The sequence below is a fragment of the Leptosomus discolor genome, chromosome 3, assembly GCF_034619465.1.
Source record: "Leptosomus discolor isolate bLepDis1 chromosome 3, bLepDis1.hap2, whole genome shotgun sequence".
Lineage (NCBI taxonomy): Eukaryota > Metazoa > Chordata > Aves > Leptosomiformes > Leptosomidae > Leptosomus > Leptosomus discolor.
Genome location: NC_141393.1, coordinates 50,359,153 through 50,423,096, shown reverse-complemented (window position 1 = coordinate 50,423,096; position 63,944 = coordinate 50,359,153). Strand labels below are relative to the sequence as shown.

At 50.4% G+C, this 63,944-nt stretch overlaps 3 protein-coding genes and 1 long non-coding RNA gene across 7 annotated transcripts; all 4 read right to left on the bottom strand.

The window, feature by feature from the left end:
• Positions 1-4,342: 4,342 nt before the first annotated feature.
• LOC147415845 (maestro heat-like repeat-containing protein family member 7) lies at positions 4,343-19,643 on the bottom strand. 4 transcript variants are annotated; one of them, XM_086463096.1, is made up of 25 exons: positions 19,613-19,643; positions 19,044-19,137; positions 17,301-17,668; positions 16,705-16,849; positions 16,060-16,496; positions 15,673-15,848; positions 13,919-14,284; positions 11,455-11,534; positions 11,154-11,276; positions 10,930-11,009; positions 10,691-10,811; positions 10,288-10,377; positions 9,770-9,874; positions 9,376-9,553; positions 8,802-8,890; positions 8,194-8,340; positions 7,867-8,021; positions 7,366-7,513; positions 7,171-7,284; positions 6,787-6,963; positions 6,222-6,377; positions 5,485-5,586; positions 5,153-5,255; positions 4,774-4,833; positions 4,343-4,534 (listed from the first exon to the last, which is right to left on the bottom strand). In XM_086463096.1, exons 7-25 carry the CDS (start codon positions 14,067-14,069, stop codon positions 4,386-4,388), a joined length of 2,328 nt encoding a protein of 775 aa, XP_086319222.1. In that variant the 5' UTR covers positions 14,070-14,284; positions 15,673-15,848; positions 16,060-16,496; positions 16,705-16,849; positions 17,301-17,668; positions 19,044-19,137; positions 19,613-19,643; the 3' UTR covers positions 4,343-4,385. The 4 variants fall into 4 exon arrangements, with proteins under 4 accessions (XP_086319222.1, XP_086319221.1, XP_086319224.1 ...); XM_086463095.1 differs by having other exon boundaries at positions 13,919-14,173; positions 16,705-17,668; XM_086463098.1 differs by lacking the exons at positions 10,691-10,811; positions 10,930-11,009; positions 11,154-11,276 and having other exon boundaries at positions 16,705-17,668.
• A 4,275-nt stretch (positions 19,644-23,918) lies between these two features.
• On the bottom strand, positions 23,919-32,714 carry LOC147415844 (uncharacterized). Its single transcript, XM_086463003.1, has 18 exons — positions 32,556-32,714; positions 31,590-31,884; positions 31,001-31,080; positions 30,701-30,826; positions 30,477-30,556; positions 30,238-30,358; positions 29,835-29,924; positions 29,316-29,420; positions 27,740-27,886; positions 27,275-27,567; positions 26,912-27,059; positions 26,717-26,830; positions 26,333-26,509; positions 25,728-25,953; positions 25,061-25,341; positions 24,729-24,831; positions 24,350-24,409; positions 23,919-24,110 (listed from the first exon to the last, which is right to left on the bottom strand). Exons 1-18 carry the CDS (start codon positions 32,712-32,714, stop codon positions 23,962-23,964), a joined length of 2,754 nt encoding a protein of 917 aa, XP_086319129.1. The 3' UTR covers positions 23,919-23,961.
• Positions 32,715-33,468: 754 nt separating this feature from the next.
• Positions 33,469-35,646, bottom strand: LOC147415843 (uncharacterized). The gene is made up of 3 exons (XR_015183433.1): positions 35,607-35,646; positions 35,220-35,395; positions 33,469-33,720 (listed from the first exon to the last, which is right to left on the bottom strand). It is a non-coding gene; the product is annotated as an uncharacterized LOC147415843 (long non-coding RNA).
• Positions 35,647-38,242: 2,596 nt separating this feature from the next.
• LOC104348744 (ETS-related transcription factor Elf-5-like) lies at positions 38,243-49,129 on the bottom strand. The gene is given in 4 exon segments (XM_086463002.1): positions 38,243-38,451; positions 41,122-41,197; positions 44,659-44,838; positions 49,121-49,129. Coding segments are annotated over 4 exon segments (474 nt in total).
• Positions 49,130-63,944: the final 14,815 nt, after the last annotated feature.

Here is a 63,944-nt window from a genome sequence, read left to right as displayed (position 1 = left end):
CTCCTTGCAGAAAAGGAATGATTTATTCCAGGAAGCTCCCCCAAATGGTCAAGAACTTTTAAAACTGCAGTTGGGCCACCCAACCTGCTCAGGGTCCCTCCTGGCTTTTGACTCTCCTCAGATTTCACAGGGCGCACGCTCCCTTCCGCCTTCCAACAGCAAAAATGCGGCGCGCTCTCAGACCCAGAGCGCGACCCTATGGACGCCCACGCGCGCCGCGCCGTTTCGACGAGGAGCCACTGAGCTGCCCTGCGAGCATGGCCGCGGGCGCCAGACCAGTCTCACCTGCACCCACTTCAGCAAATGCAGTTTCTGAAGCGTCCAACTGAAAGCCGCATCTTGACGCTTCACCGCAGCGGAGGCGATCTCTATCCAGGATGCCATGAAAATGCAGGAACGCAAACGGCAAAGCCACAGCAGCCACAGCTTCATAAATAGTTAGAACAGGAACAAGGGAGAAAAATAAAACCGATGCAGCACACGCACGGGAAAGCGGCGGACGGAGAAGAGGGCCGGCATCCCCAGCCCTTACGGAAAACGTTCCGTTCTCCCTCCACTCCTAAACCCACCCGTTAGGTCTAGAAGTTGCAGCACCACCGCTGCAACGGTGACAGCAGGGAACAACAGCCCTGCCCCTGGACAGGCTACTGACCGACGCTATTTAGGCAGGGGGACGCACAGACAGAGGGACATGTTTTTGCCACACACGACACCAAATTTCCTCAAACTTTAAGTTTACCAAAAACAGCCACGGGGGACATAGTGCCAAAACCAACGTTTGGCAATACAACTTTGACGGCTTTCACAAACACACACACGCACGCACGCACACGTCTTTGGAAACTTGCTATCTGCTTCCCCTGCTCGTTGGTCTTCCTTCAGAAGCTCTACTTGCAGCCAAGGTACTCACGACCAGCTCAAGCACTCCCCTTCCTGGTATTACCAGCACAGTTACACAGGCGAGTAACTTCATCGTCCTCTGGGTCATCTCAGAAGACCAATTACAGCTGTGACAGAGGAGTGAAGGAAAGGGAAAGCAGAGGCCAGGCAGCAAAAGAGCTCTGCGGGCTTCCACCAGGCAGCACCGCATTTTTATTTTTTTTTCCCCCAAAACCACATGCCTCCACAAACCACACGACACCCCCGCACCCACAAACCACAGCAGCACTGCTCGCCCAACACCACCCCACACTCCTCACCCAAACCCACCCCCCCACCCCCCCCCCAAAATCACACCAAAAAAAACCCACGACCCTGTACCTCCCCCCGCCCCCAGCTCCCCCCTGTCTCAGCAGATTGTCTTGTCAGAGGATGAAGTGCGGGTGATCCGTATGCCCACAACATTTGCCTCTGAGGAACACCTGTCCAGAAATAGTCCGGATCTGTAAGACAGGTGTCATTTTGGGGGTTTCAATCAGCAGAACTCAATTTTACTGACATACACACACAGTTGTGAGGAAACGAACTAACTTTTAAATACAGAGTCTCTTGCAGGGGAGAGAACGGTGTTAAAGACTGGGGGGGGGGGGGGGGGGGGGGGGAAGGAAGTCACCGTTCACAGCCCCCAATCATGAGGGAGCAGTGGGGAAAGTAACAAAAGCAAAGACAAAACAGCAGCAACATTAAGTGAAATTCGGCTTTAATTCTGATCACATACTTAAGAGATTCCCCAAATCTACACCTCAATCCTATGAAGGACCAGTCTTTTTTTCGGAAGGACCAGCTTTTTTTTACATAACAGTCCTAGATTGAAGGCTCCACGGTACAGAATGTGCATTGAGCCACAGGTCATCAATGCTCTCATAAGAAAAACAAATCAAATAACAAACAAGCTTAAACATCACTTTCCAGCCTGTTCCTTTGGTCACATCTCTACCGGCATCTAGGTGCTCAAAAACTAACTATCCTGACACCACAGGTTACTGACACTGTACTGGGGCATCTAAACGTAAAAGGCCATTTCTGTCTCGCCCATAAAATTAGGACGAACAGAAGAGAAAGAGTCAAGGCAAGAGGCAGCTCTCATGCGCTGTGCTGCTTGGGTCTTCGGGAGGAAACTGACGCTTTTAAAGAAAAAAAAAACCCAAACCCGAAGACGGCACCCGCACGAAGGCAGAGTCACGCACGTTCCCTGCCCGGCACAGGGCTGGGGGGCGGCGTGGGGCTACGGGACCGGCTGAAGGGGAGGTGCACGGGGCAGTGCCCCAGCTGCACGGGGCGAGCGGGGCCAGGGGAAGCTCAGGCGGAGCTCAGGCGGAGCTCCGTCGAGTTGGGGGGGGCACCCGGCGCCGGCGCCTGCGGGGGGCGTCCGCCTCCTTCCCCTCTTCCCTTGCACCAGCTCCGGGAGCTCCCTGCGGCTGCCCTGACCCGGCTCGCCCTGAGCAGACCGGCAGCCCGCCGCAGCACGGGCTTTGAGGCTTCCCGTCCCGCCGCCCCCGGGCGGCCAGCGGCCGCGAGAGACCCCCGCACCCGCCGGAGGGGCTGGCTCGCCTCACCGCCGGCCTCGGCCCTCACCCGCCGCCATACTGCTCCCGCGAACGCGCCCGCCAGGCGCCCGCCGGCCCCGCGCCCCTGGGGCGGCAGCGGCGCGACCCGACCGGGAGGCAGCGGCCAGCGCCGGGCACCGCCCCGCGGGCCCCGCGGCATCGCATGGCCGTTATCGGCGGGCGGCAGCGCGGAGAATGCGGGCGCCGTGGCGCAAGTGCAGCGCCCAGGCTGCAGAACCCAAGGCTTGTTGCTGGGGGGGAGAGGCGAGCGAGCGAGCAACGAAGGCGCGCCACGGCGCATGCGCGACGCCGGGCTGCAGTACCGAGCGTTGGTCGTCAGGTGACAGCAGCGACGGCGGCAAAAGCGTGGCCGTTGGCGGCGGGGCCGCGCGGTCCCGTTGCCATGGGGACAGGGCGCCCTCACGGCCTGCGGCAGGGCCCGCAGCCCGGGGCGGGGCCTTGGGCTCGGCCCGGAGGACTATCGCCCTCGCCTTTCCCCCCCCCAGAACACAGCTGCCTCAAACGGAATCACGCCAAGGAGCAACCCCGGCGGTCCGCCGGCACAGTTACATGAGCTTAGCCCCTCGCTCTCGGAGGAGACAGCTGCCTGCTCCCAGTCCGAGGCCACGACGACATTGCCGCCTCTTGCTCGCCTCCGGAGTTTTGCCCGGCCCCAGCCATCGCGATGATTAATTAGGCTTGTTCTCTAGACCCTTTGCTGGCTTCGTTGCTGTTCTCTGGCCATGCTCTGCCTCTGTCACACGCCCTCGTACTCATGGGGGACTTTAACCGCCCTCAGATCCGCTAGCAAGGTGGCCAGACAGGCGAGGTTTCGGGAGGGCGTCAGCGACAGCTGCTTGCTGCAGGGACCAGCAGGGGTGACCCACGGATGGATCTGCGCCTCAGTAACAGGGGCAGCCTCTGGGAGGAGAGGCCTAGCTTGCCCCGGGCTGGGCGCGGCCGGCTCCGGACGCACTGCAGGGGAGGGCCAGGGGCACCATCGAGCGCCCCCTCGCCCACCCACGAGGGCTGTGGACCACAGCGGGGGTCCAGGCCAGCCCGAGGACCTCCTGCCCCACAGAGACACCAGCACAGCAGCTCCCTTCCCAAACAAGTGCCAGGCCTCTTCCAGGCGCTTCTCTTTGCAGGCCTGGAGAATCGCCTCCCCGACGCCATAGCAGACGTGGGGGAGGGAACAACGTGCTGTCTGTCCCTTTCCTCTTCTCTGCTTCCAGGCTGTGCGGAAAATCAAAAGGCGTCTTTCACCACGGAGTCGCGGCAACTAGGAAACGCCGTCACCCTCGAAACTACCAACAGAGCGGCAGGGCGCAAAAGAACCAGAAACACCCCTACGGTCACAACTCTCGCGTTTCCAAGCTGTGGCCAGACTACTTCCTGTTGCTAGCCTCACCAGGAAACAGGACTGCTGGTCTTCGGAAACGTGCTTTGGTCACTGCCTAAGTCCCGAACTTCTGCAAAGAGCTCTCCGTGGTTCCCACAAGCCCCGTTTTTCTCTTTCTGCCTCAGGGAAAGAGTCAAACTTCAGGGCAAACTGAGAAATGAAACAGTCTGTAGAAACGCAGCATCTTGAAGGGAAGGATGTGGTGGGCGCTCCTTCGGGGGCTGCCCTTTCCCCTTCGCCCCCCCCTTAAGAACAGGCTTCCCCAGGGGGTGAACAAACACAGCTACTTTGGGGGGAAAGCCTGGCTGAGGGGGAAGCTTGTCAAACGACTGCAGCCAGGGGTGTGCCGAGGCGCGAGCTGCCTGTCCCTCCGGCAGCGGCAGAGACGGGGAATGATGGTGCCCGCTCCGCACGTGAAGGACGCTCCCCGCGTGAAAGATACCAGGGGACCAGGTTGGTTGATGCAGCTTTCATTTTCCACTTTCCCAAGGACAGCTTCACCCCTCCCTGGCTTTGCAGGGCCAGCAGCACAGCACCCGAGTCCATCCTGATGCTGGCTGCTTCCTTGGAGAACTCACGATCAGCACGGTCTGGAGCGCCAGTGAACAGACCGAGGGCTCGACGTCTTCCTCCAAGGGTTTGAGCGCTGCGACACAAAGAAATGGAGCTGAGATGAAGTCTCGTGTCTGCAGAGAGCCCCAGGCATCCCCTCCAGACCATGCCAGCCCCACTCGCCTCTTCCCCTGGCCAGGAGAGAGCCACTGCCCAGGAATGCCCCAAATGCCCCTCCGCTTCCCTGGAGCAAGGCAGGGCAGGGCAGCCCCCTGCCCTGGCTCTGTCCCCTGCCCCACCAGCCCCGGCCAACACGGCACTGCCCCTACTCACCGCTGCAGATCTCAGCCCGCTTCTCCTTGCTTTGGTCCCTCAGGTGCCGCGCGGCGAGCCCTAGGCACAGAGCGTCGTCAGACCTCCCGCTCCCCAGCGTGCTCCCAGCAGCACAGCAGCCCGCCCTGCTGCCTTGGCTGCACGCCCTCCTCCCCCTCATCAGGGCAGAGCCCAAGGAAGACCAGTGCCCGAGGCGGGTGGGACAGAGCAAGGCGGCCATGGAGCCCAGCTGCCCGGGCAGGGGTGGGAGAGGGAGGCCAAGCCCTGCACGGGGCAGCTGGGGCTCTGGCAGGCACAGGGCTGCCTCCTTGCTGCCAGTACAGCAGCAGGGACTGGGGCCAGGTTGCCAAAAGAGGCACTCGGAGGGGATCTGGCTCACCGATGAACCTCACTGCTGCCTCTCGCAAGGCAGCCTGAGCGTCCTGCAGGTACGGCAGGCTCCGATTCAAGTATTCTTCAGCCCTGCTCCTCTTCTGCACCAGCTAGAGGGAGCACAAGGGTATGGCCGTGTCACAGAGCCTCCCCAGTTGGCTGGACCAGCCCCTCCTCCCAGCACCTCCCTTTCTCCTTCCCCCCCCCAGGCCATTCCTGTCTCCCAGCCAGGAGCCCTGTGGGGCTGAGTTTGAGAGGTCCCAGCGGTACCGAGAGCCCTCCGTGCCACTGCGAGGCCCCCAAGGGCCAGAGTCTCCAGGCCCCGGGGCTCACACTCACCAAGCACTCTCCAATTCTCCATGTCTGCTCTGTTTGGGTAAGGTGCTTGAGCTGTTTCCACTTGAGGAGCTCTGCAGCGACGATGAGGGCTTCCCCAGAGACCTGCAGAGGAGCAGAAGTCAAGACACGGCACCACAGCCTGGGGAAGGAGACCTGGCATCGCCCCCCTCTTGCCTTTGCTCCTGGGGTGATCCTGCCCTTTCGGGAAGCTGGGACACGCCTTGGCCCAAACCAGCCTCTGGGGCTCCCTTGGGCACAGGCCTGGGGGACAGGGACGGAGGCTCAAAGCCTCAGCCTCCAACACCTCCAGGGACAGCCTGAAAAACCCGCAGGGATGCGCCTGTTCAGGTCTCAGTGGCCACGGGCTGCTGCTGAGCCCTGCTGGACCAGCTAGGGCACAGGTGTTGGAAATGTCCGTGCCAGTTTCTCTGCCCCTGCTCACACTGGGTCTGCAGGGACCCTTCCTAAGGGCTGCGCGGGAGGAGGGCTGAACGGAGGGAGCGTAGCTGGGAGGGGACCCCGCCTGCCCTTCCACCTCCGCAGCAAGAGGCACTGGGGGATGAGGAAGGCCGTGGTGGGACCCGTGCAGGGACGGACGGCAGCTCTGCCCTGTCCTCAGTGTCTTGGGCAGTGGGAGCCAGAGGCGACACGCATTCCCAGCATCTGCCTGCCAGCAGCTCTTGCCCCTGACGCTCGCCCGGGGGGTCAGCACGCCCTGCCAGCTTTGGAATCTCTGCCTTGGCCACGGTGTCATCCCCGTCATGCACGTGAAAGAACAATGGCAGCAGGCCCCTTTGCGCTTTCTTCTTCATCCTCCTCCGGTCGTCCCCCACCACAGTCTCCAGCACGTCTCTGAACAGGCTGATGGAGAGCTCTCTTGTCTGGCTGGACTCCTGGTAGGGAGAAGGACTTGAGGGGGACTTGAGAAAGAGCCACTCCCTGCTTACTGTGAGCATTAGCATGGCAGATGTGAGGGGAGGTGCTCCAGGGTCGAGCTGTACACACAGGAGCTGTGGGAATCTCCGCTCCTGCCTGGCGGCACAGCTGGGGAGCCCTTGGGGCTCTTGGCCTACAGGTGCTTTGCACAGGGGCCAGGCTGGGCCCCAGCACAGGGGGCTCAGGTTGCCCGGAGGCATCCGCCTGCCTGGGGAAGCCAGGCTGGGCTGCAAAGCCCAGAAGCCATCCCACGAGAGCCCAGGGGAGCGAGAAGGGCAGAAGGCCCTGCCCGCAGGGCTGGGCTGAAGGGCAGCTGTCCTTGCCCCGCACCCCTCCACGGTGCTCAGGCTCCCACATCAGCCTTACCTCATTGAAGAGGGGCGGGAGCCTCTCTGCCAGCTGCAGAGCGATGGGGCTGGCCTCCTTCCTCTCCAGGTGACCCATCACATTCCGGAAGACCACCAGGACCTCCCTCTTGATATCTGCATCGCCATCCTGGAGCACCTCCATGACGGGCGGCAGGAGAACCTGCATTTTTCTTGCCTGGATGAAAGGCAGTTTCCTATTGGTGCAACGGTCAAAGACCACCCTGGCAAAAATGCTCTGGTCAGCGAGCCCCGGGTCCGGGTCCGGCTTCCCGGCAGGCGGTGGCACGGGAGTCTCTCCTGGCCGAGGCCACGCGACCGCCTTACCCCCTGCCCCAGCCCCCGCCTGACAACGTGGCTCCCCCCTTGACAACGCCCTGCTCACCATGTCAGGTCTGCCTGACAGCGCGATGAGGCTTCTGAGAAAGAGGGAGATCGTCGCCAGGCTTGGATGCCTCTGATGGCTCTCGAGGCGGGACGGGTCAGCAACGTCCTCCGACTGATACAAACACAGCAGTGAGATACTGGCAGAGCCTGCAGGGCTCGCTGAAGGCAATCAGGGCCTTTTCTGGGAACTCACAGCCAAGCGGGGGATGAAGGCGTCCTCTGCGGCTGACGGGACCAGGCTGCGTAATTCCGTGTCCTGGAGCTTGCTGAGGAGCTCCTTTAAGATATTCTCCAAAGTCTGGGGCACGGAGAACAGCATCTCCCAGGTGGCCACGTCAGTGCTGCAAGCCAGAGTGCTCTGTCAGCAGGGCTGCCTCAGCCACAGCAGCACGGCCGGGGTCAGCTCCGCAGGATGCAGACCTTGGCCCTCGGTCGGGATGCCCTGGGCAGCAGGAGAAGGCTGAGGTGGTGTTCCCCACAGGGCTGGGAGGAGAGCGATGGCGAGGCTCTGGGCTGGCTCGGCCAGCTTTGGCTGCTGCGGGCCTGGCCGAGCCACCAGGGCTGGAAAGCGTGGGAAGGAGAGCCCTGCTCCTCGGGGGTGTCCTGCAGCATTCCTTGGGTCTGGCAGCCAGAAAGTCTCTGGGCGCCTCTCCCTGCAGGGAACAAGCTCTCCCATGGCTTTTTGGGCCCGTACCTGTCTTCTGGTGGAGAGAGCTTCAACAGGCTCACGACCACTTGCATGGGGTACCGGTCAGCCAGCAGGAGAAGTAAGGGCTGTAGGCTCTGCCGGGCTGACTCCCTGTTGATGTGTTTGAGGTTTTTGTGGATGCACTTCATGAGCTGTGGAACCTAGAGGGGACACAGGAGAGGATGGTGCTGCCACTGGAGTGCAGCCATTTCCTCAGCTGCCCTCCCCATCCCTCTCTGCTGCCTTTCGAGACACCTGGGTTTGGAAGGGAGAGAGAGAGGAACAAGGCCTGGCAGGGCTCATGGGCAGGGCACCCAGCCACAGGCCACTTACATCCACCAGCCAGAAGTCAGGGTCCCTCATGACCGCACCCAGCATTTCTCTCGCTTCCTTCACAAAGATGCCGGAGTCTGCCAGCGCCTCGATGGCCACAAGGACGACGTCTGTCCTCTCAGAAGGGTGGAGGTATTTTCCAAACTCCTACGAAAGGAAGGGAGGGAGGCAAGGCACGCTGCCCCGAGTGCCCTGGTGGTGCTGCTTAGATGGGCAGTGCGAGCAGCCCTGGCGAGAGATGCCCGGCAGTGCTGGTGGCAGGGCTCACAGGAAAGCTGGCTGCAGGGCTGCCATCACTGCACAGGGGAGGATGAGGACGAGAAGAGAGCCCAACCCCCCACCCCCACCCCCGAGTGAGGGAGGAAGATTGGGCTCCTGGGCACAATGTGCTGGCCCTACAGCGAGCCAGGGCTTGCTGGTGGCCACGAGAGCTGGAGCTGCTGCCGGGACACCAAAGTGCAGCCCTTGCATCATCCCTGCTCGGGGACAGCAGGAACACCAGGGACAGTGAGGCCATGCCAGCCCCGCTGACTCTGGATGCCTTTGCTCACGCCCATCCCCTGCTGATGCCATGGACAAGAGGCCCAGCAAGGTGGGGAGCTTATTACCAGGTCTCTGGTGCCCTCTGCACGCAGCAAGGAGATGGTCTTATCTTCCCAATGGAGCTTCGGTGCTTTAGCCTTTAGCATTGACCTGCCTAAATAGTGGGGGAAACACAGAAGAGGCAATAAGACACAGCAGCTTTGCCAGCAAGCTTACCAAACCGCCCCGAGATCTGATGGCAAGATGGCAGGAGAGAAGCGGTCAAGGAGCTTTCGGGAGAGCGTGGGGCATGGTTCTTGCTACGCTTGTGGCAGGGCTGGAGGCATCAGCCGTGGTGGTGCACAGAGTGAACAGCCGTTTACTAAGAGGGAAGGTGTGGCTTTGGGACGTGGCACTCAATGGTAGCTTTGGCCGTGGGGACCACAAAACAGTGGGGTTCAGGATCCTGAAAGGAGGGAGGAAGGAAAGCAGCAGAGAACAGATCCTGGACTTCAGGAGAGCACTCAGCTTCTGCAGCAAAAGGACAGCTGGGATGCTACAGGAAGCAGTGGTAAGGGGTAAAGGCGGTCAGGAAGAGAAGCAGACCTGTCAGGAGATGTCTGTGTGTGGAGGGATGAAGCCCACCACAACGTCTCTTACTTTCTTGCTTCTGCATGAATATGTTGAGGCAGAAGAGAGCATCGGAAGCGGGACAGCTTGTCTCTTCCTTGGAGAACTGGAACAGGGTGAGACGTCCGAGCAGCTGTCCCAGGATTTTAATGCGGATTTCTGGGTAGCAGACATTGTCGCACATCTCTGTTCCAAAGTAGAGCCAGGCCTAGGCAAGGGAGGCAGAACAGCAGAAGGCTGGAGGGCAGGCAGCTGGTGCCAAAGTCCCGAACCCAAGAGCGTGCCCAGGGCTGGACCCTGGCGAGTCAGGGCTTTGCAGGGCCACGCCAGCCGCGGCTCCCAAAGCAGCTAGCCGGGCAGCAGCCCCACACGGGGAGAGCTGCGGGCTGCTCTGCTGTGCTCTGGAGGGCGCCTGGCTCCTTACCTTCAGCGTGGAATTGTTGGCCAGAAAATCGCTCAGCACCTTAATCCTCCTCACAGTCCTCTCCCGCACAGCTTCTCTCTCGGAGGTGGTGAAAGGCAACAGCATCTGGGAGGAGAGAAGACGCTGGTGTGCCCTGGGAGCGGACGCCCGCTTCAGCAGAGGCTGCACTGCTCAACTCCTGGGCTGGACTCGTACCATCCATCAAGGCTTCCTCTGATCTTGAGCAAAGCCTGTAGCGGGGTTTGTGCCCTAGCGTGGCTCGCAGGCTTGGGACAAAACCCCCAGGCCAAGCCTGTGGCCAGGCAGGTAGCCAGATGCCAGCCTCTGCAGCCACTGTGCTCTGAAAGAGCTTGCTGGGCAGCCCCTGGTTACCCAAGGGAGGTGGGCACCCTCCCTGCAGTGTGCTCTCTCTGCATGGCACTGGTGTGGGGACCGTCCACTCAAGAGCGGACAATCCCTTCCCTCCCTCCAGGGTGAGGAGCAGCCCCTGTGAAACCCACTCTTTGCACGTGCCAGACCTCAAAGATATTCTGCAGCTCCTCGTTGACTTTGGAGGCAGAACAGTTGAGCACCAACGTGTTTAGCATCGTGTCCATGGCTTCCAGGGTCTGCAAGGAAGACAAAGAGCTGAGGCAGCGATTCTGCTGTCCCTCTCACCTCCAGGAGACTGATCTGAACTCCCGGAGCCAAGGGAGGTCTCGTGGTGCCCCGGAGAGACCGGGGGGCAGACAGTCTGCTGCGTGCAGAGCAGCCAGCGGCACTGGACATGGGCAGGCCCACGTGAAGGAGACGAAGGGATGAGGGTGAGAAATCAAAGCCGAGACCCCGCCCTGCCTTGGATCCCTGGCCATATCGCAGCACGGGGGGGCCAGGGAGCCGCCCAGAGGGCCTGGGGGCTCCTGTAGCTCACCCAGCACTAACCCTGAAGTAGAGGCAAGTGTCCAGGCCCCGCATTTCCTCTCTTGGAGGAAGACACAAGACACTTTTGAAGCAGGCTTCCAGGAGGCTTTTCTTTTTGCCTTCCAGCACCGTCTCCACTGAACTGCAAAGAGAGAGAGGGAGGCCAGCTGCACACTGGCACTGGGAGCGGTGCCGCAACTCCAGGAGCTGGTCGACATGGACCTCTGGGGTAGGGGTCCCCACAAGGGATGGGCAGGTACCTCAACTGAGCGATGGCATACATAGAGAACTGCCGCACCTCTGTGTGCAGCTGGTCCCTGGGCTCCTGTTCCAGCAGCACCTGCAGAGCACAACCGGGATGGGACCTGGCAGCTGCCAGCACCCAGTGCCTCCTGACCCTCCCCCTTCTCAAGCGCTGTGCTCACAGGGTGCCAGTGCTGGGACATCCTGCCCCCTTGCCCAGAGCTGCCAAATGTCCCCTCACCTTGATTTTCTCTGCCAGCTCGTATCTGTGGCAGAAGATATCCAGGCCCTGTGACAAGCCGTGGCGCCTGGCAGTTTTGCACAGGATGCAGATGCCATTAAGAAATGCCATCTTCTGGCCCTCCTGCTGGCAGCCAGGGGACAGAGAGACAAACAGGGAGCGTGAGGGGGGAACACACGGCCGGTGGGACCAGAGCACTGGGGGTGCAGTGCCGTGTCAGCCAGCACACCCCCAGCAGCCCAGCAGCAGAGGCCCTGCCGGCAGGTGCCGGCACAGCCACCTTCAAAACAGCTGCCATTACCTTTCCTGGGCTGCTGACAAAGTTCCGGATGAAGTCCATTCTTTCCTTTTCCTTTTTGTACACAGGTAACCAGCTGATATCTGATAAAAACAGAGAGCAGGGAGGGCTGTAGAGAGGGTCCGGTGGCAGCAGAGAGCAGAGGAAGGAGCTCTGCCCTCCATCCAGCCCCGTGCTCGCTCCTCTGGCACAGTCTCCCCACGCGTGTCAGGGCTGGAGGGTGCCCAGCAGATGGGCTGCGATGCTGGAGCACAGCGCAGCGGGGAAAGGCCACAGTGCACCGGGCTGAGGAACTCGCTCGCAGACAGGAAAGGTCCCCGTCCCACAGCACGGCTGCCTCCTGCCAGCCCAGCGACCTCTCACTGCCTGTGCCCTGAAGCAGGAGCTGGGCCCCCTCTGCTGTCTCCCTCCCTGGGAGAGGCTGTGCTGGGGCCAGCTCCCAGTCCTGAGCAGCCCTGGCATTCAGGCGGCATCATGTCCCCAACCCACGGGTCCCCCGCTGCCAGCGTGCCGGGCAAACGTGATCCTGACATTGAGCAGGGCGTGCTCGCTGGCCCCAGCCCTGCCCAGACCAACAGGGCCCCTTGCTCACCAATCTCCAGTGGCTGGACCATGCACACCTTGTGGGGCTCCGGCAGAGAGCTGCTCTCCTGGGGAGCCCCATCCTCCTCCCAGGCCACGGTGGGGCAGCTGGGGGGTCTCTCCACCATCCTGTGGGATGGAGGAAAGGGGGAAGCTTTGGCAAAATGCCTCAGCACCGCAGGCTGCCGGGGTTGGCAGGGAAAGACGTGGGCTGCGCCTGGGGGCTCGTCGCCAGCTCCACACTCCTGCCCTGTCCCGTCACTGTCCTGCCGGACACCACGGGCTGGGGGACGCTCCTGCGCTGCCTATAGGTAGTGCAGTGGGGTGTCACAAAGAGAGGTCACAAAGGGCCCCACTGTGACATGCTGCCTAGGCAGCGAGGGGCGGGGCCTCCCCTGGTGGGGCACAGGGCCAGCTCAGCCCTGGGCACCTGGGTGCTCTCGGGGTGACGCCAGGTTCCCCTTTGCCCTCACATCCCCTGGGGGCCTCCCTGTTGTGTGTCCCAGAGCCCCATGTTCAGGCCGTGGCGTGGCCCCAGGACATCCCTTTCCCTTCAGCCCCTGGAGGGGAAGCAACAGTGCCGCACATTGTCTTGTTCTGTGCTACCGGGAACCTCACAGTGTGCTTTACACGGCCAAGAGGTTTGCTTTTTCAGTAGCTGGTGCCTCTGGCTCTGGTGTCTCAGCACCAGAGAAGAAGGATCACATAAATATGGCAGAACAGAAGAGAGACAAGAAAGAACGTGCACCAAACTTTGCTGCGATACCAGTCCCTGGGTTTCCAGCATGGGGGTTTGGAGAGGCTTGGATTTTTCCGTTGCTGTAAATAGCTCTACTGAGAAAATAATTATTAAAGGCTTTCAGACATCTAGATTGGGTGGGGAGAGGGGGATTCAGCAGGGGGGAGACAGACGACAAAGCAACCCCATCAAGGTCACACTCCTCCCAGGGAAGAACTTGGGACTCTGACAGTTACATGAACTAAGCCCCTCAGTTCCAGAGAAGGCAGCTGCTTGCTGCCAGTTCGAGGCTGTGACGACGTTGCCACCTCTTGCTCGCCTTTCGAGTCTGTTTTGCCCGGCCCCAGCCAGTGGTGGATCCACCACCAGCACAAAGGCAGAAAGCCCCACCGCATCTGCGTCTGCATTTAGCCTGTACCCAGGGCTAAACTACAACAGTTGCCCTATTACCTGAGAAACCCTCACCGGGGTGGGACTCAGGGGAAAAAGGAGAGCAGACCGATGGGTGGAAGCGAAACAGATTTAGTGAAACACCCCCAATACCAACAGAGAACACAGAGTTATACTCACCCAAAGGAACACGCAGCCCTCACAATCAACAGGAGAACAGTTCTTGGGAGCAGGGAGAAGCCAGATGAGGAGCAGGAGGAACCCCAGCAGGAACCCCACAGGAGCTCCCCTTCCCCAGCAAACCTTCCCCCTTTATCATGACCATGACATTACAGGATGGGCTACACCTATAGCTAACTCAGGGCAGCTGCCCTGGCTGACCTGAGCCTGCCTAGCATGGCTGGGCTGGGATTCTATCCCAGCCAAACCAGGACACACTGTTAAATTGAAACCTTACAAGAGTAACAGCTGGACTACAAAAGTTTGCATCCCATGTGTGAGGGCTGGCATGTCAAGGGGAAACCTATCCAGCAGCACGTCTACTTTGGTCTGTGTTCTCTGCGTGCCCACTGCAAAACCTTGACTGAGCACTCCTCATGGCTCTGGTTTGATGCAATACCAACTCTCACGTCTCTTCACGTCCATGCAGCCAGGCACCCAGAGTTTAACAGAAGCATTGGAAGCGCACTGTGCCCTGGGGAGCCCTGCCAGAACACAGCTGGGAGCTCTCTTGTCCACCTCACCGCTACCACTTACCCCTCTCTGCCGGCAGCGAAGAGGCTGGCCCCTTGGTAGGATCTCGGACAGCTTCTGGCACCTCTGTGTTTTTCATCCACTTAACGAGGTTGTTGCTCACCAGCGTGTCCAACAAGCAGTTCACCTTGCACCTAACACCAGCAGGAAGCATGTGTGACAGCAGCTGTGTGGTAAACGCTGGCCCGATGACAGCTGCAAGCTTCAAAACAGTCTGCTTTGGCGGCTCTACCTGGTCCAGCTAAGCCAGCGCAATCTCTGTCAAAAAGAAGCAACACATCTCCCTGTTGCCTGTTCCCCACGCTGAGGCTGGGAAGTTTCTACACATGGAACGGGATAGACTTTGGCCTCCTCTCCTCGGGACTGCACCTGCTGGGCAATCGCAACCCAGGGTTTGCCAAAATGGCTCTGTTCCTGCTGGAATAGCAGGCCACAGAAAATGGGGAAAAGCGAGATGCTCAAACACTCCCCCACCTCGGGTGAGGAGGGCAGGATCCAGCAGGTACATGCATCCCATGACGCACCCTGCCAGACCTGGAGTAGGTTTTTGCCCAACAGTGCACACAGAGAACAAAGAAATTTCCCTACCTCAGAGGTAGACTCAGAGCTCCCCACAATGGTTCTCTTAACTTGGCCAGACGATACTATTCCTTTCTTTTGGTTTGCTGCCTTTTTTTTTTGGACACAACCACCTAATAGCAGGAATGCTATGGCAGGTTCATACAAACGGCTATGGCTAGAGAGCAGGGTCTCTCGTTGACAGATCCCCCATCCTGCTCCCTTGGCTACGGGGTGATTTCTGTGCCAATGCACAGGGAAAAAAAAAACAAAACAAAAAAAACACAAAACCAAAACCAAAAACGGATTTGGTTTGGATTAAGTGCCTTGAGACCAGCGATAGCTGGGCAACATAAAAAGAGAATAGCAAGGTGCATTCAAAGTTGAGTCAGAGGCAAGTCAAAGATTTTTCCCAGCAAAGGCTTTGTTTCTGTGAAAAATGGGAGCCATTTTAGTGTGGCACCAACAACCTTTTCTCTCCTACCTGCTGCTGGAAAGCAGCCAGCAGGCTCACAGCTGGTCCACACCCAGGAGGGGCAAATGGCTGCCCACAATCCCAGGCCTGTTTCTGGTTGCACCAGAGCCCTTCCCAGCAGAGCCCCCAAGCTGAGAGGGTGACTCTGCCACACTCAGATGCCCAGCCTCCCTCAAGCTGATGCCCCGGGAAGGGGCCCCAGCAGAGCCGCAAGCTGGCAGTGGCACTCGGCCCCTCACCTTTCCGGGTGGCACTGGTAAGCGGTCCTGCTGTACAGGTCTGGTTCCTCTGTACAACAACGCTTGCCTTGCCACTGACTGCGTCCTTGAGGAAAGGCTGACAGACTGGTAAGAAGGGAACAGCCTGCCTCCGCAGGCCCGAGAGATGGATGATCACCAAAGCAGCACAAAGTCAGCAAAAGCTGCGGTAACTGGGGGAAAAGCAAATGCAGCGGGGGGAGGTTGCGACCACCGACTCAACTGAAACCCGCTACTCGCTCTTGCCCACCCCTCTCTGAGCGTGTGCTGCCAATTACAAGAGTGATGTGACCTTAAACAGAGACAGGCAAAGCAAGAACCGATCAAACTCAGGGTGTCGCCTTGGGTGGGCTTTCTGTAAGCGTGTATCAAGACAAAGAGGCTGTGGCTCCTGTACCCAGCTAAGCTGGCTGTGTGGAGCACCACCGAGCCTCCAGCTTTGTGCAAACCTGCAAATAAAGAAATACCTCAACGCTGTGTGCGTCTTGGCTTTGCACAGCAGGTGAAAGATCCCACTTTTCGGGACAGCAGCGGCAGTATGCTGTTCTCCAGGCTCGCGTCTGGTCTGGTGACACGGACCCTCCATCGCTCCCAGTGCTGGAGCTGGAGGCTGCTGCGAGAGGTGAAGCCTGGGCTGCAGATGCTGGGCGGTGCAAGAAAGCACAAAGACAATTTGCAAAAAGTGACTCGCAGCCCGCAGGTTTCAAAATTCACCCGAGATGGGGCAAGTCCCACCTTACGCGGCCCAGGGCGGGTGCGCTGTGGCACAGGCACCCACCCTGGCAAAGACAGACCCAACAAAGGCCGGGGTTTTCCAGCAGTTAAAACCTGGTTACTTTGCTTCAGGCACTCACCTTGCCTTTTCGGTGCTTGCCCCCAGCCAGTCAGAACTGGCCACAGCTCAGACTTGAGGTACAACGGGGGCCTGTCTGAGTGCCAAGGAGAGCCAGCGTTGCTCGGAGCAGTGGGGTGCTGTTGGGGACTCCCCTGGGCTCAGGGTGTGGCTGTCGGAGGCTCCCCTGGGCACAGGGTGCTGTCCAAGGACTTCGTGTGCATGTTGGCTTTGCAGACCAGGCGAAAGTTCCCAGTTTTCGGGACAGCAGCACGACTCCGATCAGCACTAATCCCAGGCATTAGAAGAGAGGAAGCGATTCTGGTGACTAACGCAGGATGTCGCCGTGGAGTCTGTAGCACAGGTATTCTCTGAAACCTGCACTTAACATTACATATGCACTTCATTTTAGTGCTCACAAAGCCCTTCAGGACATGACAAACTCCCCTCTGGTATTGCCTGTAAGGAAATTATAAGTAATGCATAGGCCTTTGCACTGTCGACCTTTCTTCTTTAGCGCAAACCACCAAACCTCCCAGCCTTCTCAACAGCCTGCAGGCAAAGCCCTTTCCTGCCCGCCTGCCTCAGCGGGTGACGCTGCCACAGTGCCACCCTCTGCCGCAGGCCACCGCTGCAGCCAGCAGCTGGCAACAGGGGCTCAACTCACCCGCTCTCTGTCCATAGGTCTCGGATCTCTTGGTGCAGACACAAAACCAGCCTGCAGACCGTCCAGAAGCCCTTCCCAAGCGTAGCCGCCTTGTCGGCACTAGTTGGTTCACAGAAGTGTAGTCAGAAACCATTTTTGGCTGTTTCTAAATGACCAAATTAAACATTAAAACTGCATTAGCAACATAAACATCCAGTTCAGAAAACTGCTGCAAAAGCTGCTGTATTGAAAATTTTCAACTCCTTTCAAGAGTACGTCAGCTTCTTCGCTCCAACACATGGCTGCACAGCCATCCTACGTACTTGTCACTGGTCCTGGAGTAGGCCTTAGTGTACTATTCCCATACAGCCGTATCACCAATTTTAGCATGAACAGAAATGAGAGCAAGCAATGGCTATGTATTAAAACCCCTCCACCTCTGGGACAGGGCTATAGCTACCTAGACAACGCAAGGGCTGGTTTTTTCCACTCCTATTGACTGTCAGCTTTCTGTTACCTCACAACCTAGGTACATAACTCGGAGGTAAGAGGTGCTGACAAGTTTAGGTTAAAGCAGGCAAATAATGGGAGTTACAGGCCAGTTGTGAAACACGCACAGCATGACGAGCTGAACAGTAACTGCTCCATGTGGAGTGGCCCAGCAAACCAATGCTGGCTGATTAAAAGCAGTGAGTAGATGGCGGAGGGAGATGCTGATGAAGCAAGTGCCCGTCCAGGACAATGACTGCTGCGAGTTCTGCTGTAGCACGTTCTGCAGGGTTTTGTGGTTTTGCAGGGCGGCTACCGCATCCTCATCGGAGCGTTCACGCTGATACACAGAGGTTGACGCTGCAGCTTGGTCAGCTTGCAGGCAGCCAAAGTACAAAGGAGGCACAGCACCATGAAGAGAGGACCCGCAGCACCCACCGCGACCAGGAGTGTTTGTGCGGGGGTGGCCGAGAGGGACGAGAACTGGAGGTGGGCTCTGTAATAAGAACATTTACAAGACAGAGAACACGAGGAATTAATCAAATATCTTTAACAGTCTACATTCACAAACAAGCTGTTCAGGTAAGGTACTTTAGCCTGTGCTGCAGTTGTCTTTTGTCATGAGTTTTCATCACTTAATCCTGATTAATACGTAGATGTGCAGGATCTAACTGTTTAGGATGGAAAGTCTCAGATTTAGTTTCACGGGCAGCAGTGGGCGTAAAGTACCTCTGTGTTGCACAAGATCTGGTCTTGCACTTATAGCGCGGTGCACTTCAAAAGAAAGGAGTGGAAAGACATTCTCCTTAGGAACAACTGAAGGACTTTCTGAAGCTTTTAGCTCAGCAGTTCACTGGGAACACAGATGAATGGGAAAAGGGCACAGCAGAAGAGCTTATTAGGTTCCCTCCCGACTCCCACCATCTCCCAGGACCTGTGCTGCATAAAAGCCAATCTTGCTTGGGTTTTTTTTTTGAGAAAACACAAGTTGCCATCTCTATTTCAGTTTCCCCTTCAAGCGCATGGCATTTACTGACACAGCAGTATCTCGAAATCTTACAAATGAGAAGTTTGTCCCAGTTCAGGACAACATATAAGCATATACAGGATTGCTATCCTGAACGCACTAACTGAAGCATTTTGTGCAAATTCTTGTGTCACAATCAGGACAAGTCGAGGAGAAAAAACCCAGTTGTTACAGACACTGATTTTCCCTGGAACAGAAAATACCACTCACGCCACAAGCTTCTTCCTTAAACAAACAAACAAACGACACCGACAGAAAACACTGGTTTTCTTCTCAAGAAAGCTGACCCTCTCATGAACTCCGCTCTGCTAAAATTGATTGAGACATAATCAGTTGTTCTTATAAACCTCTTCAGCACCTCCTTTCACGCAGTTAGCGGGAAAATTCAATTTTCCTGAATCTCTCTATTTAGCCTCTTAAGCAGCAGGTTAGTACGGAAGAGTGGCTATCATAACATTCTTGTTTCCTTGAGTAAAACCACTGGATTAATTTAATCTTAATTAAATTACTGTAGATACTCAGTGAGACAGAAATGTTGCTGAGAAAAGGGTACTTGTTCTACAAAGAACCACAAATTTCAGGAGCTCACCCATGAAGTAGAAGAAGGCCTCCAAGACTTGACAAACTCCAGGGAAGTAGACAAAGACGAGCTACAGTTTCATTTACACAAATTCTACAAAGTAACAGTCCAACTAACTTTTATCAGAAAACCTCCAACAGGTTGATTCCAGGGTTACATTCTGTGTCGCACGGAAGAAGCTTGCGAACAAAAAAAGGAACCTCAAACTCAGACATGCAGGGCACAAAGCAGTTATCTAGAGAGGACTGAAACAAGAGTTTGTACCTTGATTGAAGTCATACTGGGAATCGGTGGCAAAACTTTACAATTCTGATGTCCCACCAAAGAACCCGTGAGCCTATTTCCGCCTGTAACATTCCTAGATTAAAAAAGAGGATTTTTAAGTCCTCCTGACTATTGCACTGCGCAAGGAGAGGGCAGCACCCCCCACTGCTTGGTCTCTACCCGGCGCACAGAAATGCCGTTTTTCCAGAGATGACTCCTTCACCGTGAGGGCAGTCAGGCACAGCCCAGAGAGGTTACGTGTCGCCATCCTCGGGGATTTCCGAGACCGGGCAGGATGAAACCCTCAGCACCTGCCCCCCCTTCCAGCAGGCTGCACTACGAACCGCCCGAGGCCCCTTCCCGCACAAAGCCCCCCGCGGCGCGGGAACGCCGAGACCCGCCATTTCACCGCAGCGCCGCCCCTGCCGAGCCACGCCCTGAGCTGGAGGCGAAGGCCTCGATCCCGCGCTGCCGGCAGTGACCTCGCCCGGGACACCCCCCGCCGAGCTCAGCCTCGCGGCCAGGCCCGCCCCGCCGAGGGGTGACGCCGGAGGCCGCCCCACACTCACACAACCGCCTCGGCGCCGCCACGTTCCCCAGCGCCTCTTCCTCTTCCGGTGGGCGGGGCGGAGCGGAGCACGCGCGGCGGGCGGCGGTTGGTCTGAAACGCCGCCAATCGCGCGCGTTCGGATCAACCGCTGCTCGCGTCAGCCTCCCCGCGGCGGCGCCGGCGGCTTTACCGAGGGGAGCGCGAGGTGGCGGCGAGAGAGCGAGCGGCCAGGGGGAGCGGCCCACCCTCGCCTCCCTGCTGCAGCTCTCGCCACCGCCCGGCGAGTCGGGCCGCTGTCTGTCCTGGTCTGCCGCTCTCAAGCCGGAGAGTCGGCCTGTGACAAGTTTGTCGTGATTGCGACCTTTCATCTACACAGTTGCAGATAAGCAGGCACTTCTTTGTTGCAGCGCTGGGAAGCACGGGGGATAGCTCCACCTGACGTGCTTCAAAGTTACATAAAAAAATCAGCATTTTATATTCTTTTTCTGCAAAGTCATGGTCTTTAACATATTTTAACATAAGCATGCATGTTATGCCCGCTATTAATTTTGACATTTACAATGATTGGTCCACCCTATTAACTAACTTCATTAGTATTCCTATGCTACTATAATCATTGGTTATCTTACTGATCAAGATCTCTGATACACAAATTAGGATGGGGAGGATGTGAGGGTCTTCACCTTAACATTCCTTAGTTTCTCTGGTTTCATCACGTAAGATAAGAAGACAAGCCAAGAATGCGCACTTTCACTCCCGGCACCTGTCTCCCTGCCTCCCTGTTCTGTGTTCTGGACAGTTTCACAATCCGCAGCAGCTTTAGCTTTGACCTTCTTCGTAAGGCCCGCACCTGTTGTTTCTTAGCATAAGTGAGGTTTTGTATATTTCTTACTATAATGTAAACTGATTGCATTAATACAAAGCGTTATTCATTAAAGCAATTAAGTCATTCATTAAAAGCAATTAGTTATCAATGAAAAGTAATTATCTATTCAAAATCCAAACTTGATTATAACATTCCCCCCCTTTGAAAGTACTGATAATCATATTCCAATACTTTCACTCAAATGATCTGTCAATTTTAAAATGATGTCTCGTGAGCTTCAAAACGAGAATTATCATGCATTGGTGGATCATATTGTCTCAACAATACTGATACAATTTTTCGAGTCCAATTAATTATTTTTTTCAAATTCATTCCTTATACAATGACACGCAATTGAGATCATCAGAAACACTATAATCAATAGCAGCAGTGTTTCGATTAAGGATTTGATCCAAGACTCTAAATTCAGGCCCAATCCTTCAAATATCTTATCAATCCAATTCACCTCCATATCTTTTCTAATTTCTTGTGTTTCTTCTTCAATTCGACCTAGTTGCTCTAAATCGTGTTCTACATCTGAAGTGACATTTGGGATGTGTATACAACAACGATCTATTCTATCTTTTAGGAATCCACACACTCGGTGTTCTTTCAAGAGCAATGTATCTAGGGTCATCCGATTCTGCAGAGCCATTTTGGAGGTAGCTTGTAGTTGTATATTCATTTGTCTAAATCCTTTTCAGGTCACGTTTGCCAGCCGTTCAACTTGCCCAGTTAATCGATATAGCCATTCTCTGTTTCTGTAGGATGCTGTGGGATTTAAGAGGAATTCTAATGCCCAATTTTTACCCCTGTTCCTGGATCATGCCAAATATCTGTTTCATCCAGCTCTGATCTTTTTACACGTGCCAGATGCAAATTTTCTTGACTACCTTTAAAGCGAGACTTTTTTCATATTGAACACAGTGTAGGCAGTCCCAAAGTAATTTGTTTAACCTTTCCATCTAAGGGTAGATGGGATGTCCATGTACCATCGCTCATGGTCCAGACTAAATGTCCAGGACTTGGAATTGTGTACCTTCGGCAACGGATTCTGAAAAGTCTGTTCTTCGTCCTGGGCTTTTCCACTGTTTTCTAATGTAATCTATCTTTTCCTGCCATTCGATTACAGGTCTTTGCTTGCAATGAGCAGTTTCGTTTCTTTCTACAGTGGAAAGATTCATCGTTAAAATGCCCCACGGGATAGGTTCTCCTACTGCTTGTGGTATTGGCAGGCAAGCTGTGATCTGTGACGCATTTTGTAAATTTGCAAATTTCTTAATCAACCCTATCATCAAATTTTCCTCCTGGGTTTCCCCTGGTATCAAAATTACCTGTGCAGAATCAACATTTTGTTTTTCTCTTTTCAGAGCTCGGTTTGTTTGGATCTGGGCCTGAGTTTATAACACTTCAATTTTGACCAGTGTATCCACCACCATATACTGCAAAATAAACAGAAAAACAAACTTAATCATGTTTCAAGGTTAATTTTAGAGCCTCTGGGTTTCCGATTACTTTCCACTTGACAGGCGGCGCTTTCTTCACTCGAGTGTAGTGGATCCACGCTTCTGATTCAGCAATCTTTATTGCTGTGAAGGTAGTCAACAGCACTTGGTACAGTCCTTTCCACCTTTCTTGTAAGGGCTCTTCATTCCAGATTTTCACATACACATAGTCTCCTGGCTGTATACCATGGACCAGATTCTCCAGAGTCAAAGGTCGGTTCCACACCAGTGTGCTTCTGAGCCTGGCTAGAGTTTTTCCAAGAGAAAGCAAATAATTATAGATAGCTTGTTTTCCTGATACATGCATATTTGGATTAAGTTCAGGATCTTGTACGGCTTGCCATACACTATTTCGTATGGGCTTACTGACATTCCACTTTGGGGTTTTACTCATGTTTGCAACAGTGCAAGTGGAAGTGCCTGAGGCCATTTCAGCTTGGCCTCCTGACAAATTTTACTAATTTGTCTCTTTAAAGTTTGGTTCATTCATTCTACCTTTTCACTAGATTGTGGCCTCCAGGGAGCATGCAAGTCCCAAGAAATTCCCAGGATTTTGCTTACTTCCTGTACCACTGTGGCCACAAAATGTGGTCCTCTGCCTGATGATATTCCAAAAGGAACTCCAAATCCGGGAATAATTTCGTGCAGGAGCCATTTAACAGTTTCTTTAGCAAGATTGGTGCGACAGGGAAAGGCTTCTGGCCATCCAGAAAAGGTATCAACCCCAGCTAGCACGTATTTATATCCATTAAACATGGGTGGCTCTGTAAAGTCAATTTGCCAATAATCTCCTGGCTCTACTCCTGTTCTTACTTTACCCATTTGAACTTTCTTTTGAACTACTGGATTATTCTTTTTAAACAGATTTCACATGTTGTTGTGACCGACTTAGCCATTTCTAGCATTCTTACTGATACTACACTTCTTTTTAGGAGCTGTACAATGGCCTCTGCACTCCAGTGACACTCCTGATGTTTCATTTGCAAAATTTCTCTCATAAGCAAAGGAGGTATTATTACCTGCCCAGTCACTGTTGTCCACCATCCCTCTGAATTTTCCTCTGCATTTAATAATCGTACCAATTTTTCATCTTGACCAGAATATTTTGGTGGACCCTTAGGGAGAGCGACTGTTCTAGTGGGGATAATTGCCATCAGAGGTACTGCTTGCTGTTGTGCCACTCTTCTGTCTGTGTTATCTGCTAGTCTATTTCCTTTCAGCTACTTTTCTGTTTCCTGTCTCTTTACAGAGACTGGAGAATCGCCTCCCCGACGCCATAGCAGACGTGGGGGAGGGAACAACGTGCTGTCTGTCCCTTTCCTCTTCTCTGCTTCCAGGCTGTGCGGAAAATCAAAAGGCGTCTTTCACCACGGAGTCGCGGCAACTAGGAAACGCCGTCACCCTCGAAACTACCAACAGAGCGGCAGGGCGCAAAAGAACCAGAAACACCCCTACGGTCACAACTCTCGCGTTTCCAAGCTGTGGCCAGACTACTTCCTGTTGCTAGCCTCACCAGGAAACAGGACCGCTGGTCTTTGGAAATGTGCTTTGCTCACTAAGTCCCGACTTCTGCAAAGAGCTCTCCGTGGTTCTCACAAGCCCCATTTTTCTCTTTCTGCCTCAGGGAAAGAGTCAAACTTCAGGGTAAACTGAGAAATGAAACAGTCTGTAGAAACGCAGCATCTTGAAGGGAAGGATGTGATGGACGCTCCTTCGGGGGCTGCCCTTTCCCCTTCGCCCCCCCCCCTTAAGAACAAGCTTCCCCAGGGGGTGAACAAACACAGCTACTTTGGGGGGAAAGCCTGGCTGAGGGGGAAGCTTGTCAAACGACTGCAGCCAGGGGTGTGCCGAGGCACGAGCTGCCTGTCCCTCCGGCAGCGGCAGAGACGGGGAATGATGGTGCCCGCTCTGCACGTGAAGGACGCTCCCCGCGTGAAAGATACCAGGGGACCGGGTTGGTTGATGCAGCTTTCATTTTCCACTTTCCCAAGGACAGCTTCACCCCTCCCTGGCTTTGCAGGGCCAGCAGCACAGCACCCGAGTCCATCCTGATGCTGGCTGCTTCCTTGGAGAACTCACGATCAGCACGGTCTGGAGTGCCAGTGAACAGACCGAGGGCTCGACGTCTTCCTCCAAAGGTTTGAGCACTGCGACACAAAGAAATGGAGCTGAGATGAAGTCTCGTGTCTGCCGAGAGCCCCAGGCATCCCCTCCAGACCATGCCAGCCCCACTCGCCTCTTCCCCTGGCCAGGAGAGAGCCACTGCCCAGGAATGCCCCAAATGCCCCTCCGCTTCCCTGGAGCAAGGCAGGGCAGGGCAGCCCCCTGCCCTGGCTCTGTCCCCTGCCCCACCAGCCCCGGCCAACACGGCACTGCCCCTACTCACCGCTGCAGATCTCAGCCCGCTTCTCCTTGCTTTGGTCCCTCAGGTGCCGCGCGGCGAGCCCTAGGCACAGAGCGTCGTCAGACCTCCCGCTCCCCAGCGTGCTCCCAGCAGCACAGCAGCCCGCCCTGCTGCCTTGGCTGCACGCCCTCCTCCCCCTCATCAGGGCAGAGCCCAAGGAAGACCAGTGCCCGAGGCGGGTGGGACAGAGCAAGGCGGCCATGGAGCCCAGCTGCCCGGGCAGGGGTGGGAGAGGGAGGCCAAGCCCTGCACGGGGCAGCTGGGGCTCTGGCAGGCACAGGGCTGCCTCCTTGCTGCCAGTACAGCAGCAGGGACTGGGGCCAGGTTGCCAAAAGAGGCACTCGGAGGGGATCTGGCTCACCGATGAACCTCACTGCTGCCTCTCGCAAGGCAGCCTGAGCGTCCTGCAGGTACGGCAGGCTCCGATTCAAGTATTCTTCAGCCCTGCTCCTCTTCTGCACCAGCTAGAGGGAGCACAAGGGTATGGCCGTGTCACAGAGCCTCCCCAGTTGGCTGGACCAGCCCCTCCTCCCAGCACCTCCCTTTCTCCTTCCCCCCCCCAGGCCATTCCTGTCTCCCAGCCAGGAGCCCTGTGGGGCTGAGTTTGAGAGGTCCCAGCGGTACCGAGAGCCCTCCGTGCCACTGCGAGGCCCCCAAGGGCCAGAGTCTCCAGGCCCCGGGGCTCACACTCACCAAGCACTCTCCAATTCTCCATGTCTGCTCTGTTTGGGTAAGGTGCTTGAGCTGTTTCCACTTGAGGAGCTCTGCAGCGACGATGAGGGCTTCCCCAGAGACCTGCAGAGGAGCAGAAGTCAAGACACGGCACCACAGCCTGGGGAAGGAGACCTGGCATCGCCCCCCTCTTGCCTTTGCTCCTGGGGTGATCCTGCCCTTTCGGGAAGCTGGGACACGCCTTGGCCCAAACCAGCCTCTGGGGCTCCCTTGGGCACAGGCCTGGGGGACAGGGACGGAGGCTCAAAGCCTCAGCCTCCAACACCTCCAGGGACAGCCTGAAAAACCCGCAGGGATGCGCCTGTTCAGGTCTCAGTGGCCACGGGCTGCTGCTGAGCCCTGCTGGACCAGCTAGGGCACAGGTGTTGGAAATGTCCGTGCCAGTTTCTCTGCCCCTGCTCACACTGGGTCTGCAGGGACCCTTCCTAAGGGCTGCGCGGGAGGAGGGCTGAACGGAGGGAGCGTAGCTGGGAGGGGACCCCGCCTGCCCTTCCACCTCCGCAGCAAGAGGCACTGGGGGATGAGGAAGGCCGTGGTGGGACCCGTGCAGGGACGGACGGCAGCTCTGCCCTGTCCTCAGTGTCTTGGGCAGTGGGAGCCAGAGGCGACACGCATTCCCAGCATCTGCCTGCCAGCAGCTCTTGCCCCTGACGCTCGCCCGGGGGGTCAGCACGCCCTGCCAGCTTTGGAATCTCTGCCTTGGCCACGGTGTCAGCCTCGTCATGCAGGTGAAAGAACAATGGCAGCAGGCCCCTCTGCGCTTTCTTCTTCATCCTCCTCCGGTCGTCCCCCACCACAGTCTCCAGCACGTCTCTGAACAGGCTGATGGAGAGCTCTCTTGTCTGGCTGGACTCCTGGTAGGGAGAAGGACTTGAGGGGGACTTGAGAAAGAGCCACTCCCTGCTCACTGTGAGCATTAGCATGGCAGATGTGAGGGGAGGTGCTCCAGGGTCGAGCTGTGCACACAGGAGCTGTGGGAATCTCCGCTCCTGCCTGGCGGCACAGCTGGGGAGCCCTTGGGGCTCTTGGCCTACAGGTGCTTTGCACAGGGGCCAGGCTGGGCCCCAGCACAGGGGGCTCAGGTTGCCCGGAGGCATCCGCCTGCCTGGGGAAGCCAGGCTGGGCTGCAAAGCCCAGTAGCCATCCCACGAGAGCCCAGGGGAGCGAGGAGGGCAGAAGGCCCTGCCCGCAGGGCTGGGCTGAAGGGCAGCTGTCCTCCCACATCAGCCTTACCTCATTGAAGAGGGGCGGGAGCCTCTCTGCCAGCTGCAGAGCGATGGGGCTGGCCTCCTTCCTCTCCAGGTGACCCATCACATTCCGGAAGACCACCAGGACCTCCCTCTTGATATCTGCATCACCATCCTGGAGCACCTCCATGACGGGCGGCAGGAGAACCTGCATTTTTCTTGCCTGGATGAAAGGCAGTTTTCTTTTGGTGCAACGGTCAAAGACCACCCTGGCAAAAATGCTCTGGTCAGCGAGCCCCGGGTCCGGGTCCGGCTTCCCGGCAGGCGGTGGCACGGGAGTCTCTCCTGGCCGAGGCCACGCGATCGCCTTACCCCCTGCCCCAGCCCCCGCCTGACAACGTGGCTCCCCCCTTGACAACGCCCTGCTCACCATGTCAGGTCTGCCTGACAGCGCGATGAGGCTTCTGAGAAAGAGGGAGATCGTCGCCAGGCTTGGATGCCTCTGATGGCTCTCGAGGCGGGACGGGTCAGCAACGTCCTCCAACTGATACAAACACAGCAGTGAGATACTGGCAGAGCCTGCAGGGCTCGCTGAAGGCAATCAGGGCCTTTTCTGGGAACTCACAGCCAAGCGGGGGATGAAGGCGTCCTCTGCGGCTGACGGGACCAGGCTGCGTAATTCCGTGCCCTGGAGCTTGCTGAGGAGCTCCTTTAAGATATTCTCCAAAGTCCGAGGCACGGAGAACAGCATCTCCCAGGTGGCCACGTCAGTGCTGCAAGCCAGAGTGCTCTGTCAGCAGGGCTGCCTCAGCCACAGCAGCACGGCCGGGGTCAGCTCCGCAGGATGCAGACCTTGGCCCTCGGTCGGGATGCCCTGGGCAGCAGGAGAAGGCTGAGGTGGTGTTCCCCGCGGGGCTGGGAGGAGAGCGATGGCGAGGCTCTGGGCTGGCTCGGCCAGCTTTGGCTGCTGCGGGCCTGGCCGAGCCACCAGGGCTGGAAAGCGTGGGAAGGAGAGCCCTGCTCCTCGGGGGTGTCCTGCAGCATTCCTTGGGTCTGGCAGCCAGAAAGTCTCTGGGCGCCTCTCCCTGCAGGGAACAAGCCCTCCCATGGCTTTTGGGGCCCGTACCTGTCTTCTGGTGGAGAGAGCTTCAACAGGCTCACGACCACTTGCATGGGGTACCAGTCAGTCAGCAGGAGAAGTAAGGACTGCAGGCTCTGCCGGGCTGACTCCCTGTTGATGTGTTTGAGGTTTTTGTGGATGCACTTCATGAGCTGTGGAACCTAGAGAGGACACAGGAGAGGATGGTGCTGCCACTGGAGTGCAGCCATTTCCTCAGCTGCCCTCCCCATCCCTCTCTGCTGCCTTTCGAGACACCTGGGTTTGGAAGGGAGGGAGAGAGGAACAAGGCCTGGCAGGGCTCATGGGCAGGGCACCCAGCCACAGGCCACTTACATCCACCAGCCAGAAATCAGGGTCCCTCATGACCACATCCAGCATTTCTCTCGCTTCGTTCACGAAGATGCCCGAGTCTGCCAGCGCCTCGATGGCCACAAGGACGACGTCTGTCCTCTCAGAAGGGTGGAGGTATTTTCCAAACTCCTACGAAAGGAAGGGAGGGAGGCAAGGCACGCTGCCCCGAGTGCCCTGGTGGTGCTGCTTAGATGGGCAGTGCGAGCAGCCCTGGCGAGAGATGCCCGGCAGTGCTGGTGGCAGGGCTCACAGGAAAGCTGGCTGCAGGGCTGCCATCACTGCACAGGGGAGGATGAGGACGAGAAGCGAGCCCAACCCCCCACCCCCACCCCCGAGTGAGGGAGGAAGGTTGGGCTCCTGGGCACAATGTGCTGGCCCTACAGCGAGCCAGGGCTTGCTGGTGGCCACGAGAGCTGGAGCTGCTGCTGGGACACCAAAGTGCAGCCCTTGCATCATCCCTGCTCGGGGACAGCAGGAACACCAGGGACAGTGAGGCCATGCCAGCCCCGCTGACTCTGGATGCCTTTGCTCACGCCCGTCCCCTGCTGATGCCATGGACAAGAGGCCCAGCAAGGTGGGGAGCTTATTACCAGGTCTCTGGTGTCCCATGCACGCAGAAAGGAGATGGTCTTATCTTCCCAATGGAGCTTCGGTGCTTTAGCCTTTAGCATTGACCTGCCTAAATAGTGGGGGAAACACAGAAGAGGCAATAAGACACAGCAGCTTTGCCAGCAAGCTTACCAAACCGCCCCGAGATCTGATGGCAAGATGGCAGGAGAGAAGCGGTCAAGGAGCTTTCGGGAGAGCGTGGGGCATGGTTCTTGCTATGCTTGTGGCAGGGCTGGAGGCATCAGCCGTGGTGGTGCACAGAGTGAACAGCCGTTTACTAAGAGGGAAGATGTGGCTTTGGGACGTGGCACTCAATGGTAGCTTTGGCCGTGGGGACCACAAAACAGTGGGGTTCAGGATCCTGAAAGGAGGGAGGAAGGAAAGCAGCAGAGAACAGATCCTGGACTTCAGGAGAGCACTCAGCTTCTGCAGCAAAAGGACAGCTGGGATGCTACAGGAAGCAGCGGTAAGGGGTAAAGGCGGTCAGGAAGAGAAGCAGACCTGTCAGGAGATGTCTGTGTGTGGAGGGATGAAGCCCACCACAACGTCTCTTACTTTCTTGCTTCTGCATGAATATGTTGAGGTAGAAGAGAGCACTGGAAGCGGGACACCTTGTCTCTTCCTTGGAGAACTGGAACAGGGTGAGACGTCCGAGCAGCTGTCCCAGGATTTGAATGCGGATTTCTGGGTAGCAGACATTGTCGCACATCTCTGTTCCAAAGTAGAGCCAGGCCTGGGCAAGGGAGGCAGAACAGCAGAAGGCTGGAGGGCAGGCAGCTGGTGCCAAAGTCCCGAACCCAAGAGCATGCCCAGGGCTGGTCCCTGGCGAGTCAGGGCTTTGCAGGGCCACGCCAGCCGCGGCTCCCAAAGCAGCTAGCCGGGCAGCAGCCCCACACGGGGAGAGCTGCGGGCTGCTCTGCTGTGCTCTGGAGGGCGCCTGGCTCCTTACCTTCAGCGTGGAATTGTTGGCCAGAAAATTGCTCAGCACCTTAATCCTCCTCACAGTCCTCTCCCGCACAGCTTCTCTCTCGGAGGTGGTGAAAGGCAACAGCATCTGGGAGGAGAGAAGACGCTGGTGTGCCCTGGGAGCGGACGCCCGCTTCAGCAGAGGCTGCACTGCTCAACTCCTGGGCTGGACTCGCACCATCCATCAAGGCTTCCTCTGATCTTGAGCAAAGCCTGTAGCGGGGTTCGTGCCCTAGCGTGGCTCGCAGGCTTGGGACAAAACCCCCGGGCCAAGCCTGTGGCCAGGCAGGTAGCCAGATGCCAGCCTCTGCAGCCACTGTGCTCCGAAAGAGCTTGCTGGGCAGCCCCTGGTTACCCAAGGGAGGTGGGCACCCTCCCTGCAGTGTGCTCTCTCTGCATGGCACTGGTGTGGGGACCGTCCACTCAAAGAGTGGACAATCCCTTCCCTCCCTCCAGGGTGAGGAGCAGCCCCTGTGAAACCCACTCTTTGCACGTGCCAGACCTCAAAGATATTCTGCAGCTCCTCGCCGATTCTGGAGGCAGAAGAGTTGAGCACCAATGTGTTTAGCATCGTGTCCATGGCTTCCAGGGTCTGCAAGGAAGAGAAAGAGCTGAGGCAGCGATTCTGCTGTCCCTCTCACCTCCAGGAGACTGATCTGAACTCCCGGAGCCAAGGGAGGTCTCGCGGTGCCCCGGAGAGACCGGGGGGCAGACAGTCTGCTGCGTGCAGAGCAGCCAGCGGCACTGGACATGGGCAGGCCCACGTGAAGGAGACGAAGGGATGAGGGTGAGAAATCAAAGCCGAGACCCCGCCCTGCCTTGGATCCCTGGCCATATCGCAGCACGGGGGGGCCAGGGAGCCGCCCAGAGGGCCTGGGGGCTCCTGTAGCTCACCCAGCACTAACCCTGAAGTAGAGGCAAGTGTCCAGGCCCCGCATTTCCTCTCTTGGAGGAAGACACAAGACACTTTTGAAGCAGGCTTCTAGGAGGCTTTTCTTTTTGCCTTCCAGCACCGTCTCCACTGAACTGCAAAGAGAGAGAGGGAGGCCAGCTGCACACTGGCACTGGGAGCGGTACCTCAACTCCAGGTGCCGGTGGACACGGACCTCTGGGGTAGGGGTCCCCACAAGGGATGGGCAGGTACCTCAACTGAGCGATGGCATACATAGAGAACTGCCGCACCTCTGTGTGCAGCTGGTCCCTGGGCTCCTGTTCCAGCAGCACCTGCAGAGCACAACCGGGATGGGACCTGGCAGCTGCCAGCACCCAGTGCCACCTGACCCTCCCCCTTCTCAAGCGCTGTGCTCACAGGGTGCCAGTGCTGGGACATCCTGCCCCCTTGCCCAGAGCTGCCAAATGTCCCCTCACCTTGATTTTCTCTGCCAGCTCGTATCTGTGGCAGAAGATATCCAGGCCCTGTGACAAGCCGTGGTGCCTGGCAGTTCTGCACAGGATGCAGATGCAATTAAGAAATGCCATCTTCTGGCGCTCCTGCTGGCAGCCAGGGGACAGAGAGAAAACAGGGAGCGTGAGGAAGGAACACACGGCCGGTGGGACCAGAGCACTGGGGGTGCAGTGCCGTGTCAGCCAGCACACCCCCAGCAGCCCAGCAGCAGAGGCCCTGCCGGCAGGTGCCGGCACAGCCACCTTCAAAACAGCTGCCGTTACCTTTCCTGGGCTGCTGACAAAGGTCCGGATGAAGTCCATTCTTTCCTTTTCCTTTTTGTGCACAGGTAACCAGCTGATATCTGATAAAAACAGAGAGCAGGGAGGGCTGTAGAGAGGGTCCGGTGGCAGCAGAGAGCAGAGGAAGGAGCTCTGCCCTCCATCCAGCCCCGTGCTCGCTCCTCTGGCACAGTCTCCCCACGCGTGTCAGGGCTGGAGGGTGCCCAGCAGATGGGCTGCGATGCTGGAGCACAGCGCAGCGGGGAAAGGCCACAGTGCACCGGGCTGAGGAACTCGCTCGCAGACAGGAAAGGTCCCCGTCCCACAGCACGGCTGCCTCCTGCCAGCCCAGCGACCTCTCACTGCCTGTGCCCTGGAGCAGGAGCTGGGCCCCCTCTGCTGTCTCCCTCCCTGGGAGAGGCTGTGCTGGGGCCAGCTCCCAGTCCTGAGCAGCCCTGGCATTCAGGCGGCATCATGTCCCCAACCCACGGGTCCCCCGCTGCCAGCGTGCCGGGCAAACGTGATCCTGACATTGAGCAGGGCGTGCTCGCTGGCCCCAGCCCTGCCCAGACCAACAGGGCCCCTTGCTCACCAATCTCCAGTGGCTGGACCATGCACACCTTGTGGGGCTCCGGCAGAGAGCTGCTCTCCTGGGGAGCCCCATCCTCCTCCCAGGCCACGGTGGGGCAGCTGGGGGGTCTCTCCACCATCCTGTGGGATGGAGGAAAGGGGGAAGCTTTGGCAAAATGCCTCAGCGCCGCAGGCTGCCGGGGTTGGCAGGGAAAGACGTGGGCTGCGCCTGGGGGCTCGTCGCCAGCTCCACACTCCTGCCCTGTCCCGTCACTGTCCTGCCGGACACCACGGGCTGGGGGACGCTCCTGCGCTGCCTATAGGTAGTGCAGTGGGGTGTCACAAAGAGAGGTCACAAAGGGCCCCACTGTGACATGCTGCCTAGGCAGCGAGGGGCGGGGCCTCCCCTGGTGGGGCACAGGGCCAGCTCAGCCCTGGGCACCTGGGTGCTCTCGGGGTGACGCCAGGTTCCCCTTTGCCCTCATATCCCCTGGGGGCCTCCCTGTTGTGTGTCCCAGAGCCCCATGTTCAGGCCGTGGCGTGGCCCCAGGACATCCCTTTCCCTTCAGCCCCTGGAGGGGAAGCAACAGTGCCGCACATTGTCTTGTTCTGTGCTACCGGGAATCTCACAGTGTGCTTTACACGGCCAAGAGGTTTGCTTTTTCAGTAGCTGGTGCCTCTGGCTCTGGTGTCTCAGCACCAGAGAAGAAGGATCACATAAATATGGCAGAACAGAAGAGAGACAAGAAAGAACGTGCACCAAAATTTGCTGCGATACCAGTCCCTGGGTTTCCAGCATGGGGGTTTTGGAGAGGCTTGTATTTTTCCATTGCTGTAAATAGCTCTACTGAGAAAATAATTATTAAAGGCTTTCAGACATCTAGATTGGGTGGGGAGAGGGGGATTCAGCAGGGGGGAGACAGACGACAAAGCAACCCCATCAAGGTCACACTCCTCCCAGGGAAGAACTTGGGACTCTGACAGTTACATGAACTAAGCCCCTCAGTTCCAGAGAAGGCAGCTGCTTGCTGCCAGTTCGAGGCTGTGACGACGTTGCCACCTCTTGCTCGCCTTTCGAGTCTGTTTTGCCCGGCCCCAGCCAGTGGTGGATCCACCACCAGCACAAAGGCAGAAAGCCCCACCGCATCTGCGTCTGCATTTAGCCTGTACCCAGGGCTAAACTACAACAGTTGCCCTATTACCTGAGAAACCCTCACCGGGGTGGGACTCAGGGGAAAAAGGAGAGCAGACCGATGGGTGGAAGCGAAACAGATTTAGTGAAACACCCCCAATACCAACAGAGAACACAGAGTTATACTCACCCAAAGGAACACGCAGCCCTCACAATCAACAGGAGAACAGTTCTTGGGAGCAGGGAGAAGCCAGATGAGGAGCAGGAGGAACCCCAGCAGGAACCCCACAGGAGCTCCCCTTCCCCAGCAAACCTTCCCCCTTTATCATGACCATGACATTACAGGATGGGCTACACCTATAGCTAACTCAGGGCAGCTGCCCTGGCTGACCTGAGCCTGCCTAGCATGGCTGGGCTGGGATTCTATCCCAGCCAAACCAGGACACACTGTTAAATTGAAACCTTACAAGAGTAACAGCTGGACTACAAAAGTTTGCATCCCATGTGTGAGGGCTGGCATGTCAAGGGGAAACCTATCCAGCAGCACGTCTACTTTGGTCTGTGTTCTCTGCGTGCCCACTGCAAAACCTTGACTGAGCACTCCTCATGGCTCTGGTTTGATGCAATACCAACTCTCACGTCTCTTCACGTCCATGCAGCCAGGCACCCAGAGTTTAACAGAAGCATTGGAAGCGCACTGTGCCCTGGGGAGCCCTGCCAGAACACAGCTGGGAGCTCTCTTGTCCACCTCACCGCTACCACTTACCCCTCTCTGCCGGCAGCGAAGAGGCTGGCCCCTTGGTAGGATCTCGGACAGCTTCTGGCACCTCTGTGTTTTTCATCCACTTAACGAGGTTGTTGCTCACCAGCGTGTCCAACAAGCAGTTCACCTTGCACCTAACACCAGCAGGAAGCATGTGTGACAGCAGCTGTGTGGTAAACGCTGGCCCGATGACAGCTGCAAGCTTCAAAACAGTCTGCTTTGGCGGCTCTACCTGGTCCAGCTAAGCCAGCGCAATCTCTGTCAAAAAGAAGCAACACATCTCCCTGTTGCCTGTTCCTCACGCTGAGGCTGGGAAGTTTCTACACATGGAACGGGATAGACTTTGGCCTCCTCTCCTCGGGACTGCACCTGCTGGGCAATCGCAACCCAGGGTTTGCCAAAATGGCTCTGTTCCTGCTGGAATAGCAGGCCACAGAAAATGGGGAAAAGCGAGATGCTCAAACACTCCCCCACCTCGGGTGAGGAGGGCAGGATCCAGCAGGTACATGCATCCCATGACGCACCCTGCCAGACCTGGAGTAGGTTTTTGCCCAACAGTGCACACAGAGAACAAAGAAATTTCCCTACCTCAGAGGTAGACTCAGAGCTCCCCACAATGGTTCTCTTAACTTGGCCAGACGATACTATTCCTTTCTTTTGGTTTGCTGCCTTTTTTTTTTGGACACAACCACCTAATAGCAGGAATGCTATGGCAGGTTCATACAAACGGCTATGGCTAGAGAGCAGGGTCTCTCGTTGACAGATCCCCCATCCTGCTCCCTTGGCTACGGGGTGATTTCTGTGCCAATGCACAGGGAAAAAAAAAACAAAACAAAAAAACCACAAAACCAAAACCAAAAACGGATTTGGTTTGGATTAAGTGCCTTGAGACCAGCGATAGCTGGGCAACATAAAAAGAGAATAGCAAGGTGCATTCAAAGTTGAGTCAGAGGCAAGTCAAAGATTTTTCCCAGCAAAGGCTTTGTTTCTGTGAAAAATGGGAGCCATTTTAGTGTGGCACCAACAACCTTTTCTCTCCTACCTGCTGCTGGAAAGCAGCCAGCAGGCTCACAGCTGGTCCACACCCAGGAGGGGCAAATGGCTGCCCACAATCCCAGGCCTGTTTCTGGTTGCACCAGAGCCCTTCCCAGCAGAGCCCCCAAGCTGAGAGGGTGACTCTGCCACACTCAGATGCCCAGCCTCCCTCAAGCTGATGCCCCGGGAAGGGGCCCCAGCAGAGCCGCGAGCTGGCAGTGGCACTCGGCCCCTCACCTTTCCGGGTGGCACTGGTAAGCGGTCCTGCTGTACAGGTCTGGTTCCTCTGTACAACAACGCTTGCCTTGCCACTGACTGCGTCCTTGAGGAAAGGCTGACAAACTGGTAAGAAGGGAACAGCCTGCCTCCGCAGGCCCGAGAGATGGATGATCACCAAAGCAGCACAAAGTCAGCAAAAGCTGCGGTAACTGGGGGAAAAGCAAATGCAGCGGGGGGAGGTTGCGACCACCGACTCAACTGAAACCCGCTACTCGCTCTTGCCCACCCCTCTCTGAGCGTGTGCTGCCAATTACAAGAGTGATGTGACCTTAAACAGAGACAGGCAAAGCAAGAACCGATCAAACTCAGGGTGTCGCCTTGGGTGGGCTTTCTGTAAGCGTGTATCAAGACAAAGAGGCTGTGGCTCCTGTACCCAGCTAAGCTGGCTGTGTGGAGCACCACCGAGCCTCCAGCTTTGTGCAAACCTGCAAATAAAGAAATACCTCAACGCTGTGTGCGTCTTGGCTTTGCACAGCAGGTGAAAGATCCCACTTTTCGGGACAGCAGCGGCAGTATGCTGTTCTCCAGGCTCGCGTCTGGTCTGGTGACACGGACCCTCCATCGCTCCCAGTGCTGGAGCTGGAGGCTGCTGCGAGAGGTGAAGCCTGGGCTGCAGATGCTGGGCGGTGCAAGAAAGCACAAAGACAATTTGCAAAAAGTGACTCGCAGCCCGCAGGTTTCAAAATTCACCCGAGATGGGGCAAGTCCCACCTTACGCGGCCCAGGGCGGGTGCGCTGTGGCACAGGCACCCACCCTGGCAAAGACAGACCCAACAAAGGCCGGGGTTTTCCAGCAGTTAAAACCTGGTTACTTTGCTTCAGGCACTCACCTTGCCTTTTCGGTGCTTGCCCCCAGCCAGTCAGAACTGGCCACAGCTCAGACTTGAAGCGAAAAAGCCCCCCAGTGTTGCCCAAATCCAAAAGTTAATCGTGGTCACAGACTCTGAGGATCGGGGGTGCTGGATTGTTTTGTTCGAGTGTTCGGGGTGACTACTCTGTCTGTTTTGTGGATGCCTCTGCAGCAATTGCTGATCTCTGAATACAGTGTGTTTCCTGTTGAATGGAGCTTGTTAGGTACAAACGTGTTTACTGACAGTCCTTGCTGGCTGGCTTTGATTCTTCTGCATCAGTAACAAAGGAAATGCCTAAAAGGGAAAAACATCATGCAGCATTCAGTTCTTTTCTTCACAAGAATAACTAACTTCTGAAATGAATTTTAAAGCCAAGTCTGGCCTTTTGCATAATTGCTGTGAATACGGCTCAGAACAGAAGTTGTAGAAAATGCAGACTTTAAAACAATGAATTAATTTTTCAACTTTACTGCTGCTAAAATTTGTGCCTCCCACTACTCTATGTCTGTGGCATTTAGTGTTGTTGGTTTTTTTTAAACTTTTGGGTTTTTTTCTTAACCTTTGCATCGTGTCTGTCTCTATTCAAGTGATTCATGTGTACCGTTTCCTTTCCCTCTGGTCCCTTTGTGTTTGGTTTTTGCTGTCATCTTGATCAGTTTCTCTTCCTTTCTTTATGCTTAGATTAGTCCTCTCTTGTTCAGCCCCTTGTGCCTTTAACTACTCCTTCAGTCTTCTCTCCTTCCTTCCCTTGAGCAAAAATTATCTCTACTGCTGTAAATCAGATCTTTGCAGGGCTAAAACTTGTCTGTTTTCATAGGACAGTATCACCTTTTAAAAGAGTCGTTACATTCGCAGCACGTAAATAAATGCATTGCACGTACGCATCTGCATTCAAGGAACTTGATTGATCTTGTGAGTCCAGCACACAATATTGGGAAAAGCTAGCATTAAGCCTGCTCGTGCAGCCATGATTTGGGCCATTGCTTAAGTATGTTGCGGCAAGGTCTTGTACTACTGGACCACATACTCCCTTTCCTCACAGGCCTTAGGCAATTCGTAAAGGTGGATTTGCACGATCTGTTGTATTTCATTCTCTGCCAAGTGTTCAATCTCTGCGCTGACTATAAAAATTTAATTTTGTTAATGAGCTTTTCTTCCCAGCTCTGTATTCTGCAATTCCCTAAGAACATCCTTATCTCCTGCACTTAATAATCTCCTTCTGAACGGCCTGTTTGATGTGATACATGAATGCTGGGTGGAAGACAGAGATGGCTGTCAGTCCCACAGGAGAACAGTGCCATCCTAAACCACAGGGTCGCTTTGTTCTTCTGGCAGCCTTTATTCTTGCTGGCCTCTCCCAGTCCAACAACAGTTTCAGTCACTGCACAAACCCACTTCATTTTTGATAAGGCTCATCCACATATTTTCTTACACACTGCCCTGTCACTGGTCTTCCCAGTCTTGCAATGCTCCTGTTCCTTTCAGCTTCAGCCTGCCTCCTCCATGTTCGCCACATGCCCAGGTCTCTCTCTTCTGCTGCCTTCTCTGTTTCTGGTCCCTGTGCCTCACCAGCTGCTCTCCCCGCTGGGCAACTGAGAGGTGGGTAGCAGACCAGTGAAGGATGGCTAAGCTTCAGGATGACCCAGCAGCTGCTCACCACCAGGTGCCGCTGGCAGCATCAGCTCCCACAGGGCCCTCCAGGACTTGCGTGCCCAAGCCTTTCACCCTTTTCCCACAGCCCTGTGGCTCCAGTTTGGCCAAATACTGCCCTAAGCCAGAGAAGGCTTGAGCCATTGAGGGCTCCAAGCAGCTGAAATACTCCTCCTTTTCTCATTGCTAGGTCATAGGGAAATGATCTTCTGAATTTTACCTTCTTAGTGGAAACCCTTTCGCTCCTATCATCGCAATGGACCCTGGTAGAATTACCCTAGCTTGGCTTACATGCTAGTTAATCTTTGAGAAGCAGTGAACGTAGAGAAAGGGTATCTGCAGCAGAGATTTCACTTCTATTTTGCTCAGACAAAACTGTCAATAACTTATTTTTTGAACCTAAATTCATCTAGGCAGTAATAAATCTTCCAAGACAAGGTTGAAAATAGTAAATTGAAATTGTTTCCATTCAAGAGAATCATCAAGCATACTACTGATGAGGTGGATTATCAGTGCATACTGCACTGATAATAGCCCCATCAAACAAAACTTCTCGCTTGCTTTTTAAGCAGCAAAGCAACCTTCACTACTTTGAGTTAGAAGAATAACAACGTATTATGTCCTCCTATATCCAGTCAGGATGTAGACCTGTATTGGATTATGCAGGCTGACCAGTTTCAGTAGAAAGGCCAAGGAGAGAGCGGTGCTGGGGTCTGTTTGGAGATCTGACTGGCTCACAGAGATGAGCCTGGTCTGCATGTGATTGTGAGGCCCAAAGTCACACTGAGCTTGTCTTATGCCTGCTGTATTTCTGTGTCCTTCTCCACCCAGTATCTAAGTGGCCTCTGTAGTCTGCCTTTCTTCACTGGATCCCATACTTTCTGTTAGCGTGAAATTCACACAGAAATGCAATGCTTTTTGTTTTGTTTTTGATTTCTGGAACATTCACTGTGCATCCCGATATTCTATGAGATGAAATACAAGTATATGCCACAAATGCCTGCAGCATCTTCCTGGGCTGTGCTGCACAACTGCAAGCCGTCACTATTAAAGCGGAAAAAGGTAATGCAGTTGGCATCTAGTTAGTACTGGTCACAGCAAAACTGCAAACATTCACAGGTGCTGTGCTTACTCCAGTGTTCCGGGTGGACGGATGTCCAGAAAGAATAAGAATCTGCAACATATTTGACAAGAAAGTGGAACATTGCAATGCAAAACTCTTGGTGCACTTCATTTTAATAAACGTATTTCAAGCAAAACTAATCCCTCTTCCTTCTGTTATGACGGCAGCCTTCCTTCCTTATTCCTCCAGAACACATATGCAGGGGCCTTTTGTCTTTTCCTGTCACTTATTTGTATTTCAAATATTCATATTGTCTGAGCTGTTTCAAAAGAAAGTGCCTACAAGTTAAAAAAAAAAAAAAAAAAACCAGAGAAAATGCCCCTCTTAAAATGGCAATTTGAAACAATTTAAAAGGTCAGAGTACAGGATTCGTGAGAACTTAGCACTCTGCAATAAAAAGAAGTGATGCGTTCCTAGACTAAAACAACCTCAGGTTTTTAGAGATGAAAGTATTCTCATTCAAAGACCCCCTAGCCACACTCTGTGGCAGATGGGTAAGTACCATTAATTTTTACTTTTATTCTTACAATTCCAGCAAGTGCTTTCACTCCTTTCAGCTAAAATAACGTCGTCAATGTTGTCATCGGGAATATTTTATCCTTAGGTTAGAAACTGACAAATGTATTAGTCTTAACACAGGAGAGAAACATTTCTGACAGATAAAGGGAAAAGTGAAAGAGCTTCTAAGTAAACATGCCAGGGAATTGTAACATGACACTACTTTGCTGATTAAATGCCCAATTTTTTAATAGGCTTATATCCTCAGCAATGCTCAATAGACATTTAATTTTTTTTTCCTAAAAACTCATGTTTCAGCTACTACTGATGTAAAACCTAGGCCTGGTATGATAAACTTATATGCTGCAGCTAACAAGCCTGATCTGTGACTCAAAGACTTTTTCTCTAGAATTGAAGCACGGGTTCCTATTACTGAAGCTGGTTGGACTTACAGTGATGGGCACACTCTTTAAAAAGCTCTGTCTTTCCGGGAGCTAGACTGCCACACGCAGGTGAAGGTCTAAGCTTGCAGTCCTCATCTGCTGGTCGACTGTGCATACAGCTACCTTTTTGGGTGAGTATAGGCAACGGCAAGAATATGTCCTTTCTGTATCCATTCAGGTAATGCTTAGGGAAAACAGAATTCAAGTTGCATCTTGGAATCATTATTTTCATTCGTTCATTCCTCAGTTTGTTTCGATTATTTTAAATTCTTTAAGGATGACTAGTAATTTCTCTCAGGTGAGAGATTTTTAAGCAGTTACAGGAATCCCAGCCTCGAGAGATCTTTTCTTTAGGAGCTTTAAGGATTCTAAATTGATTTTGAAGATATTATCTGTAACATTTGCTGTATGACTGGAGTGGCACAGTTCCAGAACAGTAAATAGCAACAGGAAGGCAATCAAACATGCGAATGAGAGTAGCGTAAAGAAATCAGAAAAGGCTTAGTCTATTTTCATATCTCACAGCATCTTACACTTCTCTTGTATTTCACAGTTTCTTAGTCCAGTCATCATTGTAATTTCATTTTCAAATGAATCCTGAAAAATTGATTTTAGGCATTGCTTACGTGAAATTGTGGTTCAAAAATAGGTTATGACAGCACTGCAAGCCAAGTGAATTGTATGTCATTTGTCTAGAGAGCCAGTTTAGAGGGTGAGGTGATGCAAATAGGCTGGATGAGTCTTCTTAGTAAAATTAATTCAAAGAGTTTAAAATTGTGACGGAATAAGTGAGATACGGATCTTGCATCCTCTGTGGCTTCTGTAAAGTAATTAATACTTCTAATTACAAGTCCTAAAAGTTTACAGATGAATTTGTGGTGGCTTTCATGAATCGTTCCCATGCTGTAAATATCTTAATACGTATGCACATACAGAATTAATGTAATACTGAGTGCTGTGTTTTAAACACTGAGATGCTACTGTGACGTCCTAGTGAAGCCAAGAGGGGGGCAGAAGCTCCAGGTCTGACTTTTGAGGCCCATGCCTTGAGGACATTTGAATCTCAGATTTTATTCACCTTCTTATTTAAAAGGAAAATCAGGTGAGCTTGACAGTGAGGCCTGCAGCCTGCACACATTTGGCTATGTCAGAGTCTGAAGGCTTCCTTGGGGGAGAATGGGAGTGCTGGGAGCACCAGGCTCACAAGGCTTCTGCCAGGAAAAAGAAAAGCTTTAAAATTAGGCTTGAGCTCTACAGGAATCCCAACCCCAGAGGCTGCTCAAGACAAGGAGAAGGCTGAATGGATCCCTTTGTGAACCAGCATACTTTTTTTTTTCTTTTTTTTTTTAATCCTCTGCAACAACCTCCAGCCCTCCTCAGGAAAACTGGAACATCACCACACCCTCAGCTAGACAGATTTACCATCAGAAGGGCCTCTCTGTGGGGCTGGGCATGAATCCATCCCTGTGCTGCTACAGCAAGTCAGCCCAGACCCTTTCACTGTACCCGTGTGAAATACGCAGCCAAGTGACAAAGTCACGGCTTAGTTTTTCCGTCTGCAAGAGCGTTGGATTGCTCATTTTTTTTTGTCTTAAGGAAACATTAAAGAAAAGCAGAACTGTTTATTCTGGCATTCCACAGGTACAGTGAATAACCTTGAAATATTCTGGCCATTGGGCTTGAAACTTTGACTTGATTGTGATAAATACCAGCTTCACTTGCAATATGTATATTGTCATATAAATGGCACGGCACGTTTCTTTCATGCAACAGCACTCACCTGGTCCAGTGTCCTTGTTTGCTTTGGCTTTGGAAAGGCTCAGACTTTTTAAAATATTCCAGGGCCCCCTGAAGCACTGTTACACATGATGAGCATTTAAAAGGTGCTGATACCAAGACCTTGCCTTTGCAATATGCTCTCGCCTTTTGTTTCTCATATCAGAGTGAAGCATTCAGGGAGCTTTCCCATCTTCTATGTGACGGACACAGCCAAGGTTTTATGCCACTGTGGAAGAACAGATCCACTAAAGACAAAGGCTCTATGAAAGATTTTCTTTTAGAGAAAAAGAAAGGAGCAGGTAGAATTTCATACCACCACAAAAAAAAAGCAAAAGCTATGCAGTAAGGTAAGGTGGGGGCAGGTAGATCCCCAGTGGCAGGAACATGCCAGAACTGTGCCTAAAACTGTGGCTTGAGGGCAGGGGAGGAGGACACCTGGCAGGATTACGTGGGTAGCTGAGGGTGGAGAAGAAAGCAGAGAATTCAGACCTCCCCCTTTCTGACATTTTAAGATGATTTCCACTGCCTGTGCATCTGCATTGACTATCTTACTGTACTTCTTGAACCTGTGTTTTTAAACCCTTTTGTGCTTGGCAGTGTCCAGCCCTCAGGGAGTGGCATTTGTTGACTCAGTCTTCCCAGGCTTCACAGACTTGATTCATGTCCCCTAGCTAAGGGGACATTACTGAAATGACTCTCCTGCCTTACGGAGGAATGTGGTTTTATTAATGGTGACAAGCAAAGCGGTGGAAGGCAGGTAAATAGGTTCAGGGACACAGGCCAGTAAGAGACAGCTGTCCAGATTTTCCTGGGATACATATGCATATGCAGGCCAGCTACACCAGTATGTGTGCATACAATGGGGGGAAATGCTACCATGAGCCGTAACAAAACTGGATGGTCTGTTTGTATGTAGCCCAGTTTTAAGATAGGTGAGGCAGATAATGCCTATATAATTTGACCCACCTTTTTGTCAGTTGGAAAAGATGTGTTTTATTTAGGCACAATGTTTTAATTTCTGGAGCCAGAATGTCTGTGTATTTTCTGTATGATTTTCCCTTTTTCACCCAGTGCTGGAAAACAAAGAGAAGAAATTAAAATGACACAATATTTTTAGTGTCACAGATTAAAATTCCTCCGCTTTTGTATTAAAAAAAAAAAAGGTAACCGCCCCCCCCCCCCATGTAAATTCTAGTATACTCTGATTGCCAGAAAATAAAAACATTAAACCGTGGGAACTGTAAAGGCAAACTCACCCTATAGTTCTTCTCATAGGAACATAGAGATGGCTGCACTGCCCCAGACTAAAGTCCTTCTAAGCCAGGGTCCTGCCTTCAATCAGGTTTGCTAGAACAGTTACACTTCTACAATATTGTCTACAAAAATGTGAACTTTGGGCTCATACTTAAAAATACTAGTGCTCTTTCTAGCACAGCAGCTGAGCCCAGTGATAGCCTGTATATCAGTGGTCTTCACCTGTCTTTTTCCAGGCAGCCTTGCCATCCCTTTTTCATGTTTAACCTTCAGCTTCTACTTTGTTTCTACTGAATGCAAAACAGGTTTTCAAAAGACTGTTTTTATGTGTGTGTGCTAGACATGGTAAACGTACTCCTTGGCTACTGTGGAAGAAACGATAAAAGAAATCAGAGGTTGGTTCAAATGTGATTCAGGAGAGAAATTACCGTAACTGTGAAGGAGTCCTGGAAAGCCTAAAAGCTTCAAAAATTGAGCAACAGAAAACTTATGGAGGTAGAAACATAGCTCCTACCCTGGTCAGAAAAGGCTAATTCTCTCCTCAGCTCAGCAAGAGGCAGTCTGACCTGGCTGCGGGACAAAGCTCTGTGTCTTAAGAGCTGGGGAGCTTTGCACATAGCTGCAAGCAAAGTTCAATCTAACACAATTGCTGGGTACAGATGCTGCAACACCGTTCACCTGGCTGAACTCAGAGCTACACAGCTGTAGTCAGAGACCTCACACTGTTAACGAGTAACAGACTGCAGTAAAGCAAGAAATTGTAAGAGTGCCTCAGATGGGCTGCTTGGCAAATGCTGATCTGCTGATCGAAGAAGTTCCCTTGGAATCGCTTCCATTTCGTTGTTGCAGTTTTAATGTTTGGGGGTTTTTTGTTTGTTTATTTAAAAAAATGGAAGTCGATTGAATAGCAGGCAAATCTATGCTAAAAATCAAGGCAAAAGACGACAAATTATTCTGACTGATCCAAAATTATCTTTAAATTAAATTACATCAGATATTTAAAAAGGCATGTGTACATTTTAAAACAGAATGCTTTCTGTGATTTCAAACGAAATTTAGAATTGTGTTCTGAGTTGGAATGAAAACTAGTATTAAACCAGCATGAGTTCTTAAACAATAAAAATTAAATTCTTGCAGGGCTTTAAATATAGCCATTTAGTTGAAGTAAGAAGATTTATATTCTACCTCGTACATCAAACTTGGCAATACAGAAACAAAACACTGCGTCCTTAGTGGTTATGGATTAGCACCGTCAGAAGCCACATAGAAAGTTCTGGTTTTATCACTCAAACTGGGCCTTGGCAGGAAAGGTTTTTTCTGTAAGACCAGCAGTATTCTCATGTAAAAGGACAAAAATCGTTTTAGAAGAGAAAAATGTTGCTTATAAACAATTTTTTCCTGGTTCTCACCAAAAGTTTGGCTCAATAATGAGTGACTTGTGCTAACTTTCTTTTCAGAACCCGTTGAATGAATCAGCTGGAGCGCAGAGAAGACTCTCAGGACTATTTAGGAATTTAAACCAACTGTTGAGAAGGCAGAAGCCTTCTAACATGTAACACTTACTTAAGCTTCTGAACAGGGCCATGGCCTGACATTTGCAATTAATTCCTTCAACACAGTTGGGATCCCCACATGAGATGCGTGGTAAAGTGCAGGGTTTCCACATGCGCAGTTAGAGGATTGTGTGGTCAACGTTGGCAAATTCTGCGGTGGGGAACTCTTGTGTTACTATGGGTGCGTTTGCACAGCCATACAGTTCTCTGGTGGCTTTCAGAATCCTAGTTTTTGCCAGCTTAATGTGTATTTATTTGGTCACTGCTGTTCATTACAAAGTTGCAGAGAATTTGAGGAACTGTAAACCTCCCAAATTAAATTACTCTTCTGTTACACAGCTGAAGTCCTGTGTTGTGGGAATGTTTTCAGTGACAAATGCTGGATTTCAAGCAGATAGGGCAAACAAAGGAGACAAGAATTAGAGGCCATAGTTGTCCTACACCTCCTAATGAACCATGCTGTCCTTTGAAAGTTCCTGCTTGCCCCGGGTTTATCATCTTTTCAAACGAGGGGAAAGCGTCAGTTCAACGCAACGCACAACAGAACTATAGCTGCTACTTGCTGCTGCTACTCTTCCTGGGCACCTTTACCTTGCCTGGTCGGTGACATGCTTGAAAAGGTCAACAAGAACAGGAGGTAGAATGCATATAATAGAACGCTCAGCAGCAAGTTCAGAATCCATAGCCTGTTTGCTGCTTGATTAGTCTTGAATGAATTAAATTCAAATGACCCTTGAGTTTTTGACATTGTAGGGTTTTTTTCTATTAGATTCGGTCCGCTTCTCTTTCCGGTGGTCACAGGTGGTATAGTCATCTTCAGCTGTCCCAAATAACTCTGTCCAAGACATCAGGGGATCACAAACCGTTGTGTTTAGCAGAAACGTGCTCAGAGTTACTGACTCCAGCAGCACCTTAAGAAATCACTACAGGATGAAGATGAAAAGATAACATTAGGCACCGAAGTTATAAGGCTACAGGCATTATTCCCTTGCCGTGTACATGTAGATAGCTCTACGAGGTATCATTGCCCACCATCACCTAAACTTCAGCTGAAGCTAATGGTGATCTAGTGAAAACTGTAGGGAAGGAAGGAACTGAGACATTCAGGAACAATGCAGCTGATGCATATACCATAGGTATACGGTAAAAATGATTGTAATGACACATTCCTAGGGAATTGATAGTGCAATCTCTTTATATAAAAGTCAGAGTGAGGAATAAACCATGAAATACTGAGAAACAGGTAAATGAGATTAACATTATGGTTTAATGAAATTGTTGGTAAAAAATTTTGAGCAAGTCCTGATACAAACATGTAAGGAAACATTGTCCTGGCAACGAGGATGCTCACTTTGTCCATAAGACACTGCCACAGATGTCAGCCAGTCCAGAGTGTGAGGAGATCATCCAACTCTGAGAAGAAAAAAAAAAAAATTTTCAAAAGAGATTAGAAACTGAGAATTTGTGCAGAAAACTGGTTGTATGCTTCAGGGGAAGAAGGTTCTTGCACCAAAAGTGAAATGACTGAAGAATAAAGTAATTGAGAGCTGATGATGTTTCAGTGAAAGAAATGTGTGGCTGCAGAAAACATGATACGAACTAGAGTAGGTACAGAAGAAGAGAAATTTTGCCCATCCTTTTCTCTTATACACGTATCACGTACGTACACAACACATGGATTTCCCTGTTCTTTGTGACTAAGACTCACGACACACGAGACCCTGGGCCTCCCACGTGAAATTTAGTAAAAATGGTGATGGTTTAGGAAACCTGAAGGAAACAGTTAAGTGGAATTTAAACCCGTAGTTCTTTATGCTCTAGTTCACCTCTGCTTTCCTGTTAGGGAAATGTTCAATGGACAAAATGCTGTGAATGCATAAATGGGCCTGGTTGTGGCTCTTGCCTTCCAGACTTCACACAAAACTGCTCAAGCCAGTTTTGGCTCTTTTTCAGACCTAAGCTGCTTCTGCCTTTCATAATTAATTCCAGCTTGGAAAATTTCTAACAGAAGGACACCTGAGACGGTTAGTAGGGTAATATGATCTTAAAGATCAACATGTAGTCTGAAATTATTACAAAGTCAAAAATTGTTCAGATAGCTGCATATACTGAGGAAATGTAAGCATTCAGAAGTTTTCACGGATAGATTGCAGAATTGAAAGAAAACTCCTATCTTATACTAAATAAAGCAATAATGAAGTATGGAACATGGAAAAATTTGGGAGGCTCCTGAAATCCTTTGATATACTGGAATTCATATATAGGGCAAGGTAATATTTCAAGAACATCACATTTCCACCTGATCCTACCATTATGAATGGAACATATGACAATACAAACTATTAATCATTTTAGTCAATGTGGTCGAAAAGTCTGTTATCTATGCAGTTCTGCCAAGGATTTAGTGTGGAATATATATTCAGTGAGCAATACAGAATTTTACAGAATTCATACAAAATGATCTATATGAATCTACCAGCTCCTGTCTCAGATATAACAGAATTACCAGCATTTAAGTTTGTGATGTTCCCAGCCTGATTTTTTTTTTTATTCCTCTGAGTGGCTTGCACAGAGAAAGGTTCCTAATGTCATACCTATTTACATATAATTGAGAAAGTCAAAACAGTGGCATTTTTATCAGTTCCAAGTTGCTGCAGAAACTAATTCAAATGAGTACAAAATGCTTCTTTTTTTTTTTTCTGCATTTGCTTTAATGTTTCGTTCCAATACTTTAATGAGATGATGCCAGCTTACTACGCATGGAATTCTGAAGTTCACAGGGCCAGGTAGAAAGAGGTCAACCATTCTTTACTACAGTGCAAGTGTATTGACCCAGATATCTCTGAAAAATGAATCAGAGACCTACTCACGCTTACCATCTATGCAAAAGAAAGTAATGTTTTACAACAAAGGAAAAACAATTTTGACCCTCTTGAAATCAGTGGGACTTCTTTCAACAGAAGAATTTTACCGCTCATTAATCACCAAGGGGTGGCAGGGCAGCAACATGAGGAAGAGCTGGATAGAAAGTTACAGAAAAGGGAGAACTACAAGTCACTGACAACCCACTTCTATAATGCCAGGACACGGCCAGAGATGTATTTACTTCTGTGAGGCCAATGATCCCAGTTAACACCTCTGAAAAAGGCAGAGATCTCCAGAACATGTGTGGTGACAATGATCTTCCCAGCCATACACTCTGCAGCCAGCATACTCCCACTGCTGTCACAGTTACCTTCTCAGTGCCATGAGCATCCTACTGTGAGCATACCCTGGTACCACCTCAGTGGGCAGAAAGCCAATTGCTGTGTTGGAGAGAATAGAGTATCTCCACAGATCAGTGGAAAGAGATGTTTTAGGAATGATTGCAAAGATAACATGTTCAAATGTCTCCTCCACTCTCTCTACCTGCCTGACTATGTGTAAGATTTCCCACAGATAAATGCCTGTAACGAAATCCCAGTGCTACTCAAGACAGAGAGAATCTTCCCAAATTCATCAAGGAGACATTTTCAGCTTTATTTCTACTGGCTGTCAGCAGAAAATAATTTCTGTCTGAGTTTCACAAGTTTAAAAATTACTTCTTACTAGAAACACAAATGAAAAAACGTGAGAGAAAGGTGAGTTCATGTTCTCTTTACAGTATAAAAAAATTCCCTGTGGTTATTTTTAGGCTAGTACTTTTAGTGAAAAAAATCATTTGGAAATACTCGTGGCTTAGACAAAAGTATACGTAAAATATGTATAAAAGAAGATTTAGCTGGAAAAGTAAGAAGTTGTTTGTATTTGCATCATTGCTATCTGAATGATAATGACAGATTAGTAGATTTAGTGCCTCCCTTGTGAATTTCCATCATAATGGAAAAGTGGAGAGTAGATTTGCTCAAGATGAAATGACACCTGGGAAGATGGATGAACTGTTACAAGCAAAAAGAGGTGTGAAATAAAGCCAAAGCCACCAGATTTGGAAAAATTCAGAACTAGGCACATGCTTGATTTTGTAGTTTATTGTGAGGAAAACTTATTTCTCTAAGCTGGGAAACTAATTTTGTGAAGTGAAATGACAACCTCAGCCCCTGCTCTCGCAGGTGTGGGCCAAAGCAGCCAGCTTCAGATCCTACCAACAGGCTTGATCACATGCTGTGACAGGCAGCAAAAGCCATGTGGAAAGGAAAAATCCTGGTTTACCCATATGCATTTTATACTGCTACTTCCATATAGACGTTAAAGAAAATAATGTTAATTATTAATATAATTAGCAAAGATAATCTCTTTTCAAAAATTTTATGCAAACCGGATATTGGTTTGGGTCACATCAGATAGTATTTCACTGTTAGTTGGTGCTGCTTATGTACACACATATATATCTGCTTAAGTACACTTTGGGGACATAGGGAGGAAGCAGGCAGGTTTTTTAAACAACAGGAGAGCTTTACAGCTCTTGTTTTATTCCAGTTGGTGCTGGGTTTGAAGAAGCTATTAACTAGCTGTCATATTAGAAACAGTCTCTTTTGATTTAGTGAGACAGGCCTAGATCATTAATTTATTAAAAAGTGTTGAGGCTCATGCTTGTCTCCAGCATTAATTAATTAAACTAAAGTCAATTGTTCATCCTTAGAAAGCTGGAGATGCACAAATGGGAATGGCAGGCAGTACATGGGTTGGATGCCTGATAAAATCATCACAGCAAGACCACTTTGACAGCCTACAGCTCTTTTAAAAACAGTGACCTCAATAAAGAAATGGAGCTTGCCTGTGGGCAGGTGATCACTCTGGATGCAGCAGTTAAGTCAAGAAGTAGATCTTGGGAGCAGGAGGCTTTAAGAGCAGCACAGCCACCTGCAGGACTGATATATGGAACACTTTACAGACAGGTTCATTTGTTTTTTCAAGTTCTTATACACACCACTTTTGATGACAGTGATAATATATAGAATACTATAGCCTAGGGATTGCAGGAGAAACATTCTCAAGTGGGGAAAGTTCACCTTTATCCCATATTGGTTTTTTCCTCTTTCTCTAAGAAGTGTTGGTTGACGTAAGCATCACCCTTGGACAACCTTAAGCAGACCTGGTATGTTTAAGCACTTGGACTAAAGAGAGTCTCACTCTTTCTTTCATGTACCTTAGCATGTAAGAAGAGCTATCCCGTTTTGTTCAGGTCTCTCAAAGCCCAGGAAGTCGCATTCTTACCATCTGCATCTGGCGAAGACCAGGATGCAGAACAGTAACTGGCTTAAAGTCATGCAGCAAACCACTGCAGATGTTAGAGAAAGGACAGTGCTCACCAGATGTCAGGCAACATCTCTGTCTGGCCAAGCACAGTGCCTCCAAGATCCACAAAAACCTGCTGGATTCTAGCCCAGGTGCAGCTGCCTTTAGGTCTGAAATGATGGAAAGTGATTTGAATGTTTCATGGACAGGATGCTTGGCATTATTAGAAGCAACATATCAGGGAAACTGGCTGTGGAGAGAATGGATTGGAGAATGAAATGAGTACATCTAACATAAAATGCTGCTTCTTTCTAATATAAATTAGAAAGAGCTTTGGCCAGCCTAGATCAAAATAATTTTGTGGCCCAGAGGTCCATGTTAATTAGTAGTGTGTGGAAAATCCTGGCACCAGTGGTCAGTGTTCAAAAAGGAGACAGAGGAGTCCTGTAAAATAAACTTTATTCAAATAAAGGGAGAGTCCACTGGGCATATCGTGTGGGGTCTCTCAAAGTTGCTGGGGTTGCAGCCCCCTTTTTATCCTAATTTCCCGGCCGCATAGGACCCCCTCCCGTTCCCCATTGGCTAAGGTACTAGGAAGGCACAGGCTTCCCGATCCGCCTACTACATATACTACATTTTTACCTCTTAACGTGTACCTCCCTTTGCATCATGCATCGTATGTTTCATTATCATGTCATTATGCATCTCCTGGGCGGAGAAGTTAATATTAATATAAGTCTATTAAGCCTGAGCACTGTTTCCTAAAGTTGAAAAGTTCAAACTTCCCTTGAAATTTTTGGGGATTTTTTTTTTTTTTTTAATGATTTTTCTCTTGCAAGTTGTCTTATCTAACAGAGCTTTGTAGTCTGGTGAGTCTCTCCTGATTGTCTCTTGCAAGTTGTCTTATCTAACAGTAGCTGGTCTGGTCCTTGGTTTCAGTTGAGATTCACTAATTGCTGAGATATATGGCACCTTTTGTTTTATGAGGCCTGCTGATTACTTAATAAACACATGGCTCCTCTGGATAAACAGTGCCATATACTTGCGAAAACACTCTCCTCCTTATCTATTCATTGTTTAGGTCTGTGGTATCTTGTACCAGCCTGGGTAAATGATACTATATTTTTGTAAAGACACTCTCATAATCCTATCAATCCCTCCTCTTCTTATCTCAATATCTGTCTTTACAAAGGTTGTCTATCATTAGTTTGATCTGTTCCTCCTGACTTATTTTCCAGGTTGGGATAGTTTGCAGGGACATCATTTTTGTCTGCTTTTAGCTGTCTCAGGATCTTTGGGAATGGTTACTTCTTGCATTCCTCTGACCACATGTCAGATAAATTGTATGAAGCAAGGTATGATGCATGCCAAAAACACTAGGCTCGCTATTACACACACAAAGAAAAATAATGCTTGTTTGATCCAGGGTCCACCAGGTAACCATGAAAACTTATCCCATTCCCATCCTTTCCAGATGAACTGGCATGTGAGACTGTTTCCTTATCCCTTTTGTTATTTGCTTTACTACTTTTCTGTTATCATCAATTTGTAAACAAGAGTTGGAGTCGTTTAACTTTCCACAAACCCCTCCTTCTTCTGCTAATAGGTAATCTAGGACCATTTGACGTTGGAAAATGGCAGTCCTCAGTAGGTTGGTCAGCAAGAAGATCAAGAGCCTCCGCTGTCTGATTAGTTACAATTTCTACAATTGCCTGCAGTCTAATTATCCTGTTTAAATTGTAAATTGGTTTGCTATCTCCATGAAACAATTCATTGGGGTTCCGTGTGGCAGGTCCATAACATTTAATAATACGTTCAGGTGGCCACTCATCTTGTCCCCATGATCGAGAACTGCCACGAGTCAAAGAAGTATCAATTGATCGCTTTTCTCTTGCCAAGTCATCATACACTTTAACCCCTAGGTGATTTCCCTGACCTTGCGATAACAGAGAAAAAATGTGGCCTAATATATCCTATATAACAGATCCCTGACCAATTTGGAGGTAACCTCCGATAAGCATGTTGTCCACAAATCCAGTAATGACCTTTCAGAGCCCAAGTTCCATTGGAAAAGGGACCTTGCCATGTTTCATTATCTATTGGTTGTTCAAAATAGAAGTGATTCCCGGATCCCAAAGGCCTGTCAACAACATTCAGCTCACCGTTGGACCCACAACAGTCACATTTCCATGCTTCTGCGGTCTTTTTCCATTTACAATTACATGCCCACGTTCCCTTCCCAGTTTGATTAGTTCTAGACCAAAATTTCCAGAAATGGGTCCTAGTCCCATTTTGATGCTGCCATTGCCATTGATACATCTGGACTACATGGTCTTTACTTGTGATGTTATCTCATTGACAGGCTATAAAAAGGGCATCAAATTGCCCGTCCCTTGCTATGGCTTTACATCCTTCCAGCCAAAACTCTTCATATGAACACTTTACCCAACTATTATTATGGAGTTTCACATGTGTTTGATTCCATTTCCCCTGATACTGAGCACAATCATAAGTATGGCAGTAGGGATCATAACAATCATACCCCAGGGACAGGGTCCGTTCGCAAACACTTTTCCCCAGATATACTCCCCCCTGCCTTGTCCTGTTAAGACAATAAATGCCCTTCCCAGGATAACAGAGCTGCCCCGGGCTATCCTCTGTGGTCCAGAATTCAGTTCCGTTATGAACTGTACTCAAATCACTAGCCCACCATTTAGGTTGGACAGGCTGGGCTACCCATGGCCAGTATTCAGATCCTCCTGGACTTCTGCAAACCCAGCAATTACTGAGGTTAAAGGGTTTGGCTATTTCTTCCCCTAATCTTAAAAATCGATTTTCCCACTCTTGACCTTGACCCTGCCAACAATATAAAGACATAATTATTATTATCAAAGATACCATATTGCTCTCTGCTCCACGTGTGGTAAATAAACACACAGAAACCATTCAGTATATAGAAAGTAATGACAGCATGCCCATTAGTACTAGCCCACCAGTCACTGGAGATTCCAAAGGAGGAAGGTCTTTACAGACCAATTGAGTGGATAATCCGTGGGTAAATGTCTTGGTTTGAAAGACAGGGTGTCTGCGGAGGAAGGCAGGAGCCTCCCTTGAAATGGAAAGTGCAACCCCCTTCCCTCCAAATTATTATAATTTTGAAATTAACGGGCCTTCAGGCAAAGATATGGGGAATAGGAATAACAGTTCTTTACTAATATATATATATATAACACAAGGCAAGGAAAAAACAAACAACCCGCTGGTTTACACTGACAGAGTCAGAAATACAACCTGCCACCCTGTTAGGGTGGCAGTAGCAGTCCGATAAGATGATGGCTGCAGTCCTCTAGAAGCGATGGATGTAGTTCTGTTGAAGCAGCGATCAGGTAAAAGGGTCTGGTCTTCCTCCGAAGGTCCAGTGGTAGGTAGGTAGCTCTTGTCCTCTGGAACTCCAGTGGGGGGAAAAACTCCTCTGGGAATCCGGTGGAAGAAAGGCTGCTAGGGTGTTCAAAATCTCCGTTTTTATTTGGCATGGACTGCTTGGCTCCTCCCCCCCCCCCCCCCCCCCCCCCCCGGGCGGAGCATCTCACAATGGGATGGGGAGTCGTGAGGCAGTTCCCTGATGGGCCATTAACAGGAGATAGTCCAGGAGCGAGTTATCGATGGGTCAGGCGATAAGGCATTGTTGTGCCCATTAACAGAAGATAGTCCAGAGGGGGGAGGCAGGGAGCACCGCCCCACCTGGTCTCAACAGCTCCTGAAGATGGTAATAGAATATTTTTTTTCCTTTTGGCACATTTTACACTGTAACCCAGGACAGTAAACACACAGGACTCCTCCCGAAGTTGACCCGCTGACTTGCCGACTATTAGCCTGATCCACCCTTGCAAAGAGTTAATTGCAGTCTCCCATCCTTTTCTTCCAGCTTAGAAGTCAATTTTTCTGGGGCTTTGGAAATCTTGACTTGGCTATGATGAGTCCACCCAAGCTCAGCTGTCTTGACTGCTGTTTCTGTGGTTAATAACACTTGGTATGGTCCATGCCACGTTGCCACTAATGGTGCCTCTCTCCACTCCTTAACCAGGACCCAGTCTCCTGGTTGGATACTATGAACAGCAAAGTCCAAAGGCAGGGTTTGTGCCAGCTGAGCTTCCTGTCAAAGAGATTTCACAAGAGACAGTATTCTGGCCACATATTGTTTTAAATATACATCACTTATCTCCACCTCCCCACTGGGTCGAGATTTGGCAGGGTAAGGGATTCCAAACATTAACTCAAATGGGGATAATTGAATATCTCCCCTAGGTCTGACCCGTATTCTGGCCAAAGCCAATGGTAAAAGCCATATCCATGGCATCTTAGTTTCTAGCACTAATTTTAAAAGATGTTTCTTGATTTCCCTGTTCATTCTTTCCACCCGGCCTGAACTTTGAGGATGCCATGGTGTGTGTAAATCCCATTGTATCCCCAAAAACTTCATAACCCCTTGAAGAACTTTTCCTGTAAAATGAGTTCCCCTGTCTGAGTCTGTGGCCTCCACTATTCCGTATCTTGGAATTATTTGTTCTAGAAACACTTTAATGACTGTTCCAGTGTTTGCTGAGGCAACTGGAAATGCTTCTGGCCATCTGGTTAATTGACATACTATGACCAAAATATATTTAAACCTTCCTGCTCGGGGCATTTCAGTAAAATCCACCTGACATCGTTGAAAACGGGCATACAGCCCAGGGTCGCCCTCCCCTAGCAACTTCCCTTGCAACCTGGTTATTAACTTTGGCAAAAATCAAACAACCTTCACTAGCTCTTTTTGCTAAACCAAAAAGACCTACGGCAGCATACATTTTAAGGAAGGTTTCTGCCAATCCTCGAGAACCCAAATGACTCCCTTCATAGAGTTGTTTCAATATCTGCAGGGCAAATGCCCTTGGTACCCATTGTTTACCATCCTTTGTAAACCAATTATCTTCCCTTTCTTCTGCCCCACTATTTTTAATTATCTCTAGTTCCTCTGATGGAAACCACATTTTCTCCGGTAGCGGTTGGGTCACTGGGAGCAAAGGGAGAATCTTAGATATTTCTGGCAGAAGCGCTGCTTTCTGAGCTGCTTCATCTGCCAGTCGATTACCTATTTTCTCCTCCAAATATCCTGCCTGGTGTCCCCTGACATGTATTATAGCCACTTTACTTGCTAAGTTCACTACCTTTAAAAGGCGAATAACTAAATTCTCATGTGCCAGTGTTTTTCCTCTGCATGTTAATAACCTTCTTTCCTCCCATAATTTCCCAAATGCATGAACTACCCCATATGCATATTTTGAATCTGTGTATATGTTTACCACTCTTCCCTGATACAATTCACGGGCCTGTACTAAGGCATATAATTCTGCAGTCTGTGCTGACCAGGTGGAGGGTAATCTTCCTCCTTCCTGCAGCTTTCTCCCTTCTATTACAGCATATCCTGTAAGTCTTTTCCCTTCTATTACTCTTGAAGATCCATCGATAAACACATTTTCCCCATTTGACCAAGGAGTATCTCGTAGTTCTTCTCTAGCCCAGGTCTGAAGATCTATTACTTGTATACAGTCATGGATTTCCTCCAGGCCCCTTTCCGGTTAAACAGGAGGCTGGGTTAAACCCTTCCCCGCTTCTTAATTCTAAATTCCCTTGTTCCATTGAACAAGTTTCATATTGTAACAATCTGGTACTGTTGCAAATCTGCAGTGGGTAAGAAAAACTTACCTACACAAAGTTAGATAAGTAGAGATGTCCTTTAATAACGATGCGCGCCAGGGACTTGGGATCCTTCCCAAAGATGTCCACTGGCACATTGCAATCAACAGATATTTATACATTAAATTAATACATATTTAGTTTATACAATACATATTTAATTTCATCCTCTTGATGATTGATTCTTCTTTTCTCGCTTTTGATGCAAATTAGCGCGCAGCCTCTGTCGTAGTCTTCTATTGTTCTCTTTTGAGTAGGTGGTATAAATTGGGTAGGTGGTCCGTGAGTCAGAGGTCTCGACCACTCCCCGAATTGACCATGTATGGTCAATGAACATGTCCTTGGCTCACAGGCTCTTGGCTCTTACCTGCTTTGGTCATGATTTAAAGTTTATATACAATGGGTACCATCATAAATCCTGTCTTGCAGACATCTTGGACTGCAACATACTGTCCTTGCTTCTAACCACTAAGAGATTATTGGTTAATAAATACCTTAGGTCTGGAATTTTACAGAGGTATGCTAGCAGCATAAGCAATACAGATTTTATTTTATATTTAATCATTTATTCTATTTGAGACTGATCTACCTAAAATTATCACTAGTCATCCTTACTAATACTACTAATTAGAATTCTTGATATTCAAATCAGAATAAGAGGAATAAGGGGTTTTCAAACAGCATCACTGGTGCATAACAGGTTTCAAGTTTCTCTAGCTTCTAAACCGCAATCACCTGGTGAGGTTTCTATGCTTACAGATTGCAAAATATGCACACAGGTCTAATGTTTTAAATCTGATGATTTTATGCAACAGTACTAGTCATCTATTTAGAACCTCTCTCAGTTAACAATGTCTTAGTTTGATGAGAAACTTTAACTATGAGAGATCCTCCTGCTGTTAGTTTTCAGGCCTCAGTCACCATTAAGTCTGTGGCTGCACAATTTTGCAGGCAATAAGGCCACCCCCTGGCCACGGGATCTAGCATTTTAGAAAAATAAGCTACTGGTTTCTGACTGCCTCCATGTTCTTGCACTAAAATTCCTTTAGCATGGCCCTGTTTAACATCCACATATAATTCAAATTCTTTTCCCCGGTCTGGAAGGGCCAGGGCTGGAGCTTCAGTTAATTTGCTCTTCAATGCTTCAAAGCTCTGCTCCCCCTCTGGTGTCCATACTATGACATTGGGGCTGTCTTGTATTAAAAAATTACACAAGGGTAAAATCTTCAATCCATATTCTGCAATACCCTATTAAACCTAGAAATTGTCACAGTTCTTTTTTAGTCTTAGGTGATGGTATTTCTACAATCCCTCAGATCCTTTCTGGATCAATACATCGCAAGCCTTTAGTCAAAATATGTCCCAAGTATTTAACCTTCCTTTCCACCAGTTGTACCTTCTTTTCAGACACTCTAAGCCCCTTTTTAGCTAGAAAATTAAGCAAATCCACTGTGGCTTCTGCTACTACTTCCTCCTGTTCTCCTGTCAGGAGTAAATCATCCACATATTGCAGTAATTTAACCTCTGGGGGTGGAATAAACTCTTTCAGTGTTTCTTGTAAAGCTTGTACGAACAGGACTGGTGCCTCCGTATATCCCTGTGGAAGGACTGTCCATGTTAACTGTTGTTTAATTATTTTCCCTTTTTCCTCTTGTTCCCACTCAAAGGCAAAATATTGTTTACTATCCTCTGTGAGGGGGCATCCTCAAAAAGCATCTTTTAATTCAAGCACTGAATAGTAATGATGTGAGGAGGGAATATGGTTTAAAATAGTATAAGGATCTGGGACTGTGGGATGCCTTGGTTTATGTGGTGGGTTGACCCTGGCCAAAATGCCAGGTGCCCACCAAAGCTGCTCTATCACTCCCCCTCCTTAACTGGATGGCAGCGAGGAGGGAAAAAAATAACAACAGGCTTGTGGGGTTGAGATAAGGACAGGGAAATCACTCAGCATTTACTGTCACGGGCAAAACAGACTCAACTGAAAGGAAATGTGATTTATTACCAATTAACTCAGAGAGGAGTAATGAGAAATAAAACCAAATCTTAAAACACCTTCCCCCCACCCCTCCCTCCTTTCCCGGGCGTAACTTTGATCCCGATTTTCCTCCCTCCTCCCTCCCCAGCGGCACAGGGGGAAAACAGGGAATGGGGGTTGGGGTCAGTTCATCACACTGTTGTTTTCTGCTGCTTCTTCCTCCTCAGGGGGAGGACTCCTCACACGCTTCCCCTGCTCCAATATGGGTCCCCCTCACGGGAGAACGTCCTCCATGACTTCTCCAACGTGAGTCTTCCCATAGGTTCAGTCCTTCATGAACTGCTCCAACGTGGGTCTCCTCCATGGTGTGCAGTCCTTCAGGAACCGACTGCTCCAGCATGAGCCCCCCTCATGGGGTCTCTGGCAGCAAACTGCTCCAGCGTGGGCTTCTCTCTCTCCACGGGCCTCAGGTCCTGCCAGGAGCCTGCTCCGGTGCAGGCTTCCCATGGGTTCACAGCTTCCTTCAGGTATCCACCTACACCAGCGTGGGGGCCTCCACGGGGTGTAGGGGGTCATTTGCTCCACCACCCATGGGCTGCAGGGGGACAGCCTGCCTCACCATGGTCTTCACCACAGGCCGCAGGAGAATCGCTGCTCCGGCGCCTGGAGCATCTCCTCCCCCTCCTTCTTCACTGACCTTGGTGACTGCAGGATGTTTCTCTCACATATTCTCACTCCTCTCACTCGCTGCAATTCCTGCTGCACAACAACATTTTCACTCTCTTAAATACGTTATCACAGAGGCGAAAAACACTGTCGCTGATTGGCTCAGCCTTGGTCAGCAGTGGGTCCGTCTTAAAGCCGGCTGGCATTGGCTATATCTGACATAGGGGAAACTTCTAGCAGCTTCGTACAGAAGCCACCCCTGTAACCCCCCCACTACCAAAACCTTGCCACGCAGACCCGTTACAGTTTAATAATCTCATTTATTTTCCTTAGATCTTGTACTGTCCTATAGGTCCCATCCGGTTTCTTAGCTGGCAGAATGGGAGTGTATAGGGAGACATACAAGGTTCCAAAAGACCTTCCTGTAGTAAAGACTCAATAATGGGCTGTAATCCCTTTCTTTCTTCTTTTGAAATAAGGTATTGCTTTTTAGAGACTACTTGACCAGGCTGTTTCAAAGTAATCTGAAGGGGCTCCATATCTAATTTTCCATACTTCTCTGGGACTGCCCATACTTCTGGGTTTGTTTTAGCATAATCTGTATCAGACAGTTTGCACAAAGCCACCACAGTATTTGCTTCCTCATTATTCTTTATGATATTAATTTGCATTCCCAGTTTAGCCATTAAATCCCTCCCCAATAGATTTCAATAGCAACTAGGGACAAACAAAAATTCATGCATTTCAAATTTATCTCCTACATCAATTAGCAGTGGCTGAATAATTCGTACTTGTTCATCCTCTCCACTCATCCCTTGGATAGTTAAAAATCCCTTTGACATTTGTCCCCCCCTTTGAAATAAAGTTCAAAGTGGATCGAGAGGCCCCCATGTCCACTAGGAAGCGCACCTCCTCTTGATCTGGACCCACCCTACAAGTTATCAAGGGCTCCAGGGTAGTAGGTCCCTGAAACAATGGGAGCCCCTGACACCCCTAACAATCCATTGCCAATAACCGGTGGACTTCCTCCTCACAAGGGTCCACGTGTCTCTGTGGACACTCCTTTTTCCAATGCCCTTCCTTTTTGCAGATAGCACACTGATTTCTTCCCAATTGACCCCTTGGTTTACCCCCCTGCGCTGAGAAAGACATGTTTTTGTTAAATGCTGGTGTTCCACCCCGTTTTTCTGATCCTGGGAGTCCCTGCATTTTTACCCTTGGGGGTTGTAAAAACTGTGCCATAACTTTCGCCTTTACCCTCACCTTTTCGTCATCCCTTCTTACATACACCTGCTGTGTCTTCTTAACTAATTCTTCCAAGGGCCTACTCTGCCACTCCTCATCTTTCTGTATTCTCCTTCTTATGTCAGGCCAGGATTTGGTGACAAATTGCACCCTTAACAATGTGTCAAAATGGCCCCTCAGGGTCCATCCCCCCTTGTTTTCTTAAGGCATCCCTAGTCTTTTCCAGCCAGCGGGAGGGACTCTCCTCTTTTTCTTATTCTAAAGACTTAGCTTTTAGCACATTGTTGGGTCTAGGAATTGCCGTTTTAACTGTCCTAATTAAATAGGCGCGATAATCCCGGAGGCGGGCCAAAGTAACCTGATTATTCGGATCCCACTTAGGGTCCACCTGAGGAATTGTGTCATCAACTGTGAGTGCATTTGCGCCTCCTGCTGCCTGTCGGTGTTCATCTTCCTACAACTGACGAGCTTTCTGTAAAATCATCCGTTTTTCTTGCTGTCCAAAAAGGATTCCCAGGAGAAAATCCCAGTCCTTCCAGGTATAATCAGCATTCCCCAGGTACTCATCTATTTTCTCCCCTACTCCAATAGGATCGTCCAGGTAGGTTCTTTAGACCTCTTATGTCATGTGTTGTTAAAGGCACAATAACAAACCCAAAACCTCCCCCTTGTCCTCCTAGAGGGACCTGCCTCAAGGGCATTTGATGAACTTTTTCAGGCTGTGTTTTAGATTCTCGAGAAGCCTCATATTTGGTTCCTCTCCTAGTTGTAGATGGAGAGATCACTTTTGAATCATCCCCCTCTTTACTACTATCACCTGCAGGTGCTGTTGGGGCCCCTTAAGAGCCTGAACCCAACCTTCCCTGGATACAATGAAGGCCCTCCTGTTGCTTCCTCCTCCTGGTTAGGTAGATTTAGAGGAGATTGTGCATAAGGTGGGGGTAAATACTGGAAAACGTACCATCCTTCCTTATTCTCTATTTTCTTCTCCACCTTTTCTCCTTCCTTTGTCACATATATTCCCGTTCTCATTATTATTCTACTCCGAACTATTCTCCCTCTCAACCACATTTGTCCACATTCTTGTTCAATCAGTCCTTTTTCAGTGTGTGTTAAATATAGACACAAATTCCGACAAAAGAATATATCATCCCTACCTAAAGGGGGCCATCTGTACCCCTTATTCAATTGGTGTTCTGGCCATACAAAATAACAATATTTCACCATAACTTTTTAGTCACTTCTGAGTGTGGCTCTAAATCATCCCAGTATTGTAACAATTTCCCCAATGGGCTGTTTGGGGATATTGCTGGATCCTTTCTCCTCTCATTTTCCTTTTCATTCTTCCTTTTTCCTTTACTCTCACTGTTTCCTATTTCTCTTACATAAACCAAAAATGTAATTCAAACTAAGCCAGAAGTCTAATTCCGCACATAAAATGTTCAAAGCTGCTAGACTTCAAAACACAAACTTCAAAATCATAACGCAAACAGAGCAAGGAGTCAAAATCTGTGTTTCAAAAGTTCACAACTATCAGGGCCAAACCAAACATCATAGTCCAACAGACAAAGCATATAGTCCAGAATCACAAAATTACCAAATCAGGCGGGGACTCAAACCCCAAAAATACTGCAGTTATGATTATTCTGCACAAACTACAGTACCCTAAACTGACATCAAAAACAATTCCATATTCCAAATACACAAAAAAAATCCACAAGTTCAAATACCGATCCAAGAGTCAGAGACCAATCTAAACAGTTTACCAAGTTGGGGACTCTAATCCCCCTTACCAGTTCCCTTTACACCCTCCCCAGGTGCTCCGTGAGAACCTTCCCCTTATTCCTTTCAGCCCCCTTGGGTGTCTGTGAGACCCTAGCCCACAAGTTTCGAGAGAGCGCCCTCCCACTGCCAAACGTGCGGGTTGACCACCCTAGATCACCTGTCCCCGGCTTATAGTCTGGCTCGGTTATTCCTTACACCCCCCTGGGTGTCCTACAAGAACCTTCCCCTTATCTCACCCGTGAGATTTTCAGCAGTCCTTCCCTGCAGACCCCTTCACAGACCCCTCTGGTCCACCACTCCTCTGTCTCCGAACAGTCTCAGGAACCCAATCAGTCATCCAGTGTCAGCAGCAACCGAAGGGAGCTGATCACCAAAATTCACGTGAGGCATGCCGTCAGTCCCATTTGCTGTCTGCCGTCCCTGGAAGGTGGAAGGCTCACGGACAAGCCCCCACTTGTGCGGAAAATCCTGGCACCAGTGGTCAGTGTTCAAAAAGGAGACAGAGGAGTCCTGTAAAATAAACTTTATTCAAATAAAGGGAGAGTCCACTGGGCATATCGTGTGGGGTCTCTCAAAGTTGCTGGGGTCGCAGCCCCCTTTTCATCCTAATTTCCCGGCCGCATAGGACCCCCTCCCGTTCCCCATTGGCTAAGGTACTAGGAAGGCACAGGCTTCCCGATCTGCCTACTACATATACTACATTTTTACCTCTTAACGTGTACCTCCCTTTGCATCATGCATCGTATGTTTCATTATCATGTCATTATGCATCTCCTGGGCGGAGAAGTTAATATTAATATAAGTCTATTAAGCCTGAGCACTGTTTCCTAAAGTTGAAAAGTTCAAACTTCCCTTGAAATTTTTGGGGATTTTTTTTTTTTTTTAATGATTTTTCTCTTGCAAGTTGTCTTATCTAACAGAGCTTTGTAGTCTGGTCCCTGGTTTCGGTTGAGATTCACTAATTGCTGAGATATATGGCACCTTTTGTTTTATGAGGCCTGCTGATTACTTAATAAACACATGGCTCCTCTGGATAAACAGTGCCATATACTTGCGAAAACACTCTCCTCCTTATCTATTCATTGTTTAGGTCTGTGGTATCTTGTACCAGCCTGGGTAAATGGTACTATATTTTTGTAAAGACGCTCTCATAATCCTGTCACCACTCTTACTAATTTTCCATTATGCTGGCTTACAGATTTCTCCCAAACCAACTTTTAGTGAAGAGATTTAGAAGGCACATCCTTACTGCACATCCAGTTCCTTTTGCAACACTGGAATACTGTCATGTCTTAACATGCTCAGGCTGTACAAAGGCCAAGTCAGATAGTAATCGGTTGTCATGCTTTGAGAACATTTGCTTGTAATGTCTCTACTTTTCTGTGAGGGAAGAGCTGCAAGTGAGGTGGCATGAGAGGGCAGAGGCTGGGAGCAATGGGGAACTGTATGTGTGCTGAACACCTAGAAAATGAGGAAAGTGTCTTTGTTCACTTTTGCTTTTGGGGTTTGCAATGGCTTTTTCAAAGCTTCAGTTTTTCCTTTGGGATATCTCACAGTCTGCTTTAGAACAGCATTAGCTGTCCTACAGATTAGAGACAATGAGAGTGGGATACAGTTGTTATCAGATGGTGCTTTTGCAATGACCAACAAGGTAGACTTTACAACCACAAGGACCTCTCATCTTTCTTGTTTCCTTTTTTAGACAGTAGTTTGTATTATTCTTTGTGCTATCTCTTTTTTTTTTCATGTGAACATTACCTTTTTGGAAGGAATCTCTAGCATCTTATGGATTTTTAATAGGCATTTTGGTTTGCAAACAAGAACAGTCCTTTTATTTGTATCTTGTGCCTGGAAGAAGTCTTTAGTGCTTAAGCTGACTGCAGTCCTTGTTCACCTAGGCACCTGATGAGGTAGATTTTAGAGTGTGATTCCCATTAAGATAAAGCAGATCCTTTAAGATACAAGCATGATTATGTATAGGAAGGTGGATACCTTCTAAGTGGTTCATCTGTCATTGCAATATTATTCCTGAAATCAATACCATAAACATCCATGACCTCTCATTTTTAGAAGAGAATATATTGAAAAACCTCAGCAGAAAGCAGGTTTGGATACTATGATTTGCTCACAAGTCCTGTATACAATCACCTGTAGACAAGGATAAGATATGGAGGAGAATTATCAATGGCAAAGGCTCCTTTCTGCTTGTTTAGGATGTTCTTAAGTGCTCTAGAGCTCCATGAGTTTGAATATTCTTCCATTAAAATTCTGCTCAGTTTATATGTATGCCAGTGCCTGTCAGTACCTCACAAAATGGAACTCTGATCCAAAACTTGTTATACATCTTAATCACTCAGCTACAAATGGCATCAACTGACTGTCTGCAGTAGCCTTATATGAGATTTATAGGCTGACTTTGTAACCATCCCTCTTATTAGCTTATTAGGAAAAAAAAAAAAGCAAAACCCCAAACAACAAATAATCAGAATAACAACTTGATCAAGGAAGGAATTATATGTCTTGCGGCACTGAGAAACCTCAAACTCACTTCAGGCAGAGAATTTTCAGTAAAGCACATAATTTGAAAGCAGTCTATATTCATCTAGACCATAACATTGTTACATACAAATCTCACAGTCTTCGTAGTTTTAAACCAACATGTAGTTATCTTTAAGTTATGAAACCTTTTTGTTTGACCACATGGTGGAAAAAGTTGGTTGCTTGTTTAAAGTCTACTTCCATAAAACCCCACAAAATACAGGGAAAAAAAAAAAAAAAGACCATGGAAGGACACGTGGCTTGTCTGGAATCCACAACGATATGAACGATATGTAAAGAAGCCAGATTACTACATTGAGTGTACTCAGACAGGCATGGGTTTCAGGCTGAAAGAAGGAGCAGGCTGGACTGATGAAATAGATTCAGCCAGTGAGTCAAATTCTTCCTTCTCTTAGCACTGGCTCTAGGTCTGAGTTCACTGCTGCTCCTGGAAGTTTCTCATTGGAATATGCAGTCACTGCTTGGCAGACATAGTGGAGGCTATGTGGGCAAGTGCAGGGGCCGTGTATACCATCTTCCCAGCAGGCAGGAGCTGCCAGTGAGGAATGTAGCTCAGGGCTAACCCCACTCCTTATGGCTCCTGTTGAGAAGCAAGATCCAAGTCCCTAGGCAGAGGTTAGGAGATATTTTGGTTTTAGATACTGGTCATCACATTTTCTGATAAGTTCTTGCAATCAGTGCTAATGAGGAATCTACCAGGGCAGCACTTTTTCCACCAGAAAATTCCCTTTTGTCAAAAATCGAAACATTTTTTGAAAATATATCAACTTGGAGAGAATGTTACTTGAAATGGGATTCTTGGTCAAATCAGGCAGTGAGGAACTCTACTTTGTTCAG

Excerpts from the sequence above, each read along its gene's own strand:
- LOC147415845 (XM_086463095.1), bottom strand. The coding sequence starts at position 14,069 with ATGCTTCCTGCTGGTGTTAGGTGCAAGGTGAACTGCTTGTTGGACACG. Across the intron at positions 9,875-10,287 it reads AGCTGCAGAATATCTTTGAG|ATGCTGTTGCCTTTCACCAC; the intron begins GTCTGGCACGTG and ends CTCTCCTCCCAG. Across the intron at positions 6,964-7,170 it reads TGTCAGGCAGACCTGACATG|GCAAGAAAAATGCAGGTTCT; the intron begins GTGAGCAGGGCG and ends CCTTTCATCCAG.
- LOC147415844 (XM_086463003.1), bottom strand. The coding sequence starts at position 32,714 with ATGCGGTGGGGCTTTCTGCCTTTGTGCTGGTGGTGGATCCACCACTGG. Across the intron at positions 26,831-26,911 it reads CCTTCATCCCCCGCTTGGCT|TTGGAGGACGTTGCTGACCC; the intron begins GTGAGTTCCCAG and ends TGTTTGTATCAG. Across the intron at positions 26,510-26,716 it reads TGTCAGGCAGACCTGACATG|GCAAGAAAAATGCAGGTTCT; the intron begins GTGAGCAGGGCG and ends CCTTTCATCCAG.